Genomic DNA, 70,149 nt, shown 5'->3' on the forward strand with positions numbered 1-70,149 from the left:
AAAAATCAAACCTCTCTTCTGTTCAGGTTCTCAAAACCCGTCTGGCGTTGAGAAAGACGGGCCAGTACAAGGGCATCTCGGACTGTGCCAAACACATCCTGAAGGGCGAGGGAGTGTCTGCGTTTTACAAAGGCTACATCCCAAACATGTTGGGCATCATCCCGTACGCTGGCATCGACCTGGCCGTGTATGAGGTGAGCAGAGGAACACAAACTAAAGCCATCGCTGCTGCTGCTGGCACTTAAGCAGAAAGAGCTCATCTCGTTCCCTCATTTTCTCTTGATAGACGTTAAAGAACACGTGGCTCCAGCGCTATGGGACGGAGAATACGGATCCGGGTGTGTTTGTGCTGCTAGCCTGCGGAACGGTTTCCAGCACCTGCGGCCAACTCGCTAGCTACCCGCTAGCTCTCGTACGAACACGCATGCAAGCGCAAGGTGAATAATAGATCATCTTATTTAATCATATATCTTATTTATTATCTAATATACATTTTATTTATAGATTTGATACATTTAATTCCATGTATTTTATTTAATATACATTCTATCATATTATTTGATATGTATAATTATATTTAACATAAATTTATTTTATATTAATACACTATTATATATAATAACATGTTTTATATATATATATATATATATATATAATATATATAATATATACACTTTTTAATATAATTGCAGTATATACATGTATGTTTATATTTAATGTACCTTTTACTTAAAATTACACATGCGTTAATAAATATATTAAGTAAAATGTACATCAAATATATATGAAAACTTGTACAAGCTGCAATTATATTAAAAAGTATTAAATAAAATGTTATTAAATGTAATAGTGTATTAAAATAAAATAAATAAAATTTGTTAAGTATATAATTATACGTGTTAATTGAATAAAATGTATGTTAAAATACATTAAATTAAATCAATACATAAACATACATATAAAATTACACATGCATAAATATATTAAGTATGTTTATGTATTTAATATTATTTAATTTATATTATTTAATACACTATTTTCTATTTAACGCATATTTTAATTATCTTTTTTTTTATGCATTTTAATTTATTGGTTTAATTATATTTAAAAATCCATTGTTTAAAAAAAAAAAAAACTTTTTTTTTTTTTTTTTTCAGTTAATGCACGACCTTTTCCAAAGTTTATAAAATCACGTTCTTGATATTGACCAATACCAATAATTATGGTTTTACTATAATCAAGCAGCCCTAGTTTATGGTGCATTTTAATGCATGCATTTACTGAATCTAGCTGTTCTTTCTGCAGCTGCGGTTGAAGGCGCGTCTCCGGTCTCAATGACTGGACTCTTCAAGCAGATCATGAAGACCGAGGGCCCCATGGGTCTGTATCGGGGCCTGACCCCAAACTTCCTGAAGGTCATCCCGGCCGTCAGCATCAGCTACGTGGTGTACGAGCACATCAAGACCACGTTAGGTGTGCAGTCAAGATGAGGCGGTGAAACTCGAGGTGTGGAGGCCATCTCATTCTGTGAATGATGCTAACCAACATCTCATTATTTATTTAGTGTTCTAGAACGGTAAAAAAGCTCAAAATCAGGGACCAGTGTTTTTTTGAATTCATGTTCGTCATGTACATGTAAAGACTTGAGTTCTGTTATGATGCAATTCAATCAACACTACAAACTACTGAAGTTGCATTGCCCGTTTCTTACAAAAGCTGCTCTATATTGACTAAAGTAATATATATTTATACATCTTGATAACCAGATATTTATATATGTTGTGGCATCTTTAATGAATGTGTTGCACGGTCTCTGAATTACGGAAGCCATTGTTTTTGTGTTTCTCAGTAGTTCAACTGCTGTCTGATTTAATCTTAATTGTGTTTATTTTAAATCAACACACTGTTGTTGTTCTTAATTTTGCCTTAATATAATATCTGGTTGATTTGAAGACGAATGCACTTTAATGCTTTAGTCCGTTGTGAATGCAATGCAATGACTGTAAACGTTGTCAGAGGGTGTGTGAGTGTTTTGTTACGGGGACCATATGTTTGAGTAATAAATGCACATGATATGCTTACACTAATTTCAACATATAAATGCACAGATTTGTGTTTGTATCTGAAGGAAGTTGCTTTAAGATGGGTGTTCTTGGGAATAAATGATTCAAGTGTCCGAGATGTTCAATGTAACAGCATTTATGTTTCAGAATGGCTGTTATTGTAGTTTAGTTTTTTTTAGATCATAAAAAAAAAAATATATGTAATTTATTTTTTCAATAAAAACGTAATATTCATTGTTTATCGTCTCTGGTGGTTTTGCTTTTTAGAAATGCTTCCAGATTTTATATCATTTACAAATACTTGTCACGAAAATGGTTTTTATTTCATATTTTTTTTAAAAATGTATTTAATTTAACAAGTTGATGCATGTGTATAACAAGCATTTTGTTGTTTTGTTCAATATTTAAAATAATACATTTTAATTGATTCTGTAAATTTGACAAAATTATAAAACTAGAAAAAGGAATACAATTACAAAAACTATATATATATATATGTACACACACATGCATACATGCTACACTTTCAAATCTGCTGATATCTTTCTTGCATAATCAGGTGAAATGGCTAATATTATATTTCACCATCTGACCTATTTACACCAGATTCAGTCCTAGTTAGATCTGACCTGGTCTCACTTCCAACAGTTATGGATCATATCTCTGTAACTAAATTAAACTGCAGTGTGTACAGTATTTCATGTAGTGCTCTCTGTTCTGATCAGAGATTGAACACTGCCACCTGCTGGTGATTCTGAACACGACGTTAGCGATTTACTTTTTAAATTAAAATATAAATATGAACAGTACGTTGTCATTTTAATTTAATTTTATAATATTTAATTTTATACATATAAACCACGTAGTTCTAGAATAGTTAATTTCGAAAAGAATCGTATCTAGGAATCTGACTAGGAACGTGACTTTTATTTTGAAGTCCAATCTTATAATATCTATATAGAAATATCTATAACCAACTCAGAGGAATAAAAAAACATACGACCAGCGATTTCATCTCAGAAATTAGCTTACACTGGTTCACTTTATGTTAATGTATTATTATTTATTATATGAGTACACACTGAATAGAAATTATGTATTTAATAATATATATATATATATATATATATATATATATATATATATATATATATATATATGTATATATATGTGTGTGTGTGTTTAAGTTTTTTTAATGTAGGTTTTTGTTTATAAGTTTGTGTTTTTGTGTGTGATTCACATATTATATGCATTATTTTCGAATTGGGGGCCACAAATAAAAAGTTAATAAAATAAAAATCAAAATTTTATTTAATTCAAATAAATAATCAAATAAATATTATAAAAAATATTTAAATTTGATTAAATAAACCAAATGTGATTAAAAATAAATACATACCAATAAAAAAATTAAGTTTATTATTTTATTTAAATAACTAATAAATTATTTTTATTACAAATAAATCAATAAAATGTTATTTACAAAATGTGATACAAATAATGATTTTTAATAATAAATAAGTACGTTTGATTAAAATAAATACAATTTGACTTTAAAACATTAATTAAATACATCAATAATAAAAAGATGATAGAAGACATGATTAAAATAAATAAATATTAAAATAACTAAATATACATCCCGGATACAGGCGGCCGAAATGAGCTTTCTCCGTCGGGTGGCTGGGCGCTCCCTTAGAGATAGGGTGAGAAGCTCGGTCACTCGGGAGGAGCTCAGAGTAGAGCCGTTGCTCCTCCACATCTAGAGGAGCCAGCTGAGGTGGCTCGGGCATCTATTTCGGATGCCTCCTGGACGCCTTCCTAGGGAGGTGTTCCAGGTACGTCCCACCGGGAGGAGGCCCCGGGGAAGACCTAGGACACCCTGGCGGGACTATATCTCCCGGCTGGCCTGGGAACGCCTCGGGGTCCCCCCGGAAGAGCTGGAAGAAGTGGCTAGGGAGAGGGAAGTCTGTGCGTTTCTGCTTAGACTGTTGCCCCCGCAACCCGGCCCCGGATAAGCGGAAGATGATGGATGGATGGATGGATGGATGGAATAACTAAATAAAGTTTTATTTAAATAACTAATAAACAGATATATTTTGATTAAAATAAATTTGATGTATGTAAATATATATGTGATTAAAATAAATAATACAATTTGACTAAACTATTATTTTATTTAATTATTTATTTATGCATTTAACAGTGTTAAAGTGTGTAGAAAAAAGTCAGAATGTTAAGCAACAGAAACGAAATATTTTTTTCCCATAGTTACACTATTACTTTTTCACAGTATAATTGTTTATATATATATAAATAAATAAATAAATAAATAAATATATATATATATATATATATATATATATATATACATACATTAAATATATTTTATTTTAAAGCTTAAAATAAGGAGAATGAATGAGTCTGTGGTATCTAAAATATTGAAAACCCCTGCAGTATATACTGTAAAACATACACAAAGCAATGCCTTAGCTTTATTGATCCCACAGGAGCAATTCATTAAGCTGATTTGCACTTTCCCCTCATTACACGCTCGACTCTGTCGATCAAGATTAGACGCTTATCAGTCAACACCAAGATGTGTTGACTGATAAAAAACTGATGTGCACAGTCCAGCTGGGTTCTGAATAATATTGTTGATTAGTAATATGAATTGCTAAGAACTTCATTTGAACAACTTTAAAGATAATTTTCTCAATATTTAGATTTTTGCACCCTCAGAAAAATAGTTGTATCTCAGATGTATCTCAGCCAAACACTGTCGTAAGCTTATTTATTCAGCTTTTCAATTATGCATAAAACTCAGTTTCTAAAAATTTACCACAAATGTGTCCAGGGTAACATTTTATGTAGTAAAACTAACAGGAAATATATGTAGAGTACCTACTTTATAAAATAATTAGGCCATTAATCAACCTGTGCCACTATTACTGGGTGTTTGGTGTTAAGAGAAGGATGTTTTTTTCTACTTATTTGTTTCATATCTGTAAGTTTCATTTAACCTTCGCTTTTTTATTGGTTTAAGTTCATTTTATATGTGGCTAAATAAACTTTTGCACACAATGTTTACTGACTCACTAATGAAAATGGCTCAGTAAATGAACTTAATTTATCCTAAATGGTTGCTGATCTCCACTTTAAATGTATTTATTCATATCTGTCTTGCAATGAACTGCAAACTTGGATTTGTGAGGAGGGCAAACTTCCAATAAGCCTCAAGGCCTCAAGATGACTTAAATTATTTAAAACAAGAAAAACAAGTATTAAAAGGAGCTACAAATCCAGATATTTTCTATTTTAATTCACTCCCTCAAAGACTGTTTTGGAAAACCTGGATATATGGGGTATCCTAATTTTAAAAGAATGATAATGTACAGTTAATAATATTTGATTAGTAGGCAAAACTATGTAGGCATTTATATACTGTACACACACACACATATTTCCTTTTAATCTATTTTATTGGGAAGAAATGTTTAATTTAATTTTTTTTCAGTAAAATTACCCCCAAAAAAGTATTGTTTTATTGTTTTGTTTTTTTGCGTTAAAAACATTCAGGCCTTCAGATGCGTTTTTAAAAAGTTTACCTTTTTAACGTAACCTCGGCGTTTTTATTATGACGTCTTTACTGCGTGGGGCGCGAGAGCTACGCTCAAAGACATAATTTTCGTTAATGTTGCGTTCTCTCAGATTTCCATCAAAAATTTGGATATAAAGAAATGTTTTACGGGTTATGAATGAGTAAGTTATGATAGAGCTTTCATTTTGGGGTGAACTAAGCTTTTTAATACTCCGGATTAAACACAGTCCTGTGTGTTTAAGAGCCATTTTATCTCCATTCAGGTGACATGTTGTGAGAGCTTAGTTGAAATCCCGCCCTTTTTGTAGTGGTTCCAAGCCCCGCCCCCACTGGCGCCGGCCAATCAGAGAGCGAGTCTGCGGACAGACGTCGAGCTCGGCGGGTTGTTCTGTAAGGGGCGGGGCTAATTTTCGAGCTCGTGTGGGGCGCGTTCTGTCCGAAAGAGCGCGTGAGAATCTGCGTTTCTTCCCTCGCGTTAAGTTTGTGTGCATCTCTCTTCTTGTCCTATATTACAAGTCTTCAGGAAACCGGGTCTCAAGGAGGACGATATTCTACCTCAGCGAGTTTAGAAACCACAGCGCTTGATTTTCACTGGAAACTCCTCTCGTCGTGATCAGTGAAATCATGTCTGCCTCAGCGGCTAAAGTCAGTAAAAAGGAACCGAACTCGAACCACGACGGAGGGGACGAGACCTCGGGTAAGTGAGAACAATCGGCGGCCATTTTCACTTTCTCTTTTCACTCTAACGGGGTTTTAATCGCTGTTATCGCTAGTTAATTAGCAGCGACTCGAGTGTGCCTCGTTTGTGTAGACTGTGGCGAGATGCAGGGCTCGCGGTTGGGTGTTTTCGGAGGAACGGCTGCAGCCGGCGGCGGAGGCCATGTTAGATTTCAGGCCGAACTTAGCGCGCAACAAAGCCCTGTTAGAGCGCACAGAAAAGCCGTTGCATTTCAAAAATCAAAGCGCGGGAGTTTGTTTTATTCGAACCGCTAACGGCTTTTCCGAAGGAACGCGTGCAGTTAAAGAACGTGAAACATGCGGAGCGGAAGCGTCCGCTCGCTGCTTTGTTGTTGTGTTATAGCTTTAGCCTAGCTGAGCCACGTCTCCGCCATGATGTAGCACGGTCTAATGCTTGTTTACGCACGTAAACGGGTGAATTATGGTGGAAATGAACGCTGAAGCGACTTTAAACGTGGTTAAGCGTTCGGCGGAAACCGGTGCAGCGCGATTCCGTTCACATTTAAACCACGCGGCATGAGCGCGGCTGCCCTGACTTCAATACACTCACGTCACAGAACACTTAGTTAATAATAATACTCATTATTCGAAGGAATCATGCCTAGAATATGATGTAAAAAAGTTTAAATTCTACTTTAATAGTTGAAATCGCGTAAATTGTGAATACAAGTATTTTAGCGCTAGTTAATGTTTGGTGAGAGAAAAGCCATGAAGTGTTTGCAGTTATTGTTCTTTAACACTGTTTTATTTTTTAGAAAAAGAGCAGCAAGAAGCCATCGAGCACATCGATGAAGTCCAGAATGAAATCGACAGGTATGTTTATTATTGTTTGAATATTAATTATCGCGGTTAATGCTGTGATGCTAATGAATAGATATTATTTTTTGGTTTGTTTCTAATCTTGTCCAGACTGAACGAGCAGGCGAGTGAAGAGATTCTCAAAGTCGAACAGAAATACAACAAACTTCGCCAGCCGTTCTTCCAGAAGAGGTCAGAACTCATAGCCAAAATCCCCAACTTTTGGGTCACTACATTTGTCAACCACCCACAAGGTAAGATCCCTTGCGAACTGTTATTGCACTATTTAATCATAACGTTAAATAAATGTTCTATTCGATATTATTTGATGATTTAGTCTCCGCTCTTCTTGGGGAGGAGGATGAAGAGGCGCTTCACTATCTGACCAGAGTCGAGGTCACAGAATTTGAAGACATCAAATCTGGCTACAGAATAGATTTTGTAAGTGGTAAAAATGGTTTCTCATGACTTAGAGCTCCTGTGTTTCCATAACTCATCCTTGCTTTTCCGTTGCCCTTTAGTATTTTGATGAAAACATGTATTTTGAGAACAAAGTCCTCTCCAAAGAAATTCACCTGAACGAAAGTGGAGACCCAACCTCAAAGTCGACAGAGATCAAATGGAAACCAGGAAAAGTATGTATGATGTCTGTTTTTATTATTATTATTACTCTGAATTGTCTAATGGTTGAACACTTCTGAGTTTATGTGAATCTTCTTTCGTAGGACCTCACGAGTCGGTCCAGTCAGACACCGAGTAAAGCGGGTAAGAAGAGACAACACGAAGAACCCGAGAGCTTCTTCACCTGGTTTACTGATCACACCGATTCAGGCGCTGACGAATTGGGCGAAGTCATTAAAGACGACATCTGGCCGAATCCTCTGCAATACTACTTGGTGAGACTCGAACTCCCGTCTGGAGCAACATCCACAAAGAAATGGGAATTTAAAAAAATGTTCAGATTAAGCTCATGTAGAATTGGTATTATTTGATCTAAGAGAAAGTTTCCAGTCATTTTAAATCATTAAAAAGGCAGCAGAATGGACGTTTTTCATTTCAAACCTCAACAGGTTCCAGACATGGAGGATGAGGAAGGAGAAGGCGAGGATGAGGATGAAGACGAGGAAGGTCTGGATGATATTGATGAAGAGGGAGAAGATGATGGGGAAGAGGAGGAGGATGATGATGGAGAGGTTTGTACCAATTTATTTAAGGCTGTCATGCATCATTGGTCTTAGTTTTTGATCTTTTCTCATTCAAGAGTGCCAGAATGGCTTTTCTTTTTGTAATACATTTGTGACAACGGTTGGTTTTCCAATGAGTTCTTGGAATTCTAGAACGTGCCAAGTATTGTTGCTCAAACTAGTCAATCAAAAGTGCTTCTAAATTGAAAAAAAAAAATTCCATTAATTGTCTTTATTTTTATTGCAGGATGATGACGGTGAGGATGACTGAAGCTGAAATAGAGGAATATTATCCACATTTCCCCAGTCCATTTTCCAAATTGCTTCTTTGGCTTTTTTGTTATCTTTTTTTTTTGGAAAGCAAGATGCTTCCTTTTTCTTTTCTTTTTTTTTTCTTCTTTTTTTGGTTTTGAGCTCCATCTTTCCTTGCTGTGTTGAAGTCCCCTAAACAGACTCAGAATAAACTGACTGCAAAATCTTGCCAACATGGCATCCACCATCTCAATTTCCAAATACATTTCAAGGTTAAAAGCAAATCACTGTAGTTATCGGCCACACGTCGTCTGGGGTAGACTTGCGAGTAGTGTTTTCAGTTTGTTTTTTTAATTCTAAATATATATGTACAAATATGTATAATTTCTTCCTGTTTTGTGGTTAATTGAACAGAAGCCATGGTGCGCAGTGATCTGCTAGCTCTAGCGTTCTCCAAGTTTTCATACTTTATTCTTTGTGTCTAAACCCTTCATGGTTGAATCAGCAGATAGGCAACAGTAGTGAATCTCTGATACGTCTTGTAACCATGTCTGTTCAGGAGGACTGAGGGTATGTGGGCACCATCATTGAGTCTTTGATTTTTATCTTGTCTTGTTTTACAGACGTACACCAGATTTGAAATGGATTACATTTTTGATAAAATAAAATATTTAAAAAAAAGGAGTCAAATCACGTTTGTAAATTTTTCCCCTTACAGCCTCAATGGACTTGCACTGTTCAGTTGGTTTCATTCAAATAAAACTATGTTTGGGATTCATCCAGTGGAATAAAGGTTTAAATTATTTGTTTTAAACTCAATGGAAGCTATGTTTTTACCCTTGGGTCAGGTCAAGAACAAAGCCAGGCATTCTAGTCCTGTTTAATGTTACCCATAGAAATATCTTTATTAAATGGCATCAAGTGTGGTTTGGCTAATCGTCAACTTCTAAAAGATTTTGGTGTCATCAGCAGCGTGGACGCAAAGTGTTCCTGCAGAAGTCTGTCGATTATGAGCGCCACAAATGTCTGGTCCGAACCGTCAAACTCTTCTCGGGTCACCGTCCTGGGCCAATCACTGGGCTGGAACGCCCAACCTAAATCGAAGACAAGAATTGTTATACTAAAACTGACATTTTGGGTTAAAGGAATGGTCTCAAGCCAACCAAGATGTAGAAGTTCTTAATCAGATTTGGAGTAATGTAGCTTTGCATCAGTGTCTCATCAATGGATGCTCCGCAGTGAATGGGTGCCGTCAGAATGAGTCCAAACAGCTGATAAAAACATCACAATAATCCACACCCCTCCAGTTCATCAGTTAACATCTGGAGAAGACAAGAGCTGTGTGTTTCTAAGAAACAAATCCGTCATTAAAATCTTTTAAAACTTGCAATATTTGCTTGTGTCTAAAATACAAGTCCTCTTTTCATAATATTGCTTTCGCCAATGAACAAGTCATCTGAATCTGGAGAGAAATCTGCACAGATCAGGTATCGTTTACATGGACTAGTGTGGGTAATTGTGATGTTTTTACCATCTGTTTGGACTCATTCTGACGGCACCCATTCACTGCGGAGCATCCATTGATGAGACACTGATGCAATGCTACATTTCTACAAATCTGATCTGAAGAAACAAACTCATCTAAACTTATTTAAACAACCAGTTCTTTATTTACCCTTATAAGACCCCACCAAAAACATTTTCATTGGCTCAAAGCAAATCTCATAGGTGACCTATTTTGATCTCAGAAAAGTGAATTAAATGCGAAGTTCTATGCATAAAAGAAAAAATTATCAAATTCTTTCTTTTGACCTAGAATGAACATCACCCTTGTCGCTATCGCCTTGCTCTACTGTTTTTTGGAGCTTTGTTTTACTTGTTGTCCTTTTAAATGCTCGCTTATACTATGTATATACAGTCAGTGTCTACAATATTTTCAATGCATTTCATTTAAGTGAATACCGAGCTCTTCAAACACCCACCTAGGTGTGTTTTGCAACGCGGGCAGGTGGCGACGGTCCACGCGTGACCCGGATACCAGCTGAAGTGAGAGTCTGCGGGCCAGTGCTTCAGCACATCCGCGCGCGTAAAGGTCACGACTTCGAACTGGAAGCCCTGCGGATTCTCGAAGAGCTGAACGGAGACGCGCTTCCCTCCGAGCAACGTGTGGTTCCGGTGCGACAGCGCAAGGCGGCTGGGGACGAACCTCAGGTCCGCATCCTCCGCCACCTCATGTCCGCAGGAGCGGCACAGCAGCAGCCCAGAACAGCCCAGAGCGAACCGAACCCAGCCGCACCACAGCGCCACGACACACAGCGCCGCGGGAAACTTCTCCAGAAGCATCCTGAGAGACAACAACACAACAACAACAACACTTCCGCCACTGACTGATGAAGCTGCGTGTAACGAGCGCAACACAAAACAACAAGTCTCGCTCACATAGAATGTGGAATCATAAAACAGTTGTTTAAAATCGAACTACATTTCTAAGCGCCTACAGCTGAAATAACACAAAGCGTCACTGCGCAAGCACTAAATGACAGCGCCCCCCAAAGGCGGGAAGTATTCGTTTATTAAGTACGTATGTGAACACAGAACCACATTTTTGGAAAAAAAATGGAAAACTGGAAAAATTATATTTCTCTTGATGTATGGTTTGTTAGGAGGACAATATTTGGCTGAGATACAACTATTTGAAAATCTGGAATTCTAAATATTGAGAAAATCATCTTTAAAGTTGTTCAAATTAAGTTCTTAGCAATGCATATTATTAATCAAAAATTAGGTTTTGTTACTTTTACTGTAGGAAGTCTACTAAACATCTTCATGGAACATGATCTTTACTTAATATCCTAATGATTTTTGGCATAAAAGAAAAATCAATAATTTTGACCCATACAATGTATTTTTGTTTATTGCTATCAATATACCCCAGAGACTTAAGACTGCTTTTGTGCTCCAGGGACACATATGTGAGATTTTTTGGTTGTTTCATTTTAGACGAATGCAATATTTTAGTATCAATGAGATACTATTATAGTTTTTAGTTAATATTTTGAATTTGATATTTTATGGGTTCATGTTAATTTCAGTTAAATTTTTTGTAATCGTCTTGTATGTTTGTAATTTTTAGTTGTAGTTTTTGTTTTTTAAATATCTGAATATTTTTATTTCAGTTTTAGTTTAGTACATCCAGTTAAAATAAATGAAAATTATAAATGTTGCGATGGAAACTTGCTAAAAAAAAATATATACAGTCGTGGCCAAAAGTTTTGAGAATTACATAAATATTGGAAATTGGAAAAGTTGCTGCTTAAGTTTTTATAATAGCAATTTGCATATACTCCAGAATGTTATGAAGAGTGATCAGATGAATTGCATAGTCCTTCTTTGCCATGAAAATTAACTTAATCCCAAAAAAACCTTTCCACTGCATTTCATTGCTGTCATTAAAGGACCTGCTGAGATCATTTCAGTAATCGTCTTGTTAACTCAGGTGAGAATGTTTAAAGGAGGGTGATGCTTGAAATCATTGTTCTTCCATTGTTAACCATGGTGACCTGCAAAGAAACACATGCAGCCATCATTGCGTTGCATAAAAATGGCTTCACAGGCAAGGATATTGTGGCTACTAAGATTGCACCTAAATCAACAATTTATAGGATCATCAAGAACATCAAGGAAAGAGGTTCAATTCTTGTAAAGAAGGCTTCAGGGTGTCAAAGAAAGTCCAGCAAGTGCCAGGATGGTCTCCTAAAGAGGATTCAGCTGCGGGATCGGAGTGCCACCAGTGCAGAGCTTGCTCAGGAATGGCATCAGGCAGGTGTGAGCGCATCTGCACGCACAGTGAGGACAAGACTTTTGGAAGATGATCTTGATCTTCTGCAGAAAGTATAGTGAATGGACCGCTGAGGACTGGGGCAGAGTCATATTCTCCGATGAAGCCCCTTTCCGATTGTTTGGGGCATCTGGAAAAAGGCTTGTCCGGAGAAGAAAAGGTGAGCGCTACCATCAGTCCTGTGTCATGCCAACAGTAAAGCATCCTGACACCATTCATGTGTGGAGTTGCTTCTCATCCAAGGGAGTGGGCTCACTCACAATTCTGCCCAAAAAAACACAGCCATGAATAAAGAATGGTACCAAAACACCCTCCAACAGCAACTTCTTCCAACAACAGTTTGGTGAAGAACAATGCATTTTCCAGCACGATGGAGCACCGTGCCATAAGGCAAAAGTGATAACTAAGTGGCTCGGGGACCAGAATGTTGAAATTTTGGGTCCATGGCCTGGAAACTCCCCAGATCTTAATCCCATTGAGAACTTGTGGTCAATCCTGAAGAGGCGGGTGGACAAACAAAAACCCACTAATTCTGACAAACTCCAAGAAGTGATTATGAAAGAATGGGTTGCTATCAGTCAGGATTTGGCCCAGAAGTTGATTGAGAGCATGCCCAGTCGAATTGCAGAGGTCCTGAAAAAGAAGGGCCAACACTGCAAATACTGACTCTTTGCATAAATGTCATGTAATTGTTGATAAAAGCCTTTGAAACGTATGAAGTGCTTGTAATTATATTTCAGTACATCACAGAAACAACTGAAACAAAGATCTAAAAGCAGTTTAGCAGCAAACATTTTGAAAACTAATATTTATGTAATTCTCAAAACTTTTGGCCACGACTGTATATATATATATATATATATATATGATTGTTGACATTTATTTAAAGTAACAAATTTTTTTTTTAGGGTTATAGTTTTAGTTAACTACAACAATTCAACAAAGTTAAGTTAAACAAAATGCAAATGAAAAATAAAATCAAACTTTATTATTAACATTTATTTAATTTCCAAACATTTTTTATGGTTTTAGTTAACTATGATAATATACCTAATCATATTCTGAAGTACTGGATAAAATATTGAATTTATTTTTAAAAGGTAGTCACAATTAAGTGAACATTAAGTCCATTTGAAATTATTTCTTTGGTCTGGTTACTTTTAATGGATCATCATTTTTGTCATTAAGTGATGAAATTATAACGGAATTTCTCATCATACCTAAATCTGTAATAATTTGTATTCTGAATTATATTTAATTTTGTAATAAGCTGAGCTGAAATGCATCTGATGAATTCTGTGATGTGCTTTATCATTAAAAATAGCTAAATATTTGTTATAATTAATTAATTAAGTCTGCTAATCCTTTTCTAAAATATTTCCTTACATAATAAAATATAATACCAAGTTTGTAATACATTCCTCTTTTATCCCACGGTTGTCATGTGGAAACAAAAGAAAGCAATTTTCTTGTTCATCAGATTTAAAAACAATAAAAATACACTTGGTGTACTCAATTTAATCCTTATGTAATATAAAGTCATAAATATCTGCATCAACATACAGTACATTTCATCCTAATGTACGCACATGAGATCACACTCCATCATCATATTGAAAATAAGGCTTATATTTGGGGTAAACTAATACCTGTTAACAATCATTTGTCTAAAATGTGAATAATTTTCATAAATTCGAGATCGGATGGATAGATTAAGACACCAACATGTATTAAAAACAAATTAAAGGAGTTCTTACATGCTTAAATGAAGATGGCATGATGCTCTATTAAATAAAGCCTATATATGAGAAAAAATACATCAACACTCATGCGTTCTTTAAACAGTATTGGCTTTTTCTACTTCATCTCAGTCTAGGATTGACACATTTGTCAGGTGTATTTCCACCAATCAGGAGCTGAAGAAGGCGGAGCCAAGCTCGCTCTTTGGAACAGGAATCTGCTTTGTTCTTAAAGATGTCTAGATAAGAGAGAATACAGATGCAGTGACTGTTAGCAATTAAAAATCTAATGCTACAAACCAGACACTTACCTCGAGAAACTGTTTAAGTCTGGTGACAGAGCCCATCTGACCGGTGCTGGTGACCGCTTCGATCCTGAGCAAAGAAGGTTTAGTTTAATCAATAAGGGCTGTTTTGAATTTGTTTTTGGTGATTTAATCACTGATGGAAATTTATGTTTACACCTGATAGTAAAATAATAGTTGACCCAGAAATGACCATTTGATGAAAATGTGCTCACCCTCAAGTCATTCAAGAACTAGATGAGTTTGTTTCTTCATCAGATTTGGAGAAATGTAGCATTGCATCACTTGCTTTGCAGTGAATGGGTGCCGTCAGAATGAGAGTCTAAACCGCTGATAAAAACAGCTCAGTAATCCACAAATAATCCACATCACTATTGTGATGTTTTTATCAGCGGTTTAGACTCTCATTCTGACGGCACCCATTCACAGCAAAGCAAGTAATGCAATTAAAATGCAATGCAGAAACAAACTCATCTTGGATGGCCTGAAAATGAGGTGATTTCTGGGTCAACTATTCCTTTAAAACAGCAAGAAAAAGTGCATCAGAAGGCATTAGAGTCTACACTAATCTGAATTAACAAACAAAAGGACAAAAAGGAGGCTTATTTCGTTGCTTTTCAAATACAAAACATTTACAATAAATTCAGTAAATGTATTTAAAAGTACCTAGGGAAGTATTCTTCATAAATAAGCAATATCAGTTTCCAGAACTGCCCTCGATATAGTTTCATCAAGGCATTTCCACAGACCTAAAGAGATAAGAGACATGCCACAAAAATACATCATCACGAAGCAAATACTTAATGTGTGGAATAACCAAAAACAAATCATTTGCAAAAGGAAGATGAGATGATTGTACCTCCAGGAAGTCGAAAAGAATAGTAGCTGTGATGTCAGCGAGTGGCTCCATGTTGAGGATTTGTGCGAGCCAGCGCCAGCCGTGATTCAAACCGTGAGGATGAGGCTGATGAAGAGACACGCTTGTGTTAGAGATTCAGTGTTTTACATGTGCCTCACACATCAGGAACGAAGCTCTGTGTTAATGCATGCTGTGGGAAAGGAATATCACACACCCCTTGTTTGCCGGTATAAGGCCATCTCATCTGGATTATTGCTGCATAGAGACGAATCATTCCTGACATTCTCTTCAGAAAGCTGTCCTGCCCTTCCACTTTGGAGTCATCTACACGGTATCCCAGAATCCTGATGGGAAAGACACACTCATCATGCTTTGCACTCTGAACAGGTGAAATGCCGAAGGATTGGCTGCCGAAAGAGCTGCTCTTGTATTGTATGTGGTGCATGTATGGCAGCAACTTGTGGTTAATAATTTGTGGGATTCATGTTTCCGGCTTTTGATTTATAACATTTAACAGAATGCATATTAATATGCTGATCTTTTTAAACCAAAAAAAACTCATTTAGTAAGAATTTGCATACTTTTAATGTTTAAGAGTTTAAGGTCATTACAGTAAAACTGTAGCTATTGCACCGTTCACACAGTAAACATGTTTTCCTTTGACATTTAAAGTAAATGTTGGATATGTTCAAGGCATAAAAAAATTCTCTCTTGGAAATAAAGTTTAATCTGTTTTTCCCATATACAGTATAACAGTAATAATACCAAACGTTGATCTTGAATCGCCATTTATACATAAAGGAAACTGACATTTACATTGCATTCAAAAGTGAGTTAGGAATTTAAAGGGTCTGTCTGTATGCATGCATGTAGATTAAATTAAAAGTAAAAAAAAAAAAGTTACTTTTCATTTAGTTTACCCTGAAACTCTAAAATAAAGTAAAACCAATGCATAAAAATGTATGAAATAAATGAATTGGAAAATATTTAAATACAACTCAATTGTTAAAAATATAAAAGAAAAAATGTATAAAATATTATCAATGATACTTAAATAACACTAAGATGTTCCTGTGTGCATAGACTTATGACTAAAAACCAGTGCAGATAAGAATGTAAAACCACTTTCTGTGCACGGCTCCTTTATTTGATCATAAAAAGCTTCTGGCCAAGTGACTGATGAGTGAAGGGACACACTCACTTCTGGTAATCCTCCACAGACGTGCCTCGCTCCATCGGTGGATAGTGTGGCACAGCGTATGGGCACTTCTTGTGGAGGTGGGCGAGTATAAGCTCTCCAATTTTAGGATGCAGTTCCCAGATGCCTGAGGCCACAGCGGCGATGGGGAACGCAGCCGAATGATTGGACGCCACCTCCTCTTCTCCTTGTTTCTGTGAATGAGTTATTAACGCTGTCATCAGATGCAAAATTCACTTTTATATGTTGTTTGAACATAAATGTGTGTTGAGAGTATATCACCCTGAAATAATGATAAAAATCATTATAATCAAAAAAAGTGTTTTTTTTTTTTAAATCCCCAAAATAATAAGCCAGTTACACAGACCCAGGCTCCTCCCACAATTGTTGACAGACACTGGTGTTTGATCACAGCTCCGCCCTGAGTGAGCTGATATCAGTCTGCAGGAGCAGATTTAATAATGAACATAGCAGTCGTCATTTACTCACGACATCTGAGCCGCTGGATAAGCTTTGTTTCTGAAGGGAATGCGCCCCCGATTTACCTAAATGCGTTTAAGTTCATGCGAATAATTCGTGATCCAGCTTCACCAACAGAAAAAGTGAGTATACAGGGTTTTTAATGAATTTTTGCAAAGCAAAGCCTTTTTTAATAATGTGCTACTTAGCAAGATCAGCATCTGAAGTAAACAGTCTGCACGGAAGAAGGGGCGGGGTTAGTAGAGCTCATTAGCATTTAAAGAGACATGCACCGAAACGGGTCACTGTGAAAAGAGCTGATTTATTTTGACGGGGTAATAACAGTGTCGCTTTACACTGCCATTGAGTAATCTTAACCAATGGACTGCCCTAAAGAATCATATCAACTTGTGGAATCAACTTTATTTGCCTCCAAACATCTCCTTGTTTGTTTATGTAAAAATCTGCCTTACCACAAACTTTTCTGCCAGTTTATAACTGACAAACTCCAGCCCCTGAGGATGCTGGGACGTAGAGATGGTCTTTCCAGCGGACGTCACCGGACAGTTGGACAACAGTTTATCAATCTTCTCAAAGGCCTCCTTCAGCGGCGCACCTACGAGCATGAGGTCAACTTTATGTTAGTGATGCACTGAAAATTCTCTCTTAATGAATCTTTATTTTAATGAACTGACATTGATTCTTATATCAATTCCTTTTTCAGTTGATGTGTAAATAAAATGTCACTAAACTTATTTGTAACAGACTTGTGCTTCTGATATGAAACAGTCAGATTTTTCAAATTATATAAATTCCATAAAATAATTCTATCAATTTAATGCCATTTTGGCGTATTTTAATATAACTTGTCAGATCCAAAGCTTGATAATTAGCCAAAATAACTCTAGAAAGGAGCATTTTGTTAAATATATGGAATATATTTTTAAATCACTGTTAGTTATGTCTTCATCATTTAATGTATCTTATGAAAACAAGTTTTTATTACAGCCACTGTTTAAATGTTTAGATTACACTAATCAATTAGAGTAGAAACATCAATATATTATTATTATAGATTCTAAATGTTTGTGTTTAAAACATCTTTAAGAACAACTTTGTGTTTCTGTCAGAAATCATTTCAGTTCATCATTACTTCATGCTGCTCTTCCTCACGTTCGTCTCACCTGAGATGTTTGCGATCTGGCTCACAGGTGTGGTTGCTGCCTTCTGCAGCTCCATTTTTAATTTCTTCGTCTGCAACATAAGTGCAATGTAATTACAGACTACCCCACCATACAGTATCCAAATACACGCTCCAAAGAGCTGCCAGGCGTCTAACCTGCGTGTCTTTAGCTCTGCTGATCTCATCAAACGCCTGAGCGCACTGACTGGCCGCTTCCTGCAGCACGCTGTACCACTTCAAAGTGCTCTCATCTGCTCCTGTCTGAAGACCTGCAGATGACATATTTCATTAGTGATATTTACATCACACACTGCTTCTTTGGAGCATGGTGCATGCTCTTTTGCTTCCTCACCCTCTTTCTTGGGTTTCTCTTTGGCGGACAGCGCTGCAGTTTTCTTTTGCTCCTCTTGCTTTGCTTTCAGCTCCTCGTGTCTCTTCTTCTTCTCCTCCTCTTCCTCCTGCTCCTTCCTCTTGGCAGCCTGTGCCACCTCGCCCTGTAGGTTTCTGACTAGTGACCTCATTTCCTGTAGCGCTCGCTCCGCCACGGTCAAATCCTCCACGCTGGGAAACTGACCCTGCACAAATACATTTATGTATTTCACATTTATGCAAGTCACTTATGTTGCATTTAAGAAAATTCAGCTTTGATCACAGGAATAAATTAGAGGTGGATGTGGACTCACATCTGCAGAGGATGGCACCACCTCGGAGACCTGCGAGCAGAGCTGGTTCCCGCGGGTGATGTAGGGGGTGTGGTCAAGGGCGGGGTCTGTATGCGTGGAGGGGCGTGGCTGTAGGAGCTGGTTGAGCTGTAGCACCTCCTCCTGTATGGCGTTGATGGCTCTGTGCCGCTCTCTGCCCTCCACCTGCCGCTGACGCTCAAGCTCCGCCTCCCGCAGACGCTGTTGCTCCGCCTCCCGCAGACGCAGGTTCGAGATCTGCAACACAGAAAACCAGGCTTTTACCCAACATAGGTCTGGTATTCAAGGTACTGTCATGTATTTAGTTACTATATAAACCAAGCATTTTTTGTGGTATTATTATCTAACCTGCAGACAAACCTAACCGATGTTGATACAGAGTTGTGTTAATGTTACACAATTAAATGAATGTACAGTTACAGATATGTAAGATATATAAGATAAGTGTTATTTAGTTTTTATTAATAAATTAGTTTTAATATTTTTTTTTGTTTTTATATTTATCTATATACACATTAGTGTTGTCACTAGGGCTGTCGCGATAACCGCAATATTGTAATACCGCTCTATTGACAAGCAAACCGCAGAGGAAAGATAGCAACCGCAGTGTTAAGTTTTTTTTTTTTTTTTTTTTAATGAGGCTGTGGCCTTCTTGTTTTTTTTTTAGTTTGTCACTGTGCATTCAATGTTAAATAAATTAATGATACAATATGGTTTTCTCGCGAGCCTCTGTAGCTTTATGGTGCTTCGTTTTTTTGAGGCGCTCGATCTCGTCCCAAATCCTAATGTCACGTCGCCAGTTTGGGAACATTTTGGCTTTCAACCCAATGAAAAGGGCGAGTCAGCGAATATAGATGAGCCGATATGCAAAATGTGCTGCAAAAAGGTTCCTGTGACGCGGCAATGCATCTAATTTGAGGTCATCGGGACATTCTAAAACGCTTAACGTGAAAAACGCTTAACGTGGTTTAATGTACTAATACAGTGATATTAACAGACCAAACTCACTAAACATCATATTAATAAAGTATACTATCTACAAAAAATCTGATGATCCCCGAGTATGAATTCAACACGTTTAATAACACGTTAAGCCTTTTCTTCTCATAGAAAACCATCATAAGGCTTAACGTGTTATTAAACGACTTCCATTCATAATCAGGGATCATCAGTTTTTTTTTGTACATCGTATACTATACTTTATTAGTACAATGTTTAGTGAGTTTGTTTTTTTAAAATCACTGTCTTAGTACATTAAGCGTTTTCTTATAACGTTTTTTTATGGGAGGAAAAGGCTTAACGTGTTATTAAACGAGTTGCATTCATATTCAGGGCTCATCTGATTTTTTTTTTTTTAGATAGTATACTTTATTAGTATGATTTTTAGTGAGTTTGGTCTGTTAATATCACTGTCTTAGTACATTAAGCGCTTTCTAATAACGGTTTTCTATGGGAGGAAAAGGCTTAACGTGTTATTAAATGCGTTCATATTCAGGGATCATCTGATTTTTTATAGATAGTATACTTTATTAGTATGATTTTTAGTGAGTTTGGTCTGTTAATATCACTGTCTTAGTACATTAAGCCATGTTAAGCGTTTTAGAATGTCCCCTGTCATCCAGCGCAGCTGCCCCCTCAAGCATCAGGTCGCGGAGCAACATCTGAAGGAACAGCTGAGACCGGCCGAGACAGTTAGGAGTAGCTGAAGCCTTTGCGAAATCTGTAAAATACAGCCGTGAAAGTAACAGGCATACCTGCTGAAGTCACGGTCAACCTCCGCGTCAGTGCCCATACCCAAGAGAGCGTGAGCAGATAACGAGCTCACATGCTATCTGCTTGAGGAGTGCATCGACTCAAATGCGAATCCACTGTCCTGGTGGGCCACTGCCACGATAATCAGTCTAGATTTCCGCTGCTGTCCAGAGTCGCGCGCAAATACGTGTAATACATGTTAGAACTCTTTGATTTCTTCAAAAAATGTTATTGGAAAACGCATGTTCTTGTTGCTGTTTGGAATTTAACAATAAAGAAAAATGTTTTAAAACGTGTCTCTCTGTCAGGATAAATTATGTAAAAAAAAAAAAAAAAAAAACTGCGGTAATACCGCATATCGCGCTATTGAGCCACCCATAATAACCGCAGGGGAAAAGTCTTAAAAATTATACTTTTGTAATTTTCTATTCATTTGTTTAATACGTCTGTAAAAATAAATTCTCATTTTTTTATTACATAAAAAATGTTGCTTTGGCAACTTGCTGAAATACAATACTTGTAATTTAGGTCTTTATATTAAAAAACTATATATATTTTTAGATGTTGTTTCAGATAACATAAATATTTTTTTAATTGAAATCAAATTAATTTATTTTTTTAAATTATGGTTTTAGTTTAAGCTACCTAGAAAAAAGGTTCCACCTTTAGTATAATCTTTACTGACAAGATTTTTTCACTGGAAATTTACTTTAAGTTGAATTTCACTTCAACTCATTTTATAAAATCTTGTCTATTTAAATCTCATTTAACTTAATGATTGAATCTGAAGATGAAAATCATTATTTCGATGAGTTGGTAATAGAAAAGCTTACTGTATGTTGTCATGACTTTCTACAGTTGATTTCAAAGATTTTTGCTTTAACAAAAAGATAAAAGCTGCACATTTCTGCTTTTAAACTCTCTGGAATCCAGAACTGGTTTTAAAGCATTTCTTGTTTATTTAAACTAGACAAAATGATTTCCTGTGTTAATGGACATTATGTCTGCTGTTGATAAAGCTCAACTTGTACTCAATCTGGAAGATTTCTGAAACATCAGATCCATTCAAACTCACTTTCATTCTGTGTCTGTGTTCCTCTCGCAGCTTCTCCTGTCGACCGAGACTCTCCTGTGTCCTTTAAACACAAAACACTGCTTTAACAACTAACTAATACAGCACATGATTCAAGACACATGACATGTAATCATCTCTACGGGTAAATGAGAATGAACAGTTCAGAAACCGTACTCTTTCTCCATCATGTCTCTCATACTCTGGTACTCCTGTCTCTGTTTGAGCTCCATTAGTTCCTCGTAACGTTTGAGCTGCTCAGACTCACAGATAGAGACGCTGGCCACCAGCCGCTCCTGCTGCTCCTGTCTGAGACTCAGCTCAGCCTGGTAGAGGAAACACACGTGCATTACATGCATCAATGATAGAAGTCTCTTCTGCTCACCAAGGCTGCATGCATTTAATTCATGAAAATAAAGTCAAATTGGTAAAATATTTTTACAATTTAAACCACTTTTTAATATTAGGATATACTGTAAAATGTAATTTATTTCTGTGATGCACAGCTGAATTTTCAACATCATTCCTCCAGTCTTCAGTGTCACGTGATTTTCAGAAATCATTCTGATTTGCTGCTCAAGAAACATTTCTGATTATCATCAATGTTGAAAAACAGTTGTGCGGCTTCATATTTTTGTGGATGCATTTGATTTTTCAGGATCCTCTGAAGAACAAAACGTTCAAAAGAACAGAATTTGTTTGAAATAAAAACATATTCTGAAACATTATAAACGCATCAATTTAATGCATCTTTGCTGAAAACGGTATTCTTTCAAAAAAACAAAATTAGTGCACGGAAACATTTTCATCGTATGGTTCCAGATGTGTTACCTTTGCTCTGGCCTTGTGTTTGTGCTCACACATGAGGATGCAGCCGGCCATCTGTGTGGCTCTGGGAGACAGGACGGAAATCGCCGGAGGTGAGCTTGCTACAGGACTCACAACAGAATCCTCCTGTATTCCTTCCGCTTTCTGGGAGCAAAAATAAATGAAACAGAAAAAAATCAGCATTGCACTCCAATGCAAACACAAACAATGAACTAAATTAAATGAATATGAATTATAGCTTTGATATAAACTATTAAAGTCCAGATGAAAGGAAAGGCAATAGATCCTTTCTTCTGAGTATATCAGCTTATCGAGAAATAAAAGTAGGATGGGGTCTTTGTTTTCTGCATCCAAGCTGTTTATCGGATGTGACTACAATTCAACTTAAACCACAGATTATCTTGCAGTTCCCAATTAAGATGTCCAAAGCTGTTATGCAATGAAATTTGCACACTTACAGTGGGGCTTGAAAGTTTGGGCACCGCTGTTAGTTCTGAACAGTTAAACTGAGAACTGTTCTTCAGAAAAATCTTTAAGGTCGTGCAGATTCTTCAGTTTTTATCTTTGCATATTTGTACCCTTTCCAGCAGTGACTGTATGATTTTGTGATACAGCTTTTCACACTGAGGACAATTGAGGCAATCAAACACAACTATTAAAAAAGGTTCAAACATTCACTGATGCTCCAAAAGGAAACAAGATGCATTAAGAGCTGGGGGTGAAATCTTTTAGAATTTGAAGATCAGGGTAAATTGTATTTAATTTGTGCTCCGGGAAACATACAAGTATCTTCTGTTGCTTACGTAGGGCAGAACTAAAAGGAAAATTATTATACATTTTTTATAAATGGAAAATATTATATTTCAACAAAATAAGAAAAATTTGAACATCTTCATTGTGTTCAAAAGTTTTCACCCCCAGCTCTTAATGCATCTTGTTTCCTTCTGGAGCATCAGTGAATATTTGAACCTTTTTTAAAAGTTGTGTTTGAGTGCCTCAATAGTTCTCAGTGTGAAAAGATGGATCTCAAAACCATATGGTCACTGCTGGAAAGGGTTCAAATATGCAAGATCCTGGATAACTGAAGAATCTGCAGGACCTTAAAGATTTTCTGAAGAACAGTTCTCAGTTTAACTGTTCAGAACAAACAAGGGACTCATGCACAACCATCACAAAACTGAAAGAGAGTCGTGGATCATTAGGTAAAAGCACACAGTATTAAGAACTAAGGGTTCCCAAAATTTTGAATGGGCTTATTTGAATAATTTCAGCAATTTTCTTTGTCTTGTGGACTATATGCAAACATCTCTTATGTAAAGTATCTTACTCAGGGCAGTACTAAATAAAAAACAACATGCATTTAGTTAGTATGATCGCTCTTATTTTTTGAAAATTATTCACATTTTTACAGATTCTGCAAGGGGTTCCCAAACTTTCGAGCCCTACTGTACATCTCTGTTAAAGCTCAAACTTTCATGAGCGATTCTGAAACTCGGTTTTGCAACACTCAAGTTATTGTCTGTCGTATGAAATCACATCACCTGCTCATCCTCCTCAGCGTGAATGGGAGATGAGATCTGTCTGGGACTGATGGGAGCTGAAGCAAGATCTCGTGAAATCTCGGGACTCGTATCTCGAACACATGAGGACAGAGAGCGGGTCTTAAGCAGCGGACGAGGACTCAGTCTCTTCAGAATCTGTCCTGAGAGACGAGACAGACTGGACACCTCGACACAGCCCGCCAGAATATCCTAAAAACAGATCAGGGTTACAAGAAATCAGATAGGACTCAATCATTTGATTCAATACTTTGAAGTTGTAGTATTAACAAACACTTTGAATTTCGGTTTTAGTTGAATGAGAGCATAAACGTCCAGCGAATGTGACCAAGATAAATAAGTACATTTAATGACATTTGTCTTGTTTATGAATGTTTTTAACCCTTTGTAAAATACTTTTAATACCTATGTGAAAAGTGCTCTATAAATTGAGTTATATGTATCATTATATCATCATAATTATTATTATATAATGCATTTATGACCTATATCTTTGTCCAGTGGCTTTACAGTGATCGTAAAACATAATATTACCATGATATTCTGATATATACATGTAGCTTTGATATATTCTTATACCTTTGAATGATACACAAAAACAGATCTAAAACTGAATACATGTCGAAAACATCACGGTACGCTTGTTTAGTAATAAATGTGATTAATACTCCATAAAGATCAAATGTGAACTAAATGAGGCGTTAATATTTCTCGGCATATTTACCTCCCCTTTTTCCAGCCAGTCTGGACTGTATTTGAGTTTCCCCTTCGGAGAGTTTTTCAGGGCTTCTAAAGTCTCAAATCGTAGACTTTCGGATGGCATTTTGGAGGCATTAAAGTGTTTTTACCTCACACCAATTTAACTAACTAACGTAACTAGACACCTAAACAAGCCGGCGCTCACTTCTGCTTCCGTTTCCGCTTGTATACAAAATAAAAGCCTGGATGACGCGTATCGATTATTCTTACACACTACATATTATGTATTAATATATATATTTAACGCAAACGCGTGAATCGAATGTTAACAGAATTAAATTCCACTTTTAAAAAAAATATTACATTTATATTAAATGTATATTCAAATAGTAATTTATTTGACATTGTCAGTAGATGGCAGTGGAGAAGTAAAACATTGATCGCCATGCGCTGGAGATCAGCAGAGAGGTGTGGTCGTGAAAGTGCCATTGCGCGAGAGAACAGGCAGAGGATTGGGCTCTCTACCGGAAAGCGATTCGCTAGGGCGCCACGTGGGACTGGAGGAAGGACGGAGTAGGAAATGATGGAGGTAGAGGGTGCGGGTGTGAGTGGAAGTAAGCGGAAGAAAAAGAAATCATTGGAAAAATCAGATGATTATACTGAGGTAAAAGATAGGGAAAAAGTAAAAGAGTTTAATGTGTTTATCACACTGGTGCAGGAGGGAGTGACTTTTGATGGATGGAGTCCAATACAACTTTCGAAAGCTATACATAAGGAAATAGGGGATGTAAATAGTGTGAAAAAATTAAGGAATGGATCATTATTGGTAAAGTGTAAGGATGAGGTGCAACAAAAGAAGGCAGTAAGGGCAAATGCATTAAATGGACAGAAAGTAAAAGGGGAGAAAGTTCAAAGCCGAATCAGAGGAGTAATAACAGGAATCCCTGAGAAGGAATCAATGGAAGGAATGTGTACAAATATAAAGAATGTAAAGGTGAGTGAGGCAAAAAGATTAAAAACAAAAAGAGATGGTGTAGTATGTGATAGTCTCTCAGTACTGCTAACCTTTGAAGAAGAAAGACTTCCAGAGAAAGTTTTTATAGGGTACATGAGCTACGATGTTAGGATGTACATACCACCCCCTTTGAGGTGTTTCAACTGCCAACGATATGGGCATGTGGCAGCAGCATGTAAAGGAAAAATAAGATGCAGTAAATGTAGCGGTGAACACAAATATGATGAATGTGAGGAAGGGGCAAGGAAAAAATGTTACAATTGTGGTGGAGAGCACAGTGCTGCATATGGAGGGTGTGAAGTGTACAAGCGAATGCAAGAAGTTCAGAAGGTTAAAGTGAATCAGGAAATCACGTATGCTGAAGCAGCCAGAAGAGTACCAAAGATACCACAAAATGCAGTGAACAAGAGTAAAGGCAATGACGGATGTATAAAGTGTAACAGGATTCAGGAAGAAACATTGATAGTGAGCAAAATAGGCTTTGTGCTTTTCATGGCAGAAATCATTAACTGCACAGCCCAGACGACTAGCAGGACTGAAAGGATTAAGATTATAGTAAAAACTGCTGAGAAGTATTTGGATGTAAAAGGGTTACAGTGGGAAAATATTAGAGAAACCCTTGAGGAAACTCAACAATCTCAGTCATGGGCTGGATCCTCTTAATGGTGTTAATAATACTCCAATGGAATGCCAGGAGCTTAATTGCGAATGGCCAGGAGTTTAAGAAGTATGTGGAAGATGTTAAGGAAAAACCCAATGTTATATGTGTCCAAGAAACGTGGTTAATTCCCAGGCTAGATTTTATCATAAAAGGGTATAATGCAGTAAGAAGGGATAGAGAGAATGGGAAAGGTGGAGGGATCATGACTTTTATACAGAAAGGGCTGCAGTACAAGGAAATTAAGAAAGGAGAGGAATTGGAATATGTCACTGTGGAAGTGTGGGCAAAAGAGGGTAATTTTAAAATTATAAATTTTTACAACCCATGTAATCAGTTAAAAAGCAGCCAGGTTGAGGAAATTTGGAAAGATTTGGAGGGCAGAGTTATTTGGTGTGGGGATTTTAATGCACATAGCACTTTATGGGGTGATAAAGATGATGTAAATGGGAATGTGTTGGAAGAATTTATAGAAGAGAAGGAACTAGTATGTCTTAATGATGGAACTTGGACAAGGATAGATGTATCTAGGGGAAAAGAGTCAGCAATAGATTTAACCTTGGGCACGAGAAATGTGGCAGACAAATGTGAATGGGAGGTGTTAAGAGGAAATACAGTGGGTAGCGATCACTACCCTATAAAGGTACACATAGGTGTGGAGATGGAGAAAGAGAAAGAAGTGAAAGTAGAGAAGTGGTTTGTGGAGAAAGCTGATTGGAATAAGTTTGAAGAGCTAAGTGAGGAATGGCTATCATGTATTGATGGTAGTGAAAGTATTGAAGTGTTAACTAGAGAAATAAGGTCAAGCATTATAGCAGCAGCAGATGCCACTATTCCAAAATCCAAACCCAAACGCTTGAATAAAATAGTGCCATGGTGGTCAAGAGAGTGCAAGGAAGCTGTTAAAGAAAGAAATAAGGCATTTAGATTACTTAAGAGGACACACAATTTCCAACATTTGATAGAATACAAAAGAACGCAAGCAATGGTAAGACAAAATGTCAGGAAAGCAAAAAGGGAGTACTGGAGGACGTTTTGTGACTCTTTAGGACGAACTACTCCAATAGAGAAGGTTTGGGGGATGATTAGGAAAATGAAAGGAAACGGTAGGGAATATGGATATCCTGTGATAATTGATGGAGATGGCAGTATAACTTCTAGTAAGGAGAAAGCAGAAGTTATAGGAAAAACACTAGCTAAAGTACACAGTTCAGAAAACCTTAGTTATGAAGAGAGAAAAGGGAGAGAAGAAACTGTGTCTAAATATCAAAGGGTGTTTGAGAATGGGAATGGGGAAAATGATAGTTTGAATGAGAAATTCACAAAAGGAGAATTGAATGGAGCACTGAAGAAGTTAGGAAAGTCAGCCCCAGGAAAAGACACTATATGCTACTCAATGTTAGAGAATCTGAGTGATAGTGGTAAGGATGTCTTGTTGAAGTTGTATAATAAGATATGGATGGAGGGAGTTATCCCTAAAGAGTGGAAGGAATCTATCATTGTACCAATTAAGAAGCCAGGGAAAGACCCTCATAGTCCAAGCAGTTATAGACCTATAGCATTGACATCGCAGATGGGTAAGACAATGGAGAAAATGATAAATGATAGGCTGATGTATTGGGTGGAGTCAAAAGGATTGTTGCAATGTTACCAGAGTGGTTTTAGAAGGGGAAGGGGTACTATGGATCCAGTGGTATGCCTGGAGGAAGCCATTAGAAAGGCCCAAGTGAATAAAGAGACTGTAGTGGCAGTGTTTTTTGACATCGAGAAAGCCTATGACATGATGTGGACAGAAGGACTATTAATTAAATTAAATCAGATGGGAGTTAGGGGAAGGATGTATCAGTGGGTCAGAGACTTCTTATCTGAAAGAACAGTGAGAGTTAAAATTGATGGGGAAATAAGTGAGTTTTAGAGTAGAAAATGGAACCCCTCAAGGAAGCATTGTGAGTCCTTTATTATTTGTAATTATGATAGACCAGATATTTAAAGACTTGCATGGCCTAGATGGAGTAGCGTTATTTGCGGATGATGGTGCAATGTGGAAGAAGGGAAGGAACATTGAGTTTATTGTGCGTAAGATGCAAGATGCTGTGAATGTAGTTCAGCAATGGGGAGTGAAATGGGGATTTAGAATCTCAATAGAGAAGACAAAGGTTATGTTCTTTACAAGGAAAAAATTTTGCAGAGAATTAAAAATAATGGTGTCAGGTAAAGAGATGGAGAGGGTTGAGATCTTTAAATATCTGGGAGTCTGGTTTGATAAGAGGTTAACATGGGCATGTCACATCCAAAAGATGGTAGAAAAATGTAAAAGGATACTAAATGTCATGAGGTGTCTATGCGGGATAGATTGGGGTGCTACAAGGTCAGCATTGAAAACCATCTATACAGGTCTAATGAGATCAGTGTTTGACTACGGCTGTATAGCATATGGATCAGCCTCCAAGACAAGCTTGAGCAAACTTGATGGTATGCAAAATCAAGCAATGAGGATAATTAGTGGTGCAATAAAAACTTCTCCAGTAGCTGCAATTCAAGTAGAGGTGGGTGAGATGCCACTGCATTTGAGGAGGGACCAGCTAGCACTGGTATACTGGGCAAACATCAGGGGTCATAAAGAGAACCACATGTCTCAGACAGTATTAAGAGAATGTCAGGAAAAAGAAAGTATGAAAGTTAAAAGTTATGGGTGGGTTATAAAAGATAAGGTGAATAACATGGGAATTGGGTCACTGAACATCAGCCCTACAGTGGCATATCCAGTAGTGCCTCCTTGGATGTTGGAAGAATTGAGGGTTGATTTAGGACTGTTGGAGGAAAGAAAGAAAGATGGATTGGATAAGTATGGGGTAAGAAATTATATAACAGGAAAATACAAAGAGTGTGTAAAGGTTTTTACAGATGCGTCTAAAAATATTGAAAAGAGAGTAGGGGTAGCTTATGTAATCCCTGAGATGGGAATAGCAAAGGCAAAAAGGATAAATGATGACCTATCAGTGTATACTGCTGAACTGGTTGCCATATGGTTAGCACTCGTGTGGATAGAGTCTAACAATTGTCTGCAGGCAGTGATTGCCTCTGATTCAAGTTCAGCAATGTTTAGTGTTCAGAATTATCGGTCTGATTCAAGGGAAGATATTTTAATCAAAATTTTACAGCTGGCAAGTGGAATACAAGCATCAGGAAGGAGGGTGACATTCTTATGGGTTCCAGCCCATATAGGAGTAGAGGGTAACGAACTGGCCGATGAGCATGCAAAGAGAGCTACAGACAAAAGCAATATAGATGTAGATGTAAAGTACAGTAAAGCAGAAATAAAAAGTATAGTAAAGGCCAAAACGATTAAAAAGTGGCAGCATATTTGGGATAATGGGTACACAGGAAGACATCTTTATAGGATACAAGGGAAAGTGGGAAAAGACACACAAATAACCAGATCAAGACAGGAAGAAATTATACTAACAAGGATGAGGTTGGGTCATACAAAGTTGAATAGTACAATGTTCTTAATAAAAAAGCATGGAGATGGAAATTGTGAGTATTGCCAGAACAATATACCTGAAACAGTAGAGCATGTAATAATGCACTGTCATAAATACAATGAGGCAAGGCAGAGGCTTGTTAATGAGTTGAAAACAAAGAAAATGTCGTTAGAAATTAAAACACTATTGAAAAGAAGCTCAAGGGAAAATTTTGATTTATTACTTCTTTTTTTGAAAAGTACAGGCCTGTTAAAAAGGATATAAGTGTTTTTTTTTATTTATTTATTTTATTATTATTATTATATTAGTTTAACGTGCTGGTATATTTAGTTTGGGAATAGTTAGTAACTCCCGTGCCTACTTCAGTCCAGTGGTGGCGGTAATGCACAAGAAATAGTTGCAAACCGCCAATCAAAAAGAAGAAGAAGAAGAAGAAGAAGAAGATCAGCAGAGAAGAGCGCGCGCGCAGTTATGGCAGGGTCACACTCAAGCTGGAGGGTCTGTCTGATTACTTTTATCTCTGTATTTTTCGTTTCATGTTGATTAAGTAACTCGTTTTGCGGTTGCATTGCAAATAACAGTGTAACGTACTTGTACAGTGAAGTGTAGTTAACCTAGCACTGACTGTCATTGTACTCCGGATTTCATGTTCAACCGAGACCAACACATAAAAAAATGCTTTTGAAATGATTTGACCATGTTTTTGCTGAATAACTTTGGTAAAACCTTGGTATTCTTAGCATTATACATATTGTATAATTACACATTTTTTGTAAGTGTAATCTTTCAGTACCACAGTACGGATTAAAATGTGATTATCATAAGAGATGAATATGAGTTTGTTTCTTTATCAGATTTGGAGAACATCTGGAGAAGACAAAACTGTGCTTGTAAGAAACATCCATTAAGATGTATAACATCAAACTGTGGCCTCTGGCTGAAATATGAGTCCATGGTCCGTAATAACACTTCTGAAGCGTTTTTATGGATTATGGACTCATATTTTAGCTTGCTGGTGTAAAAAAAAAAAAAAAACGTCTTTGCTTCTCTCAAACACACAGCTTCTCACTTCTCAAGACATTAACTGATGAACTAGAGTGGTGTGGATTACTGTGATTTTTTTTATCCGCTGTTTGGACTCTTATTATGACGGCACCTATTCACTTCAAGAGCAAGTGATGGATTGCTACATTTCTCCAAATCTGATGCAGGAACAAACTCATCTACATCTTGCATGGTCTGAATGCAAGTCATTTAAATTGGATGAACTGTTACTTTAAAGAATATATTTGTATGTTTGTCCGCTCAGCCACCACGTTCATGTGACGTCTACTGGTGTGAATTCAAGCATTGCAAGAGTTTATTCAACAGATTCCATGAATACTACACCTATGGCAGAGCCCCGGACTGCCAGCAGTGGAAAGAAGACTATTACACCTGCAAAGAGTGGGAGAAAAACCACAGCACACAGGCCAAGGTGAGTCCAGAGCGATGCATAAACATTGCTGTTTATTCTGACCACTAATCACTTCGTTTTCCTTCTACTCATCTATCATCTCATATGCATCATTAGGAATCCCTCCAGGAGAGCGAGAGGAAGCGAGTTGCCGAGCAGAGGAAGTTCACTCCGGTCTGGGAGCTTCGACAGACGCCTCCGGCTGATTGGCACATGCCGCTCAACCAGGGCAAACCACAGGACTCATAAAGGACTATTTAAGACAAGAGAAAGTAATTGAGTTGCTGGGAATCTCCTCACACTACCTCTCCTGGACTGATGCACTTCTGTTCTAGTGCAGATCTGATTTTCCCGATGTTTTGTGCAAGGCATCCTAAAAATCTTGATCAACCTGAATATCGAATTAATAAAGCGAACACCTGAAGTATAAGCATTTGACGACCCTAGTGAAAAATAAATATACTAAAATGTATAAAATTTCATGCTAAGCAAATTAAAAATACATAAACATTCTTATGTGCTTAATAAAATACAGTGCAATTGTACTTTTACTGTAATAAACTGGTATACTTAAAGTCTGCTAAACTAGAACTAATGGTGTGCTTAATGCACTTTAATTGTAGAGCTGAAGCAAATTAAAGATATACTTAAGTATATTTGATTGTGATTAAAATGGAACTATTGCAAGGGTACTTTAAATCTCTTGCATTTAGAGACCTATATTATTATTCAAAGACCATGCAATCGTCATTAGACACACATTGTGCACAAGTAGTTCTCCAAATGAAGTTGAATTGTAATTTTTAAAGTCTTGAGCGCTACAGATTTGAACTATACTTAGTGTGAAATAAATGCATTTTAGATATTTAACTTTTTGCTAAGGTCTCTATAACACAAAAACAGTAATTTTATTCTACTTCTGCTTATTTTCCATTTTAAATATCACAAAGCCACATCTGTTGTTAATCAAAAAGTATTTCAATTCTGTACATGTGTTAATGACAGCAAACATGCAATGATAAAAGCTTTCGTGGATGTTTTAACAAGAGTTTGGTCTTTATTGGTTCACTGGAGACTACAGAAATCAGATAGTTAATGGATAATTGTTGAATTTATTAGTAATTAAGTTTCTGTGAAACTAACCAGCTAAAAGTCATTGGAATCACTGGCCTGAAGCTAGAAACATTAATAAAGGTATGGTAACATTTTATTTTAAGGTATCTTTGTTACACACGTCACATGTACTTAGTATTAGAATAACAATTAATTATGCATAATGACATGTAAGTAACCATTTACTAAATGCATGTAGTTAATTAATATTACTCAGTGCTTTAATGACACCTTAAAATAAAGCTTAACCGACGGTATAAACAAGGAAACAAATGATTTAAAGACCACATCAAGAATTTAAAAAAATTACTATATTTTTGTATTCCAGATACACAAGCTGTGCTGTAACGGGTGTTGACAAATATTAATTTGCATCAGCGTCACGGATCCTGGAGAGAACATTAGATTGAATTCAGTTCAAATGGACCAAATCACAATAATAAGAGGTTCCACACTTCTTAAGTTTTTTTTCCCTTTCTTTGTAAGAAAAAATAATTATGTCTACACTACTTGGCGAAAGTTTAGAATAATTAAGATGTGATTGAAAGAAGTTTCTTCTGCTCAACAAGAAGACAAAAATACAGTAATATAATGAAATATTTTTAAAATCCAAAAGCACTGTTTTCTACATGAATATATAATAAAATGTAATTTATTTCTGTGATGTGCAGCTGTATTTTTAGCATCATTACTCCAGTCTTCAGTGTCACATGATCTGCAGAAATCATTCTAATATACTGATTTACTGCTTAATTATTATTGGTGCTCAGTTATTATCTTAGAAATTAATATTTCTGTCGACGACCGTTTTTACTGCCTTTCAGGAAACTTATGCTTTTTTTAAAAAAATTATGCGAATCAGTCAATACAGTTTTGTCATGACAGGAATAAATACCATTTTAACATTTTCAAATATAAAACCGTTTTACATCTACTTTTACAACCGTTTTTAACATTGATGATAATCAGAAATATTTTATTGAGCAGTAAATTAGTATATTAAAATGATTTCTGAAGACTGGAAATTCAGCTTTGATCACTGCAATCATATATACACAGTTCTAATAATAATGTCTCTGTTTACTGCTTGTGTGATCAAATAAATGCAGGCTCAATCCCCGTCATAATTTACTAGAAATATCGACTTTATACGCATCAGTGTTGAAGATTTATAAAGTGTTTACACATGCGGATTAAAAAAAACACGTTCGCTTTCACAGACGCACTTTCCGCATTAATATATTTTCATCTTCCATCGATATCAGGTATAGTTATATATCATAATTATTAAATGGATATTTGACAGTGTACGTTCACCTGATAAGTAAGACATTCTTTTACATAATAAAATATTTAAGAGGTTTGTCGAATGTTGTGAAGTGAATGTTGAGGGGAAGTGGGTGAAAGGTCGGCGCAGGAGTGTGTGTGTTTCTGTCCGCAGTGAATCTCTCAAACGGTCACGAACTCAATCATGTCTCTCCTGAGAGGTAATGCTAAATTAATAAAACTTTATATGTTGTTACTTCGAAATCATGCATTATATTGAACCTGTCGAATTATTTGTTTTGTTTTATCTGGTTTTGCGCTTGTTTTCCGCAATTGAAATTCAATGTCACTTGTATTAAGGGTTTGGGTTAACGTTACTTTCCCTCCGTTTCGTATTTGAATTAATGTATTCGTTTTTTCCGTTACTGGTAAAAACACTCTAAATATTAATAGGTGAACAGTTATTCTACTCTTTATTAATGTGTCATAATTATTGAGCAAATTATTAAGAGGTTCAAACTATGCTTTGGTTTAAAACTATTACTGACAGAATTAGGTTAAAGGTGAGGTCAGTGACTTCTTTTAATGTTTACTCTTTGGCATGACCCTTACTTATAAGTAGTATAGTCCAAGTTTATTTTATTAATTATACTTAAGTGAAGTTCAAGTATATTTTTAAGTATACTTTATGCATTAAGTATATTAAGTATACAAATATCAGTGTTCTAGTAGTATACTTGTAAGTTTACTGTTTCAATACTCCTTGGGACTAAATTGGCTCACCTTATAGCATATAAAAGTATACTTTTAAGTAGCAAACTTTGAGTACACTACTAGTTAACCTCTAAGTTTGTAGTTTGTACTGCACTTATACTAAAAATGAACTTATAGGTACAGTGATAGTTTACTAATTAAATACTTTGTTCACTTTGAAGTATAGTCTCAGTAAACTACTAGTCTAGTAGTTTCATACTGCAAGTATGCTCATAAATTTTCTTTAACTGAACTTTACATAATACTTTAAGTATAATACTATGTCACTACTTAGGTTTGAATTTGTATATATCTTGTTAGCTGCAGGAAACTGAGCATCTCCGTCTCTTCTCTGTGTGTTTGTGTAGGTGTGTTCATCGTCTCGGCTAAGAGGACACCGTTCGGCACGTATGGAGGAGTTCTGAAGGAGCACAGCGCCACGGATCTGGCCGAACACGCCGCTAAAGCTGCTCTCGCCGCGGGGAATGTGGCTCCTGAGCTGGTCAATAGTGTCATCGTGGGAAACGTCATGCAGGTGAGAGACACACGGATGGCACTGACTGAACGACTAGATTTTTTGCACTAAGCCTGGTTTTCTGAAGTTGATTTGTTGTCTCTGTCTGTGATCCAGAGCTCTGCTGACGCCCCGTACATCGCACGTCATGTGGGACTGCGGTGCGGCGTTCCCATCCCAGTGCCAGCGCTGGCCGTCAACCGCCTCTGTGGCTCCGGGTTCCAGGCCATAATCAATGGAGCACAGGTATGAGGTCTAAACGAATGTGAAACGGCCCAGAAGTTTCCTCAGATGAAGTGCTGATTGCTGTGTGTTGTGTGCCTGTAGGAGATCTGTCTTAAAGAGTCAGAGGTGGTTTTGTGTGGAGGCTCAGAGAGCATGAGCCAAGCGCCTTACGCCGTCAGGAACATCCGCTTCGGCACCAAGTTTGGAGTGGATTTGAAGGTAAAAATCATTTAAATTCACTGATTCTGAATTGAATTTGAAGTTTCCAATAATGAATTAAAATTGTTCTAGTTGTGCTCTGCTTGAAATATTTAATTGGATTTAAAGAGAGTGCAATTAAATGAGTTTTATCTAGTGATGACAAATGAGCAACAGAAATTTATTTACATAAAAACACCTTTAGGAGAACGTTAAAAAGCATCTACGCAAAACATGCAACAAACAAAAAGAATACCCATGCGTATGCAAAATTGATAAAAGGATGAATAAAACAAAAAATTTATTAAATTAAATAATAAGAATTGACATGGATAAAAAAAAATAATATTAAAAAAATACAAGCAGACTAAATCTTATCAATGGCATTACCAAAATACTCAAAGATATAAGACTTTCTATGTGCACAAGGCCTATTTCTCTCAAAATATTGTTCACAAATCTGTCTAAATCTGTGTTAGTGAGCACTTCTCCTTAGACAGATGTGTGAACAATATTTTTAGAGAAATAGGCATTTTGTGTACATAAAAAAAGTCTTAGATCTTTGAGTTCAGCTCATGAAAAATGGGTGGAAAAACAAAAGTGTTGTTTATAATTTTGTTAAGTGTATCTATATCTTCAGGAATCTGTCTTTTTTATGACTAGTTAAAGAGATTTGAGAAGCGAGTTAAAAATGTGATCGAGTTGGGGGAAAAAATCTTAAAAAATAAATAGACAATATATACAGTGTTTGAAGTGTCAGTATAAGAGCAAATAATTTTAAATTAAAGTTAATAATATATTGATTTAAATAAGGTAATTAATATAAAAAAATATTAATGTTATTATGAATAATTCTATGTAATATTTTCTTATAATATTAGTTCGAAACAGTGCTAAGAACATCTGCATATTTAGATACACTCAGATTGACGGGTATGTTTTGTGTGAGATTTTAAAGTGGACTTCAAGTGCTCTGAATAAAAGTGTTGTTTGTGTGTGAGTCAGCTGGAAGACACGCTGTGGGCAGGACTGACAGATCTGAACATAAAGCTGCCCATGGGCATCACCGCAGAGAACCTGGCAGAGAAATACCAGATCAGCCGCGAGGACTGTGACCAGTACGCATATCAGACCCAGCAGAGGTGGAAAACAGGTGAACAGATCGACCTCACAGCGGTTCAGTGCTGCATCAATACACACACTCTCACACATGCACATTCGCTCACTCACACATCTGTCTCTGCTTTAGCAAATGAGGCTGGATACTACAACGCTGAGATCGCACCCATTGATGTGAAGGCCAAGAAAGGGAAAGTGTCCATGACGTGTGATGAACATCCTCGTCCTCAGACCACACTGGAGCAGATGGCAAAGCTGCCCACTGTCTTCAAGAAAGGAGGCACCGTCACTGCAGCCAATGCTTCGGTGGGTACCAGTTACAAAATAAGAGTCAGAGAGAGGATGTGCTTTTAAACAGCATTATTTATAATTTTATTTAATTTGTTATATATTCGTTATCGTGTTTATTTGTTATATACACATTATTGTTATGATAAATTATATATATATATATATATATATATATATATATATATATATATATGTGTATGTGTGTGTGTATATAATTTTGTGTAGTGATTTTAGCAGTGTATTTGCATGTTTTTGAATGATGTTTTTGGCTCCTCCCACAGGGCGTGTCTGATGGGGCTGCTGCTGTGGTCATAGCGAGTGAGGACGCACTGAAGGCTCACAAACTCACCCCATTGGCTAGAATTGTGGCCTATCACACCTCAGGCTGTGATCCCAGCATCATGGGCATTGGTGAGTGCTCTGTCCCCAAACATACTTTTCCCACTAGGTGTAAAAGAATAATACATCAAATCATCCATAATGTTTTGTGAATGCGACAGGGCCTGTACCTGCCGTCACAGAAGCTCTGAAGAAGGCTGGTCTTTCACTCAAAGACATGGATCTGGTGGAGGTAGATTATGATAACATACTTGTTACATATTTTTTATGACACTATGCATGCATTTAGGGTGTGATGTTTCCAGAGCTGGTCGTGCAGGTTTGATCCAGAGTTTCATGTGTCTGTCAGGTCAATGAAGCATTTGCTCCTCAGTATCTGGCTGTGGCTAAAGCTTTGGGCTTGGACCCTGCAAATACTAACGTGAACGGAGGAGCCATCGCCATTGGACATCCTCTTGGGGCTTCTGGGATGAGAATCACTGCGCACCTCGTTCATGAGCTCAGGTAAAGACACAGATTTATATAGACGCTCCCCAACGTCAACATGAAATGAGTTTCCTAATGCACAGGTGCATCGTTCATTAATGCATTTTATTATAAAGAAGGAAATGTTTGAGTTTGTAATTTGTCCTTTTCTTTTACTTAATTTTTATTTATTTTTCTATAAAATATTCATACAGTATAAAATAAACACAGGAAAGGGTTAAATAAATTACATTCTGTTTTTGATGTAAGAATAGGTTTGTGTTAGGAATTATTTTACTTTTATTATAATTTTTTCTAGAAAATGAAGTCAACACAATAACTTTTTTTAAATATAAATAAGACACCTTTTTGTATAAAAGTAAATACAAAAAAATAAAAATATATTTTTAAAATGTAGAAAATAAAATGGTATAAGTTATAAATGAATGAATAAATATATATATATATATATGTATATGTATATATGTGTGTATATATATATATATATAGCCCACTGAGAAATATTAATACAAAAGCATTAACATGGCATGTAAACTAAAATAATAAATTAAAATTCAGTAATTAAAATTTGATAAAATAAATTAAAACATTTTCTGATGTCAGAACACAAACAAAATAAATTAAATATAAGTAAAATCTATAAATATAGATATAAACGTCTATAAATAAAAACACCCTTTTTCAAGAGATTTATTGAAAAAAAAATTTATATTATATAGATTATAATATTAAAATATTTAGTTTTCTTTTTTAAATCTAGGGCATGTATAGAAATTAAACTAAAATAATATATGAGAAATATCAGTGCAAAAAACAGGTAGCCTCAACATTGCATGTGTTTATTTCTGAGATCTGAATGCAAACACAATAAATAAACTGTCATATAAATTACAGCCTTTTCATAAAACAAAAATGAAACTGTAAGAATAAATAAACGATCGACTAGCAACTGCTCAGCTATCAGGAGGCAGCCCTGTGTTTTATATTGACTTATTTTTAGGATGTGTTTTTATTGCATGAAGTCATTCTGTTCTCTGTTCGCAGGAGACGTGGTGGAAAGTATGCGGTCGGCTCTGCCTGTATCGGTGGAGGTCAGGGCATCGCCGTCGTCCTGGAAAACACAAACTGAGAGAAACTAACACACACATGTTGAGGAGACTCACTGCGAACAAGTCAAGTCAAATTCAAAACCTAATTCACACCGTCCCAAAATCTGAAGCAAAAGATTCTGTCCACAAATGTGGAGTAATAATGGTTTATTTTGCACATGATGATTTTTCCTTTTAAATATCCCCACATATGATGGCATGTGTAGATGTTGGGATGTTGTGCCTGATCTAACATAAGCTGTGTTCCAGAAATGTAATATTCGTCATCGTGATTCAGCTCCATGTCACTGATGACACTCTTGATTGTGGACTTGAAAATGGTTTTGTATGATGATAAATTGTTGGGAGTGAATTCTTGTCAGATTCACTCACCTGAGCTCTGACTGTTCTTCTCATCAATAAAGAATGAGCTGAAAAACACTGCATTTTCTCTCTCTTGGCCTGCAGGTGTGTTTATATAAAAGTAGAGTTATACATATTACAATAACAAAGCTTTGAATGCACCATGATTCTAAATAAATTATTTTAAGGATAACCTTTAGTCTTCTGATTCAGTTTGATTTAGTCCAGGATAATCTTCTTGCATGTTTCATGTGTAGCTGTGTATAAATACAAATTACAAGTGTTACATATTGTATCTGGGATGAAAAATGTTAACTTAAATGTGCGTATATATACAGTGTGCATGTATACTAATATATCATGATTTCTGAAGAATTGTAACACTGAAGACTGGAGTAATGATGCTGAAAACATGGGTTTGATCACAGAAATAAATTGCACTTTAAAATCTATTCACATAGAAAATGGTTGTTTTAAATTATAATATTATTTCACAATTCTTAATGCATTTTTGATCAAATAAATGCTGTCAGTGACCAGAAGAGACTTTTAAAAACATGAAAAAACTTAATTATTTAAAACTTTTGAACGCCCTATATATATATATATATATATATATATAGGGCGTTCAAAATTGTATATATATATGTATTTTTTTTTAATTGCAAGCATTGACAGCAGTAAAATAATCAAATGAACTACTCAATTGTATAATTGCAGTCTGACCTTCAGTTCCTAAATCAATTTATTGCTTCTATTTATTTTCTAAAACATATAAATTGATTCCATCTAGAAGCGCCTGCGCCTTTAAGACGCAAACACGACGGAAGAAGAACCCCGAGCGTCATACGTCACGACTATATATACGTCAAATGCCCGGATGTCGGTCTTTTTTTCTAGCTGAAGGTAATTGTGACTTCCATCTCAGTTTTCTCCAAACACAATCTGCATTAATCGGTTTCATCTGATCTTAAAATCTCACTCTGGATCGTATATAAATGTTTTAAGACACGTATAACGTTACTAACTGAATATTTGCGTATGTAATGGGTGTTTTATGTACATTATGAGTGCTCGGCGCGCGCTGAGGCCTGACTCCGAGTCTGAACCGAAGCGGGTTTTCTGTGTTTATATTCACATTAAAGATTAAGTATAACGTTTCGGATAGTCACATGTATATACTGTCGAATAGGTTATATAATGTTTATCAGTCAATGTAAGTGTTAACGTATGTGCTTTAGCATGTTAGCAATGCTACATCAGGTCACGTTGAGTTACTGCAGCCCCATGCTAAAGTCATATATATATACATGTGGATGTATATATGTATGTATGTTCATTTGTATCATTTTTGAGACTTGTCCATTTAAGTGTTGCACAATTAACAGTCATTATGCACCGTGTCAGATCTTTTGAATATAAATTGCTGTCTATTTAAGGACTAATCACTGATTTGTGTATAATTATTAGAACAGTTGTGTTTTTGTGAAAAGCATTGAAGAGATGTCATGTCTGATTTATTCATATGTATAGTACTTTTCATAATGGACCTGTTTTTATCAAAGCTCAGCTCTTGAGTGATACGCGTGTTTTTATGTGCATGCATGTGTTAATAACTGTTGTGTTTTCTCAGATGGCTGAGGGCGATAAGAAGAAGAAGGCCCATAAACATGGCAGCCGTAACCCTGTCCTGGTGCGGGGCATCGGCCGGTATTCCCGCTCGGCCATGTACGCTCGCCGGGCCATGTACAAGAGGAAGACTAAAGCTCCCGTGACAAAGGTCAGCACCTGTGTCTTCAATACAAGAGCACAGATCTCCGCTCAAACCAGGGGTTTTCTGACGCTTTGTCTTGATGTTTCAGATCGAGAAGAAAATAAAGGAAAAGGCTCCATCCACAGTCACCAAAACTGTCGGCGGAGACAAAAACGGAGGCACTCGTGTGGTCAAACTGCGCAAACTGGTGAGCAAAAGACATGTAGAACCATGAACCTCTGTTTTGCATTCATCCGTTTTAACTTTACATTTGATTTAATGCAGATTTCTGTGATCTATAAGGATAATTAGTCTTAAAACGCTTTTGTGAGATGTCTTTAGCCTTGTATAGTCTTTCCCTTAACTCTCACACTTTTTAGACTTGAGTTTTGTCGATAAACATGAACATGCATTGCAGAATGAAAAAAATATCAGAGTAATATTTAGGTATTTGGGTTTCATAACGTTTTTTTGTGCATTCATAAGTCAAGTTATAAGTAATAAAAAAAAAAATAAGGAGTTTTAAATCCATTGATTTCAAAGCATTTTATCTTGTTGGTGCTCATAACATTGAAAAAGCAATAAATAATAAATTCAACAAAATTAAGGAATTAATTTGAATCCATCCATTGATTTCAAAGAAGTTGATACTGGATGGACATTTTCAGATTATATGGTATAAATTTCATAATGCTGGTCAAATAAAACTAATGAATATTGAAAAACGTGATGCAAGACAGTATAAAAATAATTATAACGAGTTTAACTGAATTCAAAAGGAGTTAAAACTGGTAATTCACGGATTATATATTCGTAAGTTTGATATCTAAATGAATTTTTTGTAGTTCGCGTCAAATTTGAAAGTGGGCAAATGCAGTAATAGTGTAACTTTTTGTGCGTTAGTTCATTGAAATTATTGATCTAAAGATACAAATATTAAGTTATGACTGTTTTCAAGCTTAGTTAACAAAACAACTCTGCAGATTTGAAGGGTTTGTGTGATTTGAACTGTATTCATGTTGCTGTGTGTGGTGTTCTGTGTCCAGCCGCGTTACTATCCCACAGAAGATGTGCCCCGTAAGCTGCGGAGCCACGGCATCAAGGCCTTCTCTCAGCACCGCAGGAAACTACGCAAGTCCATCACCCCCGGGACGGTCCTGATCCTGTTGACAGGACGCCACCGCGGGAAGGTACATGCACATCTCCATCTATCATCCATCCATCATGTCACTGCGTTCAGTACATTTAGTCATTTAGCAGACGCTTTTATCCAAAGAGACGTACAGATGAGGACGACAGAAGCAATCAAAACCAACAAAAGAGCAATTAAATACAAATGCTCGGTTAGCTTAATACAGTACATGTAGCAAGGTGTGTGTGTGTATATATATGTCCCTGGAGCACAAAAGCAGTCTCGAGTCTCTGGGGTATATTTGTAACAATAGCCAAAAATGTATTGTATGGGTCAAATTTATAGATTTTTCTTTTATGCCAAAAATCATTTGGATATTAAGTAAAGATCATGTTCCATAAAGATATTTAGTAAATTTCCTACCGTAAATATATTAAAACTTCATATTTGATTAGTAATATGCATTGCTAAGAACATCACATCTATACAGTTTTTAAAGATAATTTTCAGATTTTTTTTTGAACACTCAGATTCCAGATTTTCAAATATTGTCCTCCTAATAAAACATACATTGCTGGAAAGATGATTTATTCAGCTTTTAGATTATGTATAAATTTCAATAAATGGACCCTTAAGAATGATTTTGTTTTCCAGGGTCACACACACACGCACAAAAAAGTAGATTGAATGAAAAATAAAGAAGGCTGGTGTAAGAGGCCTTTTTTCTTTTAAGAAAACGAGCAGTTAGAAAACAAAGAGTGCAAGTGTTAGAGGGTCAAATAAAGATGGAAATTGTGGTTTTAGACGTTTCTTGAAGATGGCCTAGTACTCAACTGATCAGATTGAGTTGTCATGAGGTCATTCCAGCAGGAGGGAACGGTTACTGTAAAAGTCAGTGAAAGTGATTTTGTGCCTCTTTGGGATGAAACAGTAATGCACCGTTTGAACACCGACTGTAGCGAACGCTGTCCTCCACACAAACACTGATCTGATCTCTATTGAGCTGCAGCAGAGGTTGATGTGAGGACTAACAGTGACTGTGTTTCCTTCTGCAGCGTGTGGTCTTCCTCAAGCAGCTGGGCACTGGTCTCCTCCTCGTCACTGGTACGTGATCGCCGTCTGCTGCTGAAGCCATGGAGGGTTCTGTCACAGTGTATAATTGAACATCATCTCTCGTCTCTCTCAGGTCCTCTGGCTCTGAACCGAGTGCCTCTGCGGAGAGCTCACCAGAAGTTCTGCATCGCCACAACCACCAAAGTGGACATCTCTAGCATGAAGATCCCCAAAACACTGACCGACACCTACTTCAAGAAGAAGAAGCTGAGGAGACCCAAGCACCAGGAGGGAGAGATCTTTGACACAGAGAAGGAGGTTAGATCTGTTCTGGTTCTTCAGTTGCTTTAGCGGAGCTCTCGGAGTTGTGAACCTGATTGTTTTTGTCGTGTGCTTCTGCAGAAGTACCAGTTGACAGAGCAGCGGAAGGCCGACCAGAAAGCGGTGGATTCTCAGCTGCTTCCTCTGATCAAGAAGGTTCCTGATCTCAAAGGATACCTGCGCTCCACGTTCTGCCTGTCTAACGGAGTCTATCCACACAAACTGGTTTTCTAAAATGCAAATAAAATCTGTCATCCCAGATCATTTTCTGTGCTTTATTCCTTGCATAGCATTCGCTTGTCTATAAACATGTAAAAAAATAAGGATTTAATCATAAGCATTTAAATGATTCTAAAATTACAAATTCATACTTTGATATTTTAATGGGCAAAAAAATAATAGTTCTATAAAAGAAAACTAAAAGTAATCAAACGGTTCTAATAAAGTTTTTTACTGGAAAAGGGTGCTCTATCAAAAGAGGAGGTGCAACCAAACAGCCACTCACTTTTGAAACGGTCCAACGTTTTTGGTTAAAATGCATGACCAAGTACAACAACAAAAAACACTAATTAGATTGGATTATTTGCTGAGACGTCACATGTGATTGACCAATGAAGTTGGAAGTTTTCAAAAGGTAAAAGCAAATCTGCAAAAAGATCCATCCTTTTAAAATGAATAAATAGTGGAATTTCTAAGTCTATTAAAGTGCATTTTAACAGGCAGTTCTTATTAACTTTGCATCAGTGATTGCATTATTATTTCCCAGATATTTGTCTCCTAGCAAATAATCCCTCTGCATTTTAATTTGTGAAAAAGCTATTAAAAATGTCTCTAAAAATATCTCCGTGATGTAGCGTTCAAAAAACAGCTTTGCAAATGTCTCCCTGCAGTCTGCTTAAAATAAATAGTAAAAAAAATGATATTGTAAATCAGTCTGCTTTGAGCTTCATCTTTTGGGTATTTTTTAGGTTTAATGTTCATAGTGTGTTCACACCTCGATTCTGTTGTGCAGCTGTGATCATTCTTTATAGAAATGGCATAATTAGTGCTGAATGCGTTTCTTGCAGCCTATTTTTCCTCAACTCAATACTATGGCTGGTTTGTATTAATCTTTTCTTTCGTGTCTAATAAGATGCACAACTTTGTTAGATGTAAACTGTATTAATACTTGAGGAAATCCACAGCAAACTGAGGAAATAATGAAGGATGACTTCCAGTGATAAATGATTATTAATTTAACCAATATGAGTTGTTAAAATAATCAAATTACTTGAAAGTTAATATTAGAATTTTAGTGTTTCTAGCAATTTAGTGTAGATTATAGCTGTAATGTTTATGTGTTTAAAAATATTCATAATCTGTTTTTTTATATTAATATTATTTAAATGTTGGCTAATCAAAATGCTAAAAACAATCAAATATTTTTTTGTTTTAATTGTTAAATTATTTAAATGTGTTCATATTTACACACACACCATCATATATTTATTATATCACATATTCTTCAATAATATTTCTATTTCCTAGTTTTGAGACAATTGGAAATTGTGTTGGACGATGGAGGGTTAAAAAGTTTTAACTAGTTTAACTCTTTATACGCCGCACCATCAACCTTCTCAGACAAGAAACTCCAGGCCGACAGCCAAACCATTTTGCTTTAATTAAAAAAAAAAACAGCAGCGGACATAAAACGCTCACACCATGTATAGAAAACAAACATAAATACAAGTGTTTCTTGATGGCATTTCCCTCTCACACTGGCTTTTTCTTAACAATTATCAGAACGAAAGGAGAAGCAGCCGAGAGAAAGAAGGCAGGTCCCAGAGCAGGAATGGTTCGTCTCGTCGGTAGTCAGTTCATAATGGGCTGTTGAAACGAATGGGTGCCGTCGCTCAGCCCGATTTGAAGAGCAGGATGGCCACCTGACCCAGGTAGAAGTAGATGAAGTGTTTGGTCTCGTGAGTCACGTAGCTGCCGAAGTTCCTTCCCACAATGCAATGCCAGGTGGGGTTGTACTTTTTGTCGAACTCCTGCAAGAAAGCAATACATTTAAAGACGATTTCAAATGCAGACTTTATTCAGATTTTTTGTTTAGTGGCATTGGTAGCTGACGTATTTTTCCCATCGGTACTTTAATTTTTTTAAGTTGAAGCAAAATAGTACTAGGTTGATATTAGGTTGATAAAATATTAGGTTGAAATAATGTCAACTGATGGCTTTAATGAAAGCATTTATCGGAGAGATTCAGAGGATGACTAAAAACTATTATATTATTATTAATATAATCCATATTATTTATAAATGATACAGATCTTAATTAAAATGCTAAAATAATAATTAAAATGTCTTTCACTATTTAAACTGAACTGAATGCACTCTTAAGTTGCTTTGGATAAAGGCGTCTGTTAATGCATGAATTATATATGTGATAATATTCATATTTTTAACATGAATTAAAAAAGTAAAAATACATCAGATAAAACATTTTTAATAATAAATTACAATTGGTTTTCGATGAATTAATTCAATAAATAAAGAAAAACCTAATAGAATAATAAAAAATCGATTTTTAATTTTTGGCTTTTTAGTTCAGCTCATATTAATATTATTCATAATGCATTTCAATAATTCACAATGAACTAATCAATGCAATAAAATCAAATGTTCTTAATGAATAAATTAATAGATTTATATTAATATTTATTCGAATGAATAATCTTTTGGTTTGATTTGTTTCTATTACTTAGCTGCATAGAATAAAAGCCCCTGCTAATTATATAAACACGTTTTTCTTGTTTTCAGCATATATTAATTTAATTAATTACGTCTAATTAATAAAATCGGTGTATATTATAAATAATTCCTGTTTTGTGGCCCACTAAAGCTGCGTTCACCTTCTTGATGTAGGCGGCGATGTCCTTCTCGATGTTGTACTTCTCGAGGGCCTGTGTTGCACACTCCACAGAGTCCTGCTGCATCTCCTCAGACATGTCTGCATTCTTGATCACCGCCTTTCTGTCTGACATGCTGGATCTGGAGAGAGACAGAGACATTACGAGTTTAACAGGACTCAATCTGAGCAGCATCCTGTGATGCACCCTATCTAGTGCTCACCCCAAACCCACAGTCCTCCAGCATCTGCTCTGAGCCGAGCGGATGGGTGTTATATAACATCATCAGCACGTGAGATGCTTTACAGCCTTTATTCCATCTTTCTTGCATAACATCACGTGGCATTATTTCGCCAGGTTACTGTTGCCATGGACACCTGAGCTTAAGACTGTCCTCAGCACCACAGACTATTATTCATTTAATAACAATTTATGATACTTATTATGCTTATATAACTATTAATGAATTACAGTTAACTAAGCAAAGCAGTTTTAACTTACTGAATAGAATTTAAAATGATTGTTTTGATTATTAAAGACACGTGAATGGACACATGGTTATTTTTAGAAACAAGAAACACTCTACATCACCTTTTTAGATGTTAACTTAAATGAAATAATTAGGCTACGTGTCTTTTTGTGTATATTCTAAATAAAATCCTATCATTAATAATTGATTTAATTTGTATTTAAGATTTTAAGTTGCTGAAGCATGGTTAACTCGCGTTAGCTACAACATCGCTTACTCTGAGCCAGAAACAAAACCAGATATAATGTGCTACAGACTAATATACATTGTAAACTGTTATAAATCGATGAAAGTACAAGTTTTACCTTATTTCTGTGCAGATTTCTTGAGACGGAGAGAAATGCGACTGCTGCTGAGCGCTTGATCAAAAGTAATGTAGCTGTGCAGCTGCCGTTGGCTCCTCCCGCCCTCGCTTCACATTGGCTGTCGCTCCCATACCCGGCTCTGCGATTGGTCGGCTGTGCAAGAGTCTCGCTGCAATCTATCTCTGCATTTTATTTCAGACCGGCATGCTTTGCGTCTAAGACGCTTCACTGATATCCGTAGCAACAGAGTGGGCCAATTTGCCATTACAACATGTTTAAACAGTAATATCTTAGTCTGAACCCAAAGTAATCTTGATAAACTATATATCATTGGAAAGCTTAAAGACTGTAGTTATGATATTTCTGATTTTCGTTTTTCTGATACTGATTTTTGAAATATTTCAAAGAGCAACTGTAATTTATTAATATGCAAGACGAGTTCTCATCAGAGTCACAGAGTGCGTTCTGACCTATGGCTGACCTTTACTTTGAAATAGTGATGCATAGATGAAATAATGAAAAAAAAAAACAGTAAAAGTCTTTCAGGGATAGTGTTTAAAAGATAGCATCCATTTTATTTTTTGAGGGAAAAATGGTCTAAAAGTGTTTTGAATATGTAGAAAGAAAAACAGATTATCCTTTGTTGATGCATTGTGAACTATAACGCAGGTCCAAGGTTCTCGTAGCATCTCTTTTATGTGTTTTTTTGAGGTTGAATTGAAAGCAAATACTACCATACTGACCCTTAATGCTTATGATTGAGATGTCTGCTTCATAAATATTGAGAAAAGTATGGAAAAACATGTTTCAGGGCACTCAAAACATTTATGGAAATAAAGGCGCCCTTAAATGGTTACTAATGTGGTTTGATGGTCATGTAGTGGACAAGATTGTTACTCCTAAACAAAATCTCACTGAAAGCTCATTTTTTTGAGATATCAACTTCAAATTTGGAACATAACATGTTCATAATATTGGTTTTGATTTTCTAGCAGTTTTAGAGTAAAACATGTTTTGTAAAAAAAAAAATTGCATTTGAGCTCCATCACGTTATTTTTTTTATCAACTATTTTTATCTTAAAAATCTATTTTATACACCATAATTTTTGTTCCTATAACGTGTGAATATATCCTTTATCATACTCTACAACAAAAACAATTAGATCGCCTTGTTATAACTAGCTTCATTTTGATTCCCCAGGTCCGATGTTTAGCTTATAGCCCGTTAGCATCGGCAGCGTGGTAGCTGCTAACCGCACTTGCATTGCTAATACTCTACTTACACATGCTACAATTGCTTTACTCACTGTTACTTGCTTTAATGGCGGATGTATGTCTACCTTTGATTGCAGGTGAGGACACATTCGAACTGGTCAAGCAAAATGTCACCGGGTCCACTCATCGTTTTAATCATACACTAGATTTAATTATATTGCATAGAATCGATCTTACTGATATAGATATCGTGCCTCAAAGTGATGATGTTACCGATCATTTCCTTGTATCGTGCATGCTGCGTATAACTGATATTAACTATATGTCTCAGCGTTACCGTCTGGGCAGAACTATTGTTCCAGCCACCAAAGACAGATTCGCAAATAACCTGCCTGATTTATCTCAACTGCTATTTGTACCCAAAAATACACATGAATTAGACGAAATTACTGACAACATGGGCACTATTTTCTCTAATACATTAGAAGCTGTTTTTCCCTCATCAAATTGAAAAAGGTTAGAGAAAAACGTACTGTGCCATGGTATAACAGTAATACTCACTCACTCATGAAAGTAACTCGTAGTCTTGAAGGCAAACGGAGAAAAACTAACTTGGAAGTTTTTAGAATTGCGTGGAAAAACAGTATGTCCAGCTATAGACAGGCTCTAAAAACTGCTAGGGCAGAGCATATCCACAAACTCATTGAAAATAACCAAAACAATCCAAGGTTTTTATTTAGCACAGTGGCTAAATTAACAAATTACCAGACGCCACATGATTCTAATATTACATCAACGTTTAATAGTAATGACTTTATAAATTTCTTCACTGATAAAATAGACAACATCATAAATACAATAAAAATGTAGATTCTACAGCCTTTAATACTTCAGTAATACTTCAGATTCATCCATCGCACCCAAAGATAAACTGCAGTGCTTTACAAATATAGGACAGGAAGAGCTAAATAAACTTATCACTGTATCTAAACCAACAACATGTTTATTAGATCCTGTACCCACTAAATTACTAAAAGAGCTGTTACCTGTAGCCGAAGAACCGCTTCTCAATATCATTAACTCGTCGTTATCTTTAGGTCACGTCCCAAAACCATTCAAGCTGGCGGTTATCAAGCCTCTTATTAAGAAACCAAAACTAGATCCTAGTGTACTGGCAAATTATAGGCCTATTTCTAATCTTCCATTTATCTCTAAAATTTTAGAAAAAGTTGTGTCTGCTCAATTGAGCACCTTCCTGCACAAAAATGATCTGTATGAAGAATTTCAATCTGAAGAAGAATCTCTGTATGAGATTTTGTTTAGGAGTAACAATCTTGTCCACTACATGACCATCAAACCACATTAGTAACCATTTAAGGGCGCCTTTATTTCCATAAATGTTTTGAGTGCCCTGAAACATGTTTTTCCATACTTTTCTCAATATTTATGAAGCAGACATCTCAATCATAAGCATTAAGGGTCAGTATGGTAGTATTTGCTTTCAATTCAACCTCAAAAAAAACACATAAAAGAGATGCTACGAGAACCTTGGACCTGCGTTATAGTTCACAATGCATCAACAAAGGATAATCTGTTTTTCTTTCTACATATTCAAAACACTTTTAGACCATTTTTCCCTCAAAAAATAAAATGGATGCTATCTTTTAAAGTTGCTTTGCAATGATTTGTATCGTAAAAAGTGCTATACAAATAAACTTGAAATGAATTGAATTGAATTGAAAATATATATTTTATATAAAATATAAATATTTAATATTTTCATAAACTTAAACTTCAAAAACTTTTTTGTTATATAATCTTTATAACTTTTTTCAAATTGTACACTTCTACAATAATCTGCCAAGTATCTGCTTTAAAAAGAGACCAACCTTAAGTCTGTGGACCAAAGCATTCAAAATGTATAACAGTTTAAGTTGGAAATGTCATTCTCACGTCTATACTCAAGGTTAACCAGGTTAAATATAAAAGGATGTTTAAAAAGACAACCAGCATTAAGGTGGAAAGTCACTTTCCTTCGCAGAAGATAACTGAAACTGCAAAAATTTTTTTTTTTAGTCTTCCTTTTTGTAAGTCTACGAAACCAATGCTGTCACGGCATAAGATGCTATTTAATAGTTAATATACAAGGACAATCAGTATATAGATCACTGTAGGATTTCAACATGTAAAGCAAATAATCCCACAGAGAATGATTAGTTCATAAATAGTTTATTCAAACAACCGTAGCACAGATTTATTCAGCTGACCTTGAGTTTCTTACATTGCAGTGGAACTTTATTATAAAATGTGTTTGAACTATTGCTGACGCTCAGCTAACGCTTGAAGAGCAGAATATGTTTGTTTCCATCATAGAAACAGACAGAACAACGGCATGTAATGTAGCTTCCAAAGCTCCCCACAATGCAGAACCAGGTGGGCTGATACTTTCTGTCAAATTCCTATAAAAACACACACACAGTAAAATTCCAACAGCTCTAAAATTTCATGATTCCAACTCACAATGTTCACAAAACTGAACAAACCGAAGCTTATCAAGACATTTCAATCACTCAGTGAATCAAGGAGCTCATAATAACCTTCGCAATGTATCTAGCAATGTCGTTGTGGTCTGAGTACATATACTCAGCCATAAGCACACACTGAAGAGCGTCCCGCTGCATCTCAGTACTCATCGTTGCATGTTTGACCTCATATGATCTGTTCGTGTTTTAAAATCTGAAACAGCACCAAATCTGTAGGTTATGGTTCACTATTCAATAATTGTTGACTTATAATGCTATTGTCAGTGAAACCAAACTAATATATTATATATAAAACATACTTAATTATACTTTTACTTAGTCTTACCTGGTTTATATGGTGATTTCACAGACACCGCTCAAGCTGTGTTTGACCAAACATAATGTAAAATGTGTAACTGACTCACAAACCAACCTCCCTCTCACTTGACAGCATTCCTTAATGTAAAATACACTGCAAGATGCTTAACATTGAAGATATGATCTTGTCTGCATTATTTCATGGTTCTTAAACATCCAAAACACAAACAAAACAAATGGCATTTGGCACATTTACTAAGACCTCAAAGATGAGATCCAGCGCTTTTCTTTAATCTGTAACGAGGAGAATTAATCAGTGGATTATAGACAGCTACATTCGATATGAGGACATGTGGAGTCAGTTGCACATTTACTTTATTAAGTTGGGTTGAACACAGCTTGAGCATCACAGACACTTTGAGTGATTCATCACACAATCACTGATAATCTCCAGATTCTGACCAGTTTCATTGATTTGATACTTCCTCATTGAATAATAAAGCAATTAAATAAGCAAATAAGAATTATAAAAAAAGTTAAGATTCAAAAGCCTCTAAGTGCCATCTAACATTTTCTCCTAAATGGTTATTTTCTCAGGCTCCTATGCTAATGTTTAGTTATTTTAATTTAATGGCAAAGAAAAGAAACAATTTCACATTTCGGGGTTTGGAAATGTTGACACAATAACAGACCGATGTGTAAAACGCTCTGACGTATTTTAAAGATTCTATGCTGGGAACTTTAAATATTTAACATATTTTTGAAACTCCAGTGTTTAGTTGATCTTGACAAGCGCTCGTCATCACAGATGTAAACATAGTTGCTTCTTTTGTGAGGGAGTTTGGGACCATGGCATCTTTGTTTCCTGGCAGGACATTAAAGATTGTGACACGCACGTCTCGTGGAAATCCTGTAGAACGCAAACAATCCAATGATGAATTCAACACTTCTGAAGTGTTTCCACTTTTGGGTCCCATATGCATTAGACGTTTAACCAAAGGTCTGTGGGCATGATGTCTGAGGCTGAGACTAAGGCTTTTGCATCTGAACTCTTCAAATGAAGTAGTAATCAATTTAAACTATTTGAAAATATCATTTTATTTCAAATGTGCACATTCACTCTTATTTGTATGTCTAATAGTCAAAAACGCAAACGTCACTTGTCACATTCATTTAGGATTTACATGAATTACGATCGCATATTTTAAATTCAAAACAGCAAAATTTCATAAAAAGTTGAGAAGTTTGCATTACTATATAGTCTATTAACGACTGAACATTTCTATTGTAAAACAGTTTTGTAACACAATTCCAATTTCTTATAGCAATACAGTACAAACTTCTTCCACGAGAATTTTCTTTCCCAATCGCTACTCAAAACTAGCCCAAAACTAGCCCAATGGAGTTTCACGGTGGTCCCCAATTTAAAATTGTGTTCTGAGGGGTAAAATACAAATTTTTTGGCAAGCTTCCCCTGCTAATATTGCATTTCATGGGATAAATATCATCTCAATATCATTGAAGTGGCTTCATCTTGCAGAAAAAGTGTTAAAGTAGCCCAATTTCAGCGAGACCCTTGCGACGGTAAGCCTACTATGTGCGGTATACAAAGAAATTTAGAAAATATAAAAGATTAGGCTACAACCCTGTATGACATAATTGAATTAAATTATGCACATATCTTAATCAAATTTCTTATTAATATACATTTATTAACGATAAAGATTAAAAATAAGAAAGATGCACATTACAAATATGTTGTTGTAAATGAGAAACTGTGATGAGCTGTGCAGGAGTAATAATGTAAGATAACAGATAGAGTTTAAGCAAAATTATCATATTTATTCAAGCATTTAAAATGTATAAGTTATTTAAATGTCAGTAATGAACTGCACAAATGATAGCAATCACAAAGAAGGTCCTCTGTCCCAAACGTGTATAAAAAGCTATAGTGGATACCAGGGGCGGACTGGCCATCTAGAGCACCGGGACTTTTCGTGTTTTAGAATTTGTTTTTGTGATAGAAGCTCTGCAGTGCAACAAAATGACAGCGACAGAACAAAAAACACATAATAAAAGAATAAAAAATACAAAAAAAACAAATAAGGAGGTAAGGAATGACAATATACAAACTGACAATTGTATGGCAGGTATATAACAAAAAGCAGTTATGTATGTACAGGTATATTATGTGCAAAATTTAAGTGTACACTAAGTATGTGTGTTAGATAAATAAGTGTATGCGTATATAAATATAAATAGTGTAGTGGTTTCCACAGTTATTATCAAGTGTTCATTAGATGGATTGCTTGAGGGAAGAAACTGTTCCTGTGTCTGGTTGTTCTGGTGCTCAGTGCTCTGTAGCGTCGACCAGATGGCAACAGTTCAAAGAGGGAGTGTGCTGGAGGTGAGGGGTCCAGAGTGATTTTAACAGCCCTTTTGCTCACTCTGGATAAGTACAGTTCTTGAATAGATGGGAGGGTTGTACCGATAATTCGCTCAGCAGTCCGGACTACCCTCTGTAGTCTTCTGAGGTCAGATTTATAAGCTGAGCTGAACCAGACAGTTACTGAAGTGCAGAGGATGGATTCAATGATGGTGGAGTAGAACTGTTTCAGCAGATCCTGTGGCAGGTTAAACTTCCTCAGCTGGCGAAGGAAGTACAACCTCTGCTGGGCCTTTTTCACAATGGAGTCAATGTGAATGTCCCACTTCGAGTCCTGAGAGATGGTGATGCCCAGGAACCTGAATGACTCCACAGCAGTCACATGTTTATGATTGTGAGTGGGGGGAGAGCAGGGGTAAAGCCATGATAACGAGAAAACAACTTTTGTTACGTTGAGATCATGATAAAAACAAAGTTGTGATCATGAGAAAACAACTTTTGTTACATTGAGATCACGATAAAAACAAAGTTGTGATAACGAGAAAACAACTTTTGTTACATTGAGATCACGATAAAAACAAAGTTGTGATAACGAGAAAACAACTTTTGTTACATTGAGATCATGATAAAAACAAAGTTGTGATAATGAGAAAACAACTTTTGTTACATTGAGATCATGATAAAAACAAAGTTGTGATAATGAGAAAACAACTTTTGTTAGGTTGAGATCACGATAAAAACAAAGTTGTGATAACGAGAAAACAACTTTTGTTACATTGAGATCACGATAAAAACAAAGTTGTGATAATGAGAAAACAACTTTTGTTACATTGAGATCACGATAAAAACAAAGTTGTGATAATGAGAAAACAACTTTTGTTACATTGAGATCACGATAAAAACAAAGTTGTGATAACGAGAAAACAACTTTTGTTACGTTGAGATCACGATAAAAACAAAGTTGTGATCATGAGAAAACAACTTTTGTTACATTGAGATCATGATAAAAACAAAGTTGTGATAATGAGAAAACAACTTTTGTTACATTGAGATCATGATAAAAACAAAGTTGTGATAATGAGAAAACAACTTTTGTTACGTTGAGATCACGATAAAAACAAAGTTGTGATCATGAGAAAATAACTTTTGTTAGGTTGAGATCACGATAAAAACAAAGTTGTGATCATGAGAAAATAACTTTTGTTAGGTTGAGATCATGATAAAAATAAAGCAGTGATAATGAGAAAACAACTTTTGTTATGTTGAGATCACGTTAAAGATAAAGTTGTGGTAACGAGAAAACGACTTTTGTTACGTTAAGATCACAACAAAAATAAAGATGTGATAACGAGAAAATAACTTTTGTTATGTCGAGATCATGAGAAAATTAAGTCGTTATAATGAGAAGACAACTTTTGTTTTGTTGAGATCACAAGAAAATAAAGCCCTGATTTTCATGTGAAAATAAGAAAGAAAAAAATTATAATAATTCATGGCCGCATAGAACTTCTGTAGAATACAGAATGCTTTTTTTCTTTTGAGCAACCTATTTTCAAGATTCGAGTTTGAACAACTGGCAGATGCTCAGATTTAATACTTACTGATCTTTAAAAAAAAAAAAAAAAAGATGTCTGGATAATCTAAGCTGCTTCAGTCCAGCAAGTATTCATCAGTAAATTATTACTTACTGTATAAAAAGTTATTATGTTTACTTTATAAAAATCAGTAAAGATTTCACAGCATAAAGACACGTGAAGCAAGAGCGGAGGGTACATGTTTGTAGCTACAATTAGATATTTACTTAGAAACACAAAGTCAATGTAGTACAGCAAAGTGTCAATCATATTGATCATTCAGAGGTCTATCAAATATGATACAGTAGACTTTAGAGTTAATATTTAATATCTGAGGAGTGAGGACAGTCAGTATAATGGAACTTAATTTAACTTAAAAAGCAAAAAGCCCACAGTGAATGATAAAGTGATAAAAATGTTTATTTAAATAAACTTATTACAGATCAATTCAGCGTAATGCCACTGCAACTCAGATCGCTGTGTTTGAGCCCATTACAGTCACTCAGTCAGACTTGAATAGCATGATATTATTGTTCCCAACAGAGAAGTAGTTGGCTGTGTGTGTCACAAGGCTACCAAAGTTCCCCACAATGCATTGCCAGGAGGCCTGGTGCTTTCTGTCAAATTCCTGTAAGGAAAGACACAATATTAAAGTTCCACTAAACTGCAGATCAACAAAAACACTTACTCCACCATCAGCTCCTGACAAAAACCAAAGCACATTTTCACAGTACTGAATGAATTATAGATCATCAAGACATCATTCACAATTAATAAAGGAACTATATCAACCCTCTTGATGTAGGTAGCAATGTCCAAGCTGTCGTCGTACATATTCACAGCCAGAAGAGCACATTGTAGAGCATCCCGCTGCATCTCTTCACTCATCTTTGCAGTTGTGATCTTAATCAATGTTTTTGACATGGTTGCTCTGTAGTCACAAGCAGAGGTTTTATTTTAATGAGCAAGTATGAAAGTAAGTAAAGGACAAAATCTGGAGATTAACAAGGTTTTTTTTTTTGTAATGGTCCAGCAGCTGTTTAGCCTGGAGACTGACCCGCTGCCAATTCCATAATGTTATTATCAGATTAGATTTAGTCATTTAGCAGACGCTTTTAACATACAAATGAGAGGAAACCAAGATCTATAACCAAGCGGTCAAGTATCAATGAAATTTAATTTTTTTTAATGCTTTTAAAATAAGTAATTTTTATGTCTGCTGCTTTACGCAATACAGAGAGTTTTAAATTAGCTTCACTTTAATTTACTGGAAAATAGCAGTGTTAGTGTTGTTTCCTATGTTCACAAAGGCTGCATTTATTTGATAAAAAAAGACAGTAAAAACTTTATTACTACAATTTAAAACAAGTGTTGTCTATGTGAATGTATTGTAAAAAGTAATTTATTTCTTTGATGCTCCGCTGTATTTTCAGCATCATTCCTCCAGTCTTAAGTGTCACATGATCTTCAGAAATCATATTAATATACTGATTTGTTGCTCAATAAACATTTACGATTATTATCAATGTTGAAAACAGTTGTGCTGCTGAGTATTTTTGTGTAAGCTGTAATACATTTTATTTTTCAGGATTCACACATAAGTAGAATGTAAGCATTTATTTGAAATAGAAATCTTTGTAACGTTATTTATATATATATATATATTTGGTTGTGTGTATATGTATATATATATATTAATTGTCTTACCGTATTTTTTTGCCGATCTCTTATATGTTATATGTTGATTCACTCACAGTTTCTGTGAAGCTCAAACTGTGTTTGACAAAAACTAACTGACTCCACCTGTTCTTACCCACATCTTACACCTCTCAGCTTAATAACTTCACTGGACAACATTCCTGCATGTCTAATGCCCTGTATCATTTCTGCACATCAGCTAATCATATAGAAATTCTAACAAAACAAAATCAGGTGGGACAATTTATTAAAAACATTTTTTTTATTGCATAAATAAATAATACAAACTGTGACACAAGACATGTTCTTGATCTGAAACTGAAACTACTTGTATGATTTCCAGAACAAGTAGAACTATATATTTTTACACTTGCAGTACATCAAACCTGCGTGAATGACAGGAACTCACACACAAGGGTCAGGTAAGAGACAGATCAGATCAGTTTTAAATGTAAATGTGCTGCTCTCTCAGGACATCTGCATTTGGAAAAGAAATGAAAAAACAAACAAATACAAAGGGTTCTGAAACAAGTCCATGGCTTTTGTGTGACAGTGTTCATCTGTTATTTTATTGCTCCTTCATCAAGGGAATGCATCGTTTTATCAAATCCCTTAAAACAATCTGTTAAATTCCTTTTGGAGGTGTTTGCACACAGAATATTAAAGTAAACTGCACATGTCGCTGTTTGAAAGGAGCTCGAATGAGTAAATAGGAGGCAGATAGTCAAACAAACACAGTCATTAATAAATCCTCAAGGGCAAATAGACAAACACTTCCGCTTGACACAATGTGAGACAGGACAAAGAAACTGTGGAAAGGCTATAAATATTCAATCAATATTCAACTGTTGCTCAGTCAGTCTTGAAAAGCACAATAGGTCTATCACCAACATCAAAAGAGATATAACAGTTATCATTGTCTGACACATAGCTACTGCAGTTTCCCACAATGCAATGCCAGTTGGGCTGATGCCTTCTCAAATTCCTGTAAGAAAAGACACTATGTTAGGTTCCACTGAAACAACTGACCAACTACATCTTACAAAGAAACTGCTCTAATATCAACCTTCATGATGTAGATAACAATGTCGTCACAATGAGTCGTCGTCTTACATATTCACAGCCAGAAGAGCGCACTGAAGAACCTCCCGCTGCATCTCATCACTCATCCCTGCTTTATTATATTAATTGATGTTTTCGCCATGGTTAATCTGCAGTCACAAACACGGATTTTGGGAAATAATTTCAATGTAAAACAACTGTTTTGTGAATATATGTTAATAAATGTAATTTATTTCTGTGTCTTTTCAGCATCATTTCTCCAGTCTTCAGTGATCTTCAGAAATCATTCTAATATGATGAATTACTGCTCAAGACACATTTCTGATTATTACCAATGTAGAACACAGTTGTGCTGCACAATATTATTGTGGAAACTGATAAATTCTATTTTTAAGTATTCTTTGATAAATAGAAAGTTCAAAAGAACAGCATTTATTTGAAATATAAATATATTAATAATATTATGATTTACTGCTCAACTATTCAACTGAACTATTCTAACTGAAAATAGTTGTGCTGCTTTATATTTTCTGTGGAAACTGATTTTTTTCAGGATTCACGGATGATTAGAAAGTTGCATTTACATGAAATAAATGTCATTACTTTCAAATGAATCAATTTAATTCAACCATGTTTAATAAAAAGTATTAATTTTTTAAATAGTATTTAAAAGTAAGTAATATTAATTAACATCTGTGACGCTCAAGATGTGTTTGATCAAAACTGATGTAAAATGTGTAACTGGCTCCACCTGTTCTCTCTTACACTTTTCACTTGACAATATTCCTTCATTTGAAAAACTGAAGCATATCAAATCTGCATCATCGATTGTCCCTAAACAAACACAAACAAAACAAAAGCATGCGGGACATTTATTAAAAATGGTGTTTTGTAGGATTTATTGCATATATAAATGATACAATGATAAATGTATCAATGTAAAAATGATACAGTTTTCAAAGCAAAAAGACGTGAAGCACAAGCTGAAGACGTTTGTACAATTATACTAAAAGACTATTTATGTCTATTTGTCAAGCAGTAGCTACTTGTACTTGATAAAAAAGTGATGACAGAAGGCATGTAATAGATTGTGCAACAGGTTTTTAAGCAATGATTCGATGATGTTTGAATGATAAAGTAAAAAAAAATGTTTAATTAAACAAAATAGCAGACCCTGAGTTTCTTACACCCCAGCATCTTTTCATAAAATATGTTTTATCTGTTACTGTCACTCAGGCTGCCTTGAAAAGCACAATTTTTTTGTTGCCAACACTGAATTCTATATAACAGTTGTCATGCGACACAAGGTAACCAATATAACCCACAATGCATTGCCAGGAGCCCCGATGCCTTCTGTCAAATTCCTGTAAGGAAAGTCACAATATTAATATTACGATTTTTCTGAACTTACATCAACAAAAACTCTCAATCTCCACCATCAGCTCCTGACAGAAACCACAGCACATTTTCACACTTCATCAATCATCAAGAAATTCCATTCTCTCAGTAAATCAAGGAAGTCTAGTATTAACCTTCTTGATGTAGGTAGCAATGTCAGTTTCGTCTTCATACATATTCACAGCCAGAAGAGCGCACTGAAGAGCATCCCGCTGCATCTCATCACTCATGATTGCTTTAATGATCTGAAGTGATGTCTTTGACATGGTTATTCTGCAGTCATAAACGCAGATTTTATTTTAATGAGCAAGGACCAAACAGGACCAAATCTGGAGATTAACACATTTTTTGTAATGATTTAACAACTGAAATAACCTCAGATATTCCTCAGCATTGAGAATAACCTGCTGCCATAAGACCAGGAAATTATAGGGCGCCGTTTGTAAAGCGGCTCATGCTGAAAATAACAGCAACATTTTGTCACATTTAGCTCCAAACAATGTTAAAAAAACTGGTATGAATTTTTGACGGTCACTCTTTAGCACATTTACAACAATATTTGTCAACTTAGAGATATTTTAAATAGTTAAATATAAATATTAAATGTTAAACCTAAATGTTAAATGTTAAATCTAAATGCTAAATCTAAATGTTAAATCTAAATCTAAATATAAATATAAAATATAAATGTTAAATATAAATCTAAATGTTAAATCTAAATGTTAAATCTAAATGTTAAATATAAACAGGGCCATGCAGAGACCTTTGGAGGGGCAGGTGCTCAAAGTATAAAAGGGGCACATGGAACAAGGCTTTAAATGGCGCTGTTCAAAATATCAATACAGCAATATATTGTGATGCATTCCTGGCCAATTCACTGATATCGATATGGATGATTATGTATTGATACGGCAACAAATGCTGTGATGCAGTTTTGAAAAAGAAACAGATTAGAAAATACAATTTTAAGTTTAAAAGTAAAAAAATATATTTTCTTTCCACCTAATAATAGCTCTGGGATTAGAAACTGAAATGTCTTAAATTGTCCCAACCTGATGGCTTTTTCTTCTCTGTTCTACAGAATAATTAAGAACAGCTGTTATAGTAAAAACTATAGAAAACACTTGTGCCTCTACATTTTCCTCTTTCTCACCAGCCTCTGTCTCCTGGCTTGCTGTTACCTGCTCTCTTTCTGTCACTTGTGCCTCTACATTTCCCTCTTTTTCTTCCTCTATCTCCATCTCCTCATCTGATCTATTACTTTCCACTGTCTGTCCATCTAGGAACAAGGCACAATTTACTATTTCAGCATTAATCTGTTATTTTAACCATCACTACTACTCTTGCACCTAATTAATAAGTTCACCTTAAATATTGATACAAAACATTAAACAACTGATACACTGGAATATAGTGATTAATATTATTATTATTACTGTTGTAGTTGTTGTTGTCTAAAATAGAACACCTTTGCGATGTAAACAAATGACAGGCTACATTTGTTATTCAAATAAGTAACAAATAAAAACCATCTCATCCGAGGAAATTGACTCTTGGACATGGATTATCGTGATAATGACTACCGTATTTTCCGGACTATAAATTGCACTTTTTTTCGGAGAATGGATAATCCATGTCCAAGAGTCAATTTCCTCGGATGAGATGGTTTTTATTCGTTACTTATTTGACACGATGCTATAAACACACACTGACCTCATCAAGCTTTTATTTTGGCATTTTGAATTAGCATATTAGCTAAATATTTAGTTTCACCCGAAACATTTAGATTCAACATTTAGATTTATATTTAACATTTAGATTTAGATTTAACATTTAGATTTTTACATTTAGATTTAACATTTAGATTTAGCATTTAGATTTTTACATTTAGATTTAACATTTAGATTTAACATTTAGATTTAGCATTTAGGTGTAACATTTAATATTTATATTTAACTATTTAAAATATCTCTAAGTTGACAAATATTGTTGTAAATGTGCTAAAGAGTGACCGTCAAAAATTCATACCAGTTTTTTAAACATTGTTTGAAGCTAAATGTGACAAAATGTTGCTGTTTTTTTCAGCATGAGCCACTTTACAAACGGCGCCCTATAGGAAATGTTGGCCACAATGCAGCAACCAAACTTAACCAAGTAGTCAAACAGGAAATCAGTGTTCACTTTTTGAGCCTTTTCTGCTCATTATGGTTGAATTAATCAGGTAAAAAATTACAGTAACAGTAATATTGTGAAATATTTAAAATAACTATTTTCTAATTGAATCTATAGTAAAATATATTTGATTGCTGTGATAATTTCTGATTATTATCAATGTTGAAAACAATAAAATATTTTTATGGAAACCGTGATAGATTTTATTTTCACATCTATTTTTAAAGTTCAAAAGAACAGCATTTATTTGGAATAGAAATCTTTTATAACATCATACATGTCATTGCTGTCACTTTTTGTCAATTAAATGTATCCTCGCTGAATAAAATAACTAAATGTTTATATATATTTATATATATATGGAACATTTTTTATATTGTCTTACCTTATTCAGTCTCTGAACAGAATGATGAAGTGATGATTCACTCAGTGTCTGCTGTGTTTGAAAGTAAAGTTAATGTGTAAAGGTGACCGCCTGTTCTTACCTACATCACAAACCAACCTCCTTCCAATCTCTCACTTGACAACATTCTGCATTTGGAATATCCAGCAATATTAAGACTGAATTGTATTATTCCTGCATCATCAACATCACAAATTTAAACACATACAGAAACACAAATGGTGTTACATTTACTCTGAACAGGGTTTTGTAGCATTCAATTTATTAAATAAAAATTGAAGTAATACTGTCACTTCAGCAGATATATACGAAGCAGCAAAAGCATTACATACATGTAAGTCTACACAAACTAATATTTATTGAGGTTCCACATATGTTAAATTAGCAACAAAATATAATTAGGGTCTTGGACAGAAACTAAAACTATTTTGTGATTTGTATGACAAGTAAAACTAGATTTTTGAACCCTCACATCAACACCTGGTGAATGATAAGATATCAAACACACAGGAATGAAACAGATCACTGAAAATATGCTGTCAGTGTGAATACAGTGCAGTTTCAGGGAATCTGTGATTTTAATCATCTCAGACAAGTACATTTTGTGTTTTGATTGATTCAGGGTTTGTTTAATCTTTCATCACAAAATAGAAAGTAATGATAGAACACATTTATCCAATGGACATCAACTCGGGGGGGGGGGGGGGGGGGGGGATGGGGGGGTTCTACAACTTCAAGTATTTTCACAAAAAAAGTCATGGCTTTTGAGTAACTGTTTCAGTTCACTTTTCCTGTAACTTTATGGTTGCTACCATATTATCCCAAACATAATCATAAACATCACCATCCATAACATTTTTTTCAGCTTACTTCCTCACAAACATGTAACATCTATTGCCACATCATTTCTCACTTATGCATGGATACTATTATTAAAAAGCACCAACAGCTACTATTATGTAGCTGCTTTAAAACTTTAAACACAAACACATCTCTCCCTAATGTCTTTTCTACTATTAAAATGCACTAATATGAGCTAAATGAGCCTCAGTTTGAGGTTGAATTGTTTTCACTCGCTGCGCTCCTTTGGTTCTCTGTATTTCCACTGGATGTAGTCGAAGATGTCCTTCTCGCTGTCCACCAGCAGAGGCTCTCCGGCCACACCTGGACCAAACACAGTCATCACACATAAAACTAGACTTTTGCATGGACAGAAATTCAAAGTCTGTGCAAATTTCTGGTTGTGGCTAGAATGGATACAGCTAAAACTGGAAGCGAACAATAAATTACATTTTCTACCTATTCAATTGTGTTTTATTAACGTCTACACCTACCTAACCCTAAATACACCCCCTACAAGGATGCAAAAACAGTTATTATTGAAAATTATGCTATATTGATGTGCGCAACTGCCTTAAACACATATTTCGAGCTCTTCTTCTGTGCTGTGATGTATAATTGTGAGTCTCACCAGTGACGCCGAGTGGACGGATGGTGTATTCGTTGAGCGTGAAGCCCTTCTCCAGCGCATGAGTCCTCATGTTCTTGTTAAATATGTCACTGCCGGTGAAGTACAGCACACCACAGTAATACTGATCCTTCGGGATGAGCCTGCAGATCCAGAGAGAGAGAGAACTACATGAGCAGTATGCTGGAAATACCACTAATGTGATCCTGGACCACAAAACCAGTCATATGGTTAAATTTGTTAACACTGAGATTTATACATCATCTGAAAGATGAATAAATACGCTTTCCCTTGATGTATGGTTTGTTAGGAGGACAATATTTGGCTGAGATACAGCTATTTGAAAATCTGGAATCTGAGGGAGCAAAAAAATCAAAATATTTAGAAAATCATCTTTAAAGTTGTTCAAATGAAGTTCTTAGCAATGCATATTACTAATCAAAAATTAAGTTTTAATATATTTACTGTAGGAATTTTACAAAACATCTTCATGGAACATGATCTTTACTTAATATCCTAATGATTTTTGGCATTAAAGACATCTATTTAGTAGTGATCTATTAGGCTGCTGTCACTTTAAGACCGAATGAATGTAATATAATGACAATTACATCAGTTTTCACACAGCTGTTTAAGTTCACTTAAGCCATAACTGACTGTATTTATGTGAGATACTCCACACAGTGGATATTTTGACTTCTGTGTGTGTATTTGACAATTCAGTAGCAGTTAATTGATAACGAATTGTGATTAGAAGGTAATTTTGTAGTATGACGAACTTGGTTACCTCTGATGAGGCTGTTTTTGTGTGACAGAGCACGACTGCTACTTGCTCTGATCACCCAGTTGTATTTTCCAAGAAATATGGAAATACGGGACAAAACATGTTGGGAAACTAAAAATAGAGCTGAGATATGGGACTGTCCCGGGAAAAACAGGACGTCTGGTCACCCTTATCTCAGAAGTAACTTAAACTGCATGCATAATAACTGATTTAATTAAAAAAAATATCAAAATAGTCACATCACAATATCCCTAATCTGTTTAGAAGATGAAAAAACAGGGTTATTGTTTACTAAAACCACAAAAAAAAGAGTTATTTGAAATACCCATGTTAAATTAAATAAAAAGTTCGAACTTATTTTATTTGCCAACTTTTCTCATTTATGTTTAGTTTAAATTGAAGTATTAAAATATCTAAAACTAACTGATGAAACCAATATAAAAATATGAAAACTAAAAAATATATATTAAAAAACTATATACAAAATTAAAATAAAATATAAAAACTATAACTAATTTTAAGTTTTCATAAAACCTATAATAGTATATCAATGATGATCACTAGAAAAGACATTATAATGGAAATATAGTTGAACCTGATGTCAATACGGCGGTGAAAACACTCTTCTTCATCTTCCTCTTCTTTCTGCAGCTGACACACACCCTGAGGAAAAACATGTCTTATTTATTACTCATTTATTATTATTTGACAGTCACACTGACATGGACAGAGACCCACCATAAACTTAGTGTCTCCTTTAGAAAGCGTGTCAGTAATGAAGCCGACGGACTCCAGATGATCCACGACGGCATGAAGGAGTTTGGGCTGCAGGACAGAAATCACAGAAGGAGTTATGAGAGGGAAAAAACATGCATGCATTAAATCATCCAGCCTTTAAAAGTGAACGTTCACCTGTTTCTCAGACTGAGAGGTGAAGTCTGGATGGGTCAGGAGTATATCAATATCACCACTCGACTCTGCTCCTGAACATTAACACATGCAATCACGGCACGGTTAGATCATACGAGTGATAACTGATGTCGAATATCTGGATCAGAATGATTGATAACCTCGTCTGTAGCTGCCACAGATGGTGCCGATGTACTCGGGGTCCACCACATCCAGCTCCTTCAGTATCAGAGCCTGCAAACATCAGAAAAACACAGTGAGACTTCACAAATCTGTAGAATTAATTCATTAAGATCACTGAACGAAACTCCAACCTCCATCTTCTGCATTTCTGCACGAGGGATTCTCTTCTCAAACTCTTCAAAGTACCTTTAATAGATGAAGACAGGAGCAAAAAAATGAACAACATCACCAATAAAGAGCAGAATGCATTCTTTAGAAATACATATAATTCACAAATCAAATATATGTCCAATAGACCAGGTTTTTTTTTTTTAACTGAGAGTGCTAATGCATGGAAAATGTTTAGAGAAAAAACTTTTTTTTTAGTTTAATAAATACTAAATAAATAATTAAACTGCAATCAATTTCAAATATATTTTTAAAACGACTAAAATATATTAAATAAATAAGAAAACAATTTATTAACAAATAATTAATAAATAATTAACAAATATTTAAATATTAGATAATATATAAACAGAACTTTTTAAACAATAGAACCACTAAAAATAAATATATACTAAACATGTTTTAAATATTATTTTACACATTTATAAAACTTTTAATTTAACAGAATCATATAGCAGAACTCAGTTGAACACATATTTATAATATCAATGTTTTTATACATGAAAATATATATCTGCCTTTTAAATTTAATTATGGAGGTCCCTCACAGGAGTATAATCATATTTGGGGACCTAGATTAAATATTAAGTAATCAAATGATCATAACTGTTGCCGTAAAACAATTCACTAATTCATCTGTTCGAATCTAGACTTACTTTAACCCGATCTGCTGATGATGGTTGAGTTTGTGCTCGATCTTCTTCAGATCTAAAACATCAGGTCAAAATTAAAACACATACATATGACAACAAATAATATATAATAATAACTGTACATACAAACCTTCTAAGTTCCTGACACCTTCATCGTAAAACTTCCTGGCTGCAGCAGGACTAAAAAACAAGAGAATGAATGAGAATTGAGTTTCACAACACTATTGTTATTGTTGTCTTGAAATCAAGAGTGTCGTACCCGATCCCAGTCACTCGGGTTAAGAAGTTGATGGAGGAGCTTGTGTCGTCATTGCGAATCTACAGACCACAAACATGTCCCAATCTACACAGATCTGTTTCTCATGTGCGCATTTATATGTTAATACTTTCATTAGCTTGTCAAAGGTAAAATCAGATATAAAGCATGAATTTCTAACACACTCAAAGACCTTTTCCAGCTTGCGCAGTTTTCCTGTTGTTAAAAACTCGTCGATTTTCTCCGCTATCTTTGCACCAACTCCATCCTGAGAGGAAAAAGCCATTCTTTATTAATAAACGAGTACTTAAATAAATCAACAAGCAAGTATTACTCACATTTAAGGACATTAATACTAGTAAAAACTAAAAATCTGTACCAGTTTCTTTGCTTCTGTCCCACTTTTGATCTTCTGGGGGTATTTGGCGATCACAGACGCTGCTTTTCTGAACAGAAAACACCAGAGAATGTATAAACATGAGTTACATATGTCTAGTTATGATATTATATCTTGTATTATTAAACATTAGATGAGTCTTACCTGTAAGCATTGTATTTATGGATGGCTCTGTTGACATTTCTTTCATAATTTGCCAATTCTGAAACGAGAAAGATCATTAAGACTAATAGTTTAGAAAAATATTACTATAAAATGCTTTTCGACATTTATCAAACAAATACAACAATCAGGAGACTCGAGTCAAAGCTGGGCTACCAAACAAGCTGGGCTGTTAAACATTTAAACATAAATATTTAGTAGGAAATAATTGTTAGATACGAATTATTTGTTATAAATTAAAACTGCGGACTTTTATTTTGTAGACGGAGCTCTAATATTGAAACTGCACTCTGATAGCATGGATTAAAACTGCTGATGGTTGCTGTATAATTTCCAATCGTGTGTAGAGATAGATTTAAAATCCCACTATAGTGAAGTTTCTTGTTTGAAACAGACGTTTTGATTGCAAAAGCGATCTATTTCTATTCATTCGGCGTTTAAAGGTCTAGTTAGCTTAGCCGCATGCTAACGTCATCAGCAAAACTCACCGATGAGAAAATCTGTGATTCCTTCGTTCAGAGTTTCCTGCGGCGCTTTTCTTTTACTCATAGCTGGGTGTTATTTAAAATATATGTGGATAAATGTGTTTATTTGCACTTTCTATCATTCGAGACCACTGCCCAATGCTACAGGACAAAGCCTTAGCATTAGCACTGTAGCCACGCAATACGGCGGGGGCGGGGCTTGAAGACCACGACCACTACGCTTCCGCCGACCAATGAGAGGCATCGATTTAATATATATATTTACGAACACGCCCCGTCACTGATAAATAAAGCCACCAAAAAAAGTACGTTTGGAATTTTATGAATGTTTTGTAAATATATATGACACCAGTTGATCATATGAAAAAACTGTTTTTACTTTTATGTATCGTAATAAAGCAATAGCATTCAGCTTGTAGGTGTGATGCGGATATTTTGGGGTACTTTATAGAACTTAACTGACATGATAAAGTGAAGTGAAGTGAAGTGACATTCAGCCAAGTATGGTGACCCATACTCAGAATTTGTGCTCTGCATTTAACCCATCCGAAATGCACACACACAGAGCAGTGAACACACACACACACACACTGTGAGCACACACCCAGAGCAGTGGGCAGCCATTTATGCTGCGGCGCCCGGGGAGCAGTTGGGGGTTCGATGCCTTGCTCAAGGGCACCTAAGTCGTGGTATTGAAGGTGGAGAGAGAACTGTACATGCACTCCCCCCACCCACAAACAAACACTCTTTTTTTTTGGTTGATGTAGATCTAATCAAAGCAGAACAGCTTGTGTAAGATGTAAAAGCACTACTTCTTAGTACTGCAACAACATATCAAAACTGTTAAATATAAAGGTTTGCTAATATCTCACTAAATGACAGCATTATGATTAGCACCTTGCTATATACTCAACAATTGTTACTACATGGCAGCAGAAATACTTTTGATTAAAAAATCTAGAAGTAAATATTCCATCATTTACAGACGGTTCTGAACTTTTAAACAAATCCAACAAATCCTATATGGAAACCAATTTCTGCTACAAAAGAGAAAATGACATAACATTTCATAATTAGGAGATAAAAGGTCATAATAATGAGATAAAGTCAAAACCTTCACATACTAAGCCATAATTGTGAGACAAAAGTAATTTATGAGATAAATAAATAATTATGAGATTAAGTCAGAATCATTACACACTAAGTCATCAATTTGAAAAAAAAAAAAACTTTTGGCAAACAGTCCAAATTTTAACAAAAATGTCAACTTCTTTGTCATGATTTAAAAATTTCTCACATAATTATGTTTTAGCATGTAATCATGTTGACGTTTTTCTCATAATATTTGACTTTTCATCTTATAATTATGACTTTTTTTGTCATAATTATGGCTGTTGAATCTAATAATGATCTAACCAAAGCATACGATTAGCAAAAATTAAATGTATGATTTCTGCCACTAATATGTGTCATATTTAGTCACAAATCTCTTTAGAATGTGAAGGGTTCAAATGCAGTGAACTCAGGAAATGAAAGAGCACCTGCTCCTAACTAATAAACACATAAATATAAAAGAAACAGCTTGATATGAGTTTGTTTTCTCAAGAGTTGACTTTATCCCTTGAGAAGATTCTGAAACGCTCATGGTGTTGGTTTTGATGGGGAGAGACAGCAGCTCAGTTTAATCCAAAATGATGCAATGATGCAAAGTATGAATATATGAGGAACACGTGTGTAAAACAGAACCAATCTGAATGTTTGGCTGTCTTTAATTTATGCTAATTTTAATAAACAAACAAAGATTCAAAGTGCATCATTAGAGTAATGAGAGTAATTAATAAAACACATACAAACTTTAATATTACATACTAACACTCAAAAGTCCTTAAGAAAGAAAAAAAAATATTATTTTATTCAGAAAGCATGCATTAAATTTAAATACAAAGACATTTGTAATGTTAGAGTTCTATTTGAAATAAATGCTGTTCTTTTCAACTTCTTTTCACAGTTTCCACAATAAAAAAAATGATACAGCAAAACTGTTTTCAACATTGATAATAATCAGAAATGTTTCTGCAGCGGCAAATCAGTATATTAGAATGATTTCTGAAGATCATGTGACACTGAAAACTGGAGGAATGATGCGGAAAATTCAGCTACGCATCACAGAAATAAATGATCATTTGCTATGTATTCACAAAGCAATCAGTTATTTTAAATAATAATAATGTGTCATTTTTGGGGTTAATGGGGTTAATATAATTTTAAAAGTTAAAATAATTACTAAGTTTTATTTATGAGTAAATATAGTTGTATATTATTATATATATTTATAAGATCAATATTAATTATTTTACATTCAGATCATAATGCTGTTAATATTCAGAGTTAATGTAATTTACTATAATTTAATATTTTAAAGTTAATATAATTATTATATTTTATTTGTTTTATAGTATATATCTATATACTTTATATTCAGACCAAAACGCTCTCAATATTCAGCATTAATATAATATAACTTTTAATATAATTAATATAATATAATATAATATAATATAATATAATATAATATAATATAATATAATATAATATAATATAATATAATTAATATAATATAATATAATATAATATAATATAATATAGGAAAAGGCTGCAGATTGAGCATGCGCGGTTCGCGTCCGTTAGAAAAAACTGCAGATTGCGCGTGCGCGGTGCGCGTCCGTTAGAAAAGGCTGCAGATTGCGCGTGCGCG

The 70,149-nt window shown here is 35.2% G+C and overlaps 9 protein-coding genes and 1 pseudogene across 11 annotated transcripts in view; 6 read left to right on the forward strand and 4 right to left on the reverse strand.

Annotated features, from left to right (window-relative positions):
• Nucleotides 1-2,179, forward strand: part of LOC132098125 (calcium-binding mitochondrial carrier protein SCaMC-2-A) — an 8,931-nt gene extending 6,752 nt beyond the window's left edge. Inside the window, exons 8-10 of one of the 2 annotated variants that reach the window (XM_059504280.1) lie at nt 27-194; nt 287-437; nt 1,291-2,179. In XM_059504280.1, coding sequence (XP_059360263.1) covers nt 27-194; nt 287-437; nt 1,291-1,490 — 519 coding nt within the window. In that variant the 3' untranslated portion in view covers nt 1,491-2,179. The remainder of the gene's footprint in view (nt 1-26; nt 195-286; nt 438-1,290) is intronic. The other variant, XM_059504281.1, reaches the window with a different exon arrangement.
• Nucleotides 2,180-6,072: 3,893 nt separating this feature from the next.
• On the forward strand, nt 6,073-9,206 carry LOC132098126 (protein SET-like). Its single transcript, XM_059504282.1, has 8 exons — nt 6,073-6,361; nt 7,158-7,215; nt 7,312-7,454; nt 7,538-7,641; nt 7,722-7,835; nt 7,926-8,096; nt 8,271-8,393; nt 8,632-9,206. Exons 1-8 carry the CDS (start codon nt 6,289-6,291, stop codon nt 8,653-8,655), a joined length of 810 nt encoding a protein of 269 aa, XP_059360265.1. The 5' UTR covers nt 6,073-6,288; the 3' UTR covers nt 8,656-9,206.
• Nucleotides 9,207-9,515: 309 nt separating this feature from the next.
• si:ch211-51h9.7 (uncharacterized protein LOC558400 homolog) lies at nt 9,516-11,060 on the reverse strand. The gene is made up of 2 exons (XM_059504283.1): nt 10,619-11,060; nt 9,516-9,730 (listed from the first exon to the last, which is right to left on the reverse strand). Exons 1-2 carry the CDS (start codon nt 10,977-10,979, stop codon nt 9,576-9,578), a joined length of 516 nt encoding a protein of 171 aa, XP_059360266.1. The 5' UTR covers nt 10,980-11,060; the 3' UTR covers nt 9,516-9,575.
• A 2,912-nt stretch (nt 11,061-13,972) lies between these two features.
• On the reverse strand, nt 13,973-25,055 carry LOC132098128 (mRNA export factor GLE1-like). The gene is made up of 16 exons (XM_059504284.1): nt 24,854-25,055; nt 24,112-24,321; nt 22,574-22,714; nt 21,920-22,068; nt 21,746-21,806; nt 18,901-19,155; nt 18,570-18,792; nt 18,374-18,486; nt 18,219-18,288; nt 17,508-17,650; nt 16,579-16,769; nt 15,592-15,721; nt 15,378-15,482; nt 15,185-15,267; nt 14,525-14,588; nt 13,973-14,452 (listed from the first exon to the last, which is right to left on the reverse strand). The coding sequence occupies exons 1-16, from the start codon at nt 24,950-24,952 to the stop codon at nt 14,384-14,386; spliced, it is 2,106 nt and encodes a 701-aa protein (XP_059360267.1). The 5' UTR covers nt 24,953-25,055; the 3' UTR covers nt 13,973-14,383.
• A 50-nt stretch (nt 25,056-25,105) lies between these two features.
• Nucleotides 25,106-31,872, forward strand: c21h22orf39 (chromosome 21 C22orf39 homolog). The gene is made up of 4 exons (XM_059504285.1): nt 25,106-25,282; nt 30,428-30,484; nt 31,296-31,463; nt 31,560-31,872. The coding sequence occupies exons 1-4, from the start codon at nt 25,151-25,153 to the stop codon at nt 31,689-31,691; spliced, it is 489 nt and encodes a 162-aa protein (XP_059360268.1). The 5' UTR covers nt 25,106-25,150; the 3' UTR covers nt 31,692-31,872.
• A 2,062-nt stretch (nt 31,873-33,934) lies between these two features.
• On the forward strand, nt 33,935-39,275 carry acaa2 (acetyl-CoA acyltransferase 2). The gene is made up of 10 exons (XM_059504286.1): nt 33,935-34,042; nt 34,943-35,109; nt 35,206-35,334; nt 35,416-35,532; nt 36,517-36,664; nt 36,761-36,936; nt 37,203-37,332; nt 37,422-37,492; nt 37,610-37,764; nt 38,791-39,275. The coding sequence occupies exons 1-10, from the start codon at nt 34,027-34,029 to the stop codon at nt 38,873-38,875; spliced, it is 1,194 nt and encodes a 397-aa protein (XP_059360269.1). The 5' UTR covers nt 33,935-34,026; the 3' UTR covers nt 38,876-39,275.
• Nucleotides 39,276-40,810: 1,535 nt separating this feature from the next.
• On the forward strand, nt 40,811-43,715 carry LOC132098132 (large ribosomal subunit protein eL6-like). Its single transcript, XM_059504287.1, has 6 exons — nt 40,811-40,977; nt 41,060-41,158; nt 41,997-42,140; nt 43,138-43,186; nt 43,269-43,453; nt 43,538-43,715. The coding sequence occupies exons 1-6, from the start codon at nt 40,831-40,833 to the stop codon at nt 43,688-43,690; spliced, it is 777 nt and encodes a 258-aa protein (XP_059360270.1). The 5' UTR covers nt 40,811-40,830; the 3' UTR covers nt 43,691-43,715.
• Nucleotides 43,716-45,097: 1,382 nt separating this feature from the next.
• Nucleotides 45,098-47,296, reverse strand: LOC132098133 (dynein light chain 1, cytoplasmic-like; annotated as a pseudogene).
• Nucleotides 47,297-62,831: 15,535 nt separating this feature from the next.
• On the reverse strand, nt 62,832-67,592 carry LOC132098140 (DNA polymerase beta). The gene is made up of 14 exons (XM_059504301.1): nt 67,398-67,592; nt 66,892-66,949; nt 66,730-66,796; nt 66,544-66,618; nt 66,354-66,412; nt 66,225-66,274; nt 66,098-66,149; nt 65,405-65,459; nt 65,252-65,324; nt 65,094-65,164; nt 64,920-65,006; nt 64,777-64,844; nt 63,401-63,540; nt 62,832-63,093 (listed from the first exon to the last, which is right to left on the reverse strand). Exons 1-14 carry the CDS (start codon nt 67,456-67,458, stop codon nt 62,999-63,001), a joined length of 1,011 nt encoding a protein of 336 aa, XP_059360284.1. The 5' UTR covers nt 67,459-67,592; the 3' UTR covers nt 62,832-62,998.
• Nucleotides 67,593-70,090: 2,498 nt separating this feature from the next.
• The window catches only part of LOC132098134 (voltage-dependent anion-selective channel protein 2-like), an 11,983-nt gene continuing 11,924 nt past the window's right edge, over nt 70,091-70,149 (forward strand). Inside the window, exon 1 of one of the 2 annotated variants that reach the window (XM_059504289.1) lies at nt 70,091-70,149. This exon is cut by the window's right edge and continues 80 nt beyond it. The gene's annotated coding sequence lies outside the window, so the exon portion shown is untranslated. The other variant, XM_059504290.1, reaches the window with a different exon arrangement.

This window comes from Carassius carassius, chromosome 21 (assembly GCF_963082965.1).
Source record: "Carassius carassius chromosome 21, fCarCar2.1, whole genome shotgun sequence".
In the NCBI taxonomy this organism is placed as follows: domain Eukaryota; kingdom Metazoa; phylum Chordata; class Actinopteri; order Cypriniformes; family Cyprinidae; genus Carassius; species Carassius carassius.

Excerpts from the sequence above, each read along its gene's own strand:
- LOC132098126 (XM_059504282.1), top strand. The coding sequence starts at position 6,289 with ATGTCTGCCTCAGCGGCTAAAGTCAGTAAAAAGGAACCGAACTCGAAC. Across the intron at positions 7,642-7,721 it reads CTGGCTACAGAATAGATTTT|TATTTTGATGAAAACATGTA; the intron begins GTAAGTGGTAAA and ends GTTGCCCTTTAG. Across the intron at positions 7,836-7,925 it reads TCAAATGGAAACCAGGAAAA|GACCTCACGAGTCGGTCCAG; the intron begins GTATGTATGATG and ends CTTCTTTCGTAG.
- si:ch211-51h9.7 (XM_059504283.1), bottom strand. The coding sequence starts at position 10,979 with ATGCTTCTGGAGAAGTTTCCCGCGGCGCTGTGTGTCGTGGCGCTGTGG. Across the intron at positions 9,731-10,618 it reads GCGTTGCAAAACACACCTAG|GTTGGGCGTTCCAGCCCAGT; the intron begins GTGGGTGTTTGA and ends TCTTCGATTTAG.
- LOC132098132 (XM_059504287.1), top strand. The coding sequence starts at position 40,831 with ATGGCTGAGGGCGATAAGAAGAAGAAGGCCCATAAACATGGCAGCCGT. Across the intron at positions 42,141-43,137 it reads CAGGACGCCACCGCGGGAAG|CGTGTGGTCTTCCTCAAGCA; the intron begins GTACATGCACAT and ends TTCCTTCTGCAG. Across the intron at positions 43,454-43,537 it reads TCTTTGACACAGAGAAGGAG|AAGTACCAGTTGACAGAGCA; the intron begins GTTAGATCTGTT and ends GTGCTTCTGCAG.
- LOC132098128 (XM_059504284.1), bottom strand. The coding sequence starts at position 24,952 with ATGCCATCCGAAAGTCTACGATTTGAGACTTTAGAAGCCCTGAAAAAC. Across the intron at positions 22,715-24,111 it reads ACGCTGAGGAGGATGAGCAG|AAAGCGGAAGGAATACAGGA; the intron begins GTGATGTGATTT and ends TTTTGCTCCCAG. Across the intron at positions 15,483-15,591 it reads CTTATACCGGCAAACAAGGG|CCTCATCCTCACGGTTTGAA; the intron begins GTGTGTGATATT and ends TCTCTTCATCAG.
- acaa2 (XM_059504286.1), top strand. Across the intron at positions 36,665-36,760 it reads CCAGCAGAGGTGGAAAACAG|CAAATGAGGCTGGATACTAC; the intron begins GTGAACAGATCG and ends TCTCTGCTTTAG. Across the intron at positions 37,493-37,609 it reads AAGACATGGATCTGGTGGAG|GTCAATGAAGCATTTGCTCC; the intron begins GTAGATTATGAT and ends TGTGTCTGTCAG.
- LOC132098140 (XM_059504301.1), bottom strand. The coding sequence starts at position 67,458 with ATGAGTAAAAGAAAAGCGCCGCAGGAAACTCTGAACGAAGGAATCACA. Across the intron at positions 66,950-67,397 it reads AATCACAGATTTTCTCATCG|AATTGGCAAATTATGAAAGA; the intron begins GTGAGTTTTGCT and ends TTCTCGTTTCAG. Across the intron at positions 66,275-66,353 it reads ACCCGAGTGACTGGGATCGG|TCCTGCTGCAGCCAGGAAGT; the intron begins GTACGACACTCT and ends CTTGTTTTTTAG.
- c21h22orf39 (XM_059504285.1), top strand. The coding sequence starts at position 25,151 with ATGTTAACAGAATTAAATTCCACTTTTAAAAAAAATATTACATTTATA. Across the intron at positions 25,283-30,427 it reads CATTGATCGCCATGCGCTGG|AGATCAGCAGAGAAGAGCGC; the intron begins AGATCAGCAGAG and ends AGAAGAAGAAGA. Across the intron at positions 30,485-31,295 it reads GGTCACACTCAAGCTGGAGG|CCACCACGTTCATGTGACGT; the intron begins GTCTGTCTGATT and ends TTGTCCGCTCAG.